The sequence below is a fragment of the Anabrus simplex genome, chromosome 3 (genome assembly GCF_040414725.1).
Source record: "Anabrus simplex isolate iqAnaSimp1 chromosome 3, ASM4041472v1, whole genome shotgun sequence".
NCBI lineage: Eukaryota > Metazoa > Arthropoda > Insecta > Orthoptera > Tettigoniidae > Anabrus > Anabrus simplex.
In genome coordinates, this window is record NC_090267.1 from 127,912,348 (window position 1) to 127,984,436 (window position 72,089).

Here is a 72,089-nt window from a genome sequence, read left to right on the forward strand (position 1 = left end):
TAAAATTCTAGTTTGTTTCAAACTACGTGGTAGAAGATATTATGAGTACTATCCCACGCTTATTACTCTATAAATCCAGTTGTCACAGCGCGTTTCTCGTGGAACAATGACATTACATTACAAGCGAAGAGAAGTTGGTTAGAGTGCAGAAAGAGGCCAAGTAATTTGGTATTCAACCGGTTCGCAGCCGCCGGCGTAACTCAATTGGAAGCGTCTGCTAAATGGGGAGCACAGGGCACATACGCGCGTTCGAGCTCAGAGGCATGTCCTCCAGACAACTCCGTAATGAATGCAATCCAATTGCGTCTAATCTTTTTTTTTCTTTCATAGGAAGAAAGGTTATTTTCTCAGCCCGGTCATTCTCTATTCCCTTACTGTTTTATAAGGCCTCACTGCATATTAATTCCAATGCAGTGTGTATAATATAATTCTACGTCACAGTTTAAATATCTTTGGGCCTGGCTTCGTGGATAACGTGTTAGCATGCTGGCCTCCAGTTCAAAGCATCCCGGTTTCGATTCCCGGTCAGGTCGACAATTTTAATCTGCATTGGTTAATATCTCTGTCTCGCGGACTGGATATTCGTGCTGTCTTCACCAATGGATATCATTCTATACGCAGGTCACCAAACGGTGTCAACTTAAAGACCTGCACCAAGCCTCCCTGGAGGCCAAACACCATGATTAATATCTTTAATAAATTTCAATCATTTAAAGTTACTGAACTCTATACATAGCGGCATTGGGAAAGCATTGGATTTAGTACTTCAAGCCCAAAACGTGTTACTGATATTGAGTTCTCTCATATGACGAAAAAATAGTTTTCACTTTGGCCCAATAAAATTCAGTACTTTCTTAACCCAAATAATATACTGTATATATTTTCTTTGTCCGCCTCTGTGGTGTAGTGGTTAGTGTGATTACCTGCCACCCCCGCAGGCCCGGGTTCGATTCCCGGCTCTGCCACGAAATTTGAAAAGTGGTACGAGGGCTGGAACATGGTCCACTCAGCCTCGGGAGGTCAACTGAGTAGCGGTGGGTTCGGTTCCCACCTCAGCCATCCTGGAAGTGGTTTTTCGTGGTTTCCCCACTTCTCCTCCAGGCAAATGCTGGGATAGTACCTAACTTAAGGCTACGGCCGCTTCCTTCCCTCTTCCTTGTCTATCCTTTCCAGTCTTCCCATCCTCCCGCAAGGCCCCTGTTCAGTATAGCAGGTGAGGCCACCTGGGTGAGGTACTGGTCATCCTCCACAGTTGTATTCCACGACCCAGAGTCTGAAACTCCAGGACATTGCCCTTGAGGCGGTAGAGGTGGGATCCCTCGCTGAGTCCGAGGGAAAAGCCAACCCTGGAGGGTAAACAGATTAAGAAGAAGAATATATATTTTCTATTATGACACCTGATACTTAAAATAATCATTTAAAAGTTACGCCTCGTGATTTATACCAACTTTAAACGTCATCGGTATTTGTTCTGCTGGGTACACTTACCTATAGCCTTGATGAGTAATGCAAAACTAATAGCGTGTACTTCCATGGGTCACTCAAAATTAGAATGAGAGTTTTAATCATTGCATTTAGGAACGAATTACAAACAAAATGCTTATGTTGGTCTAGATACCCTCAAGGTACATGTTCAAGATGCAATAATCTGTTGCAATGATGTAACAGCCAGGATGAATGTACTGAACAATTTTGGAATGAAATTTGCACCAAACATGGCAAATCTATTTGTATTCGGCAGGATTCGTGGACAGGAAGCAGGAAAATTCACTGATCAGGTGCCAGAATTAAAAGAAGGGAAAGGTAAGAGGGAAAGTCAGAAAAATATGCTGATAAAGCTCTTTGGATGTTCTGAAGTCATGATGAAAATGAAAACGTACAACTTGTTTTCCAGTCAGTGACCGGGTCAGGAATGGAATGCGCCGAGTATAGGAATTGTGCCTGCTGCCGAGGCCTGTCGCACTCCTCTGGGGCAATGATTAAGGACTGACAGATGAAATGAAATGATAGTGGAGAGTGTTGCTGGAATGAAAGATGACATGGAAAACCGGAGTACCCGGAGAAAAACCTGTCTCGCTTCCGCTTTGTCCAGCAAACATTTCACATGGAGTGGCCGAGATTTGAACCACGGAAACCAGCAGTGAGAAGCCGATGCGCTGCCGCCTGAGCCACGGAGTCTCGCTTCTGAAGTCATGATATTCATCTAAAATATGCACTATTACCTTTAAATTTAAATTTTTGAAAGTTTACTTGAAAGTTAGATAGCTAATGTTTTAGGCCCATATACAAACATATATGATAACGTATAATCATTTCGAAGAGATTGTATCTGGCTGAGAAAAATTAGACATCTTTTTAAGACGTTATAGAAGATTACTTTAATGAATGTTCCTTTCCCTAAATCATCATCATCATCATCTGTTTACCCTCCAGGTTCGGTTTTTCCCTAGGACTTAGCGAGGGATCCCACCTCTACCGCCTCAAGGGCAGTGTCCTGGAGCTTCAGACTCTTGGTCGGGGGATACAACTGGGGAGTATGACCAGTACCTCGCCCAGGCGTCCTCACCTACTATGCTGAACAGGGGCCTTGGGGAGGGATGGGAAGACTGGATGGGATAGGCAAGGAAGAGGGAAGGAAGCGGCCGTGGCCTTAAGTTAGGTACCATCCCGGCATTCGCCTGGAGGAGAAGTGGGAAACCACGGAAAACCACTTCCAGGATGGCTGAGGTGGGAATCGAACCCACCTCTACTCAGTTGACCTCCCGAGGCTGAGTGGACCCCGTTCCAGCCCTCGTACCACTTTTCAAATTTTGTGGCAGAGCCGGGAATCGAACCCGGACCTCCGGGGGTGGCAGCTAATCACGCTAACCACTACACCACAGAGGCGGCCCTTTCCCTAAATGTTAAACAAATTTTTATTGAAACACAGGTCTATAATCTGACAGTATACATTTCCAAGAAAACTTATAGTATGTGGATGGAAAACAATTGAGATAAATGTAGCATACCTGAATGAACCAACCTAAAATTTCCCCTGAAATATTGTTTTAATGTCCGCCTATATGGTATAGTGGTTAGTGTGATTAGCTGCCACCCCCGGAGGCCCAGGTTATTCCCGGCTCTGCCACGAAATTTGAAAAGTGGTGCGAGGGCTGGAACGGAGTACGCTCAGCCTCGTGAGGTTCGATTCCCACCTCAGCCATCCTGGTAGTGGATTTCCGTGCTTTCCCACTTCTCCTCCAGGCAAATGCCGGGAATGTACCTAACTTAAGGCCATGGCCGCTTCCTTCCCTCTTCCTTGTCGGTCCCTTCCAAACTTTCCGTCTCCCCCAAAGGTTCCTGGTTAGCATAGCAGGTGAGGCAGCCTGGGCGAGGTACTGGTCCTTCTCCCCAGTTTTATCCCAACTCTAAGGTCTCAGGCTCTATGACACTGCCCTTGAGGCGGTAGAGGTGGGATCCCTTACTGAGTCCGAAGACAAAACCAACTCTGGAGGGAAAACGGATTAAGAAAGTAAGAACGTAGTATGATAGCGAACTTGGTGGTACACGTATAATCAAAGGAATAATTGAAGATTACTTTTACGAAAATATGTTCTTTCCCTAAACTTTAAACAAACTTCAATTTTAAAAAACAGGTCTATAATCTGACAGTATACTTTCTTCTTCTTAATCTGGTTATCTTCCAGGGTCGGCTTTTCCCTCGGACTCGGCGAGGGATCCCACCTCTACCGCCTCAAGAGCAGTGTCCTGGAGCTTCAGACTCTGGGTCGGGGATAAAACTGGGGAGAATGACCAGTACCTCGCCCAGGCTGCCTCACCTGCTATGCTGAACAGCGATGGGAAGATTGCAAGGGATAGACAAGGACGTGGTAAGGAAGCGGCCGTGGCCTTGAATGAGGTACCATCCCGGCATTTGCCTGGAGAAGTGGGAAACCACGGATTTGACCTCCCGAGGCTGAGTGGACCCCGTTCCAGCCCTCATACCATTTTTCAAATTTCGTGGCAGAGCCGGGAATCGAACCAGGGCCTCCGGGGGTGACAGCTAATCACACTAACCACTACACCACAGACGCGGGCACAGTATACTTTTCCAAGAAAATTTACAGTATGTGGATGGAAATCAATTGAGATATATGTAGCTTACCTGAATGAACCAATTTAAAATTTCCCCTAAAAATGAATTAATGTGTAATTTTCAAGAAAACATACTTACAAATAGGATAGCATAACATGACTATCGGCAATTGTCTTAGCATACAGGGAGAAGAAATGCTAATGATTACAATTAACAAACTCAGTAGTACCCAGTACCCTCAAATGTACAAAAAATGTAATTCGGATCCGCTACTGCCAGGACACAGCCATTATCCCGACCTAAATATACACGTTTACAGTTTAATGGATGCCGCGGCGAAAACTATAATTGAAGAGAGTTAACATTATGTGGCTCTTCACTTACATAATAGATATGAATTGGAACGCAGTTTACGAATGTAACAATGTAAGTAAGAAGAGACGCTTTATGCGCGAGAATCAATTCAATTGTGAATGAATTGGTCCCGAAAATCACAGCTTATAAAGGAAGAAAATATTCCATTTGGTGCACCAATTATATAAAATGAAACTAAAGGAAGAGTAATATCAAGGGAAAGTTTTCTCAGACTGAAATGATAGGAATTTTAAGTTATTTATAACTCAAATGAAAGCAGTCATTAATTAGATTAGCGTATACAGCACAAAAGTAGATAGAGACGTGTATTTCTTATGACATTAAAAACGTCTAGTGTAACCTTAAAAGCAAAGAAAAATCGTTGTAAAATACACAATTACTAATTATAAAATGCGGCCTTCTTCCAATCTTCCGCAGTCCAGTCGTTATAGTGTTTAGCCCATATCAACAGCTTTTTTGCACTTTACGTCCGTCAGATGTTGCTTGTTTGCAGGTCTCTACGCTATTCCTCCAGTCTCGAACAATTTGCAGTGAAGCGTTGTAACGTGAATATTTCACCCACTTCGATTTAAATCTCCTTTTAGGTCAACAGCTTAAATCCTGGGATTTATTTACACTTAGTCTCTTACTGTTACTCTTATTCTTACTCCTACTCTTCTCTTAGTGTAGCCTTGCGCTTCCAACCACACTTCACTTCGTTCAGCGTCAAAAAAGGACCCTATTTCTTGAAATAGATTCAAAATTTAATTTGCTGTAAACACACTTACATCCCATTATCAGACTCTTTGGCTGCATGGCCAGCGTTGAGGCCTTCGGTTCAGAAGGTCACAGGATCGATTCGAGGCTGCATTGTGAGTTATAAAACGTATGATTAATTATTATGGCTCGGGGACTGGTTTTTTTGTCCCAACACTTTCCCTTCCATATTGAAACATCACAATATACTACCAACCATCACAATAGTGATTACATCCCTGCATATAGGGTTGGCGTCAGGAAGGCACGCGGCCGTAAAACAATGCCAAAGTCACATGTACTACAAAGTTCTCACTCGAGACCCTACAGGTGTGGGATGAGCGATAGACCATCACATTGCCATCCAATCCGTATTCGTGCCATTGCGGAACGCTCAGCTTATGTCACAATTCTTCAACGACACAGAACTGAAAAAGAACGAAAACTCATTATGAGCCTTTTACCTAAGGACTTTGTTATAACGAACGTCTAATAATGTTAACAATTTAGTTGTCAGTCACTAACAATGCAATTTGGTTCAAAATGGGAACAAAATTTTGCATGAACACAATTCTGAGAAGTGTTATAGAAAACCATAGAAACTGTTGTACATCATTGTGTCATCGTATTACACCTGCATCGGTTCACCCCTTCGTTAAACGGAATGAACTTGTATACCATTGCTGAAGAATTCACTCTCACTGTCACTTTCACTGTTCAAGTTTTCAAGTTTAAATTTTATCAACTTCAAAAGAATTGTTCATCAATATATATGATATTGTACTTAATAAAATTTGATGTTTCCAATTTCATTTGAAACGCAGTTGGTTTTGCTACTTACAACGTTCGTATTAATTTCTAGAATTTAGTTCAACCTGAACCTAAGTATGTTTGAAAAAATTCTCAGAGTAACTGGAAACCGTCAACAGGTATGGTTAGGGAGTACGTATGAATCAAATTCGTAAGGGGTGGTAAAATCTGTGTATTCATAGCTGCAATATCATTGGTGTCCAACAGTTTTTACTGTAACAGGTGGATCCATAGATTCGTCAAGGAGGTAAAGAACTCGAAGAGATGGGAGAAAAATAAAGATAAGCATAATGACAGGTAGGATCGTTCAAATTACTTCAATTGTTTGTCCCTCAAGGAGGTAACTATGTGTAAATTTATTGAATATTAAAACTTCCTATAATATAAGCTACCAAGATGGTAATTTTTAAGGAAGTGTTTGTCTGTCTGTGCGCGATGCCCAGCAAAATCTACAGCACGCAGAGATCTGAAATTTTGAACATAGGTAGATGGAAAGCTATCCGAATTCACCTCGAAACCGGAATTTTTATTTTCGCTTTTGTTGGTGAGTTATGGACGAAAAACCATCGGAAAACGTGCATCGGGATATGACAATCCAACGTACTGTCACCAAGATTAAATGCGTAGAGTCGCTGTCGCTAGGCAACGTACATAAGCTAGGTAGAGAACACAATATTCAAGGAGCCATTTTTACGTCCAGGGCGTAGGAAATCGTTTTTGGTCTTATATGGTGTGAGGGCATATGACGCTGTTAATGCTCTGCAATGAACATGGCTCTGAAACTGATGACGAATATTATTGAGGCCACGATCATTACTGAGCATGCTGCGGGCGAAGTAGTATTCCTCGGACTGTAAGTCCATTGAGTAGGAAGTCATTTTCGGTTCCCGGCACGAGGGGCCATCAGCCCGTAACATTCGGAAGTGTTTGGGTATATGTGTGCGAAGCCCAGTCAAATCTACGGCACACAGAGATCTGAAATGTTGACATAGGACAATGGCTTTAAGTTGAAGGACTCAATCTTCGAAAACGGTGCTTTTGCCATTGTCAACTGTACCTGGATTGTTCAAGTGTTCGAAAGGCAATCACAATACAGTATACATCTTACCTCCAAACGGAAGGACATTAATATAGTTTATTCCGAAGCTCTATAATGAAACAATATATTTTGTATTACATAACCTTGTCTTTTACATGGTTTTAATATTATTTGTACCATCCATCAACCAGGTATCTTAAGCATTGAAAGTAACAATATAATAAAAATAATGTACTTCATGCAATTTACGTCAAACCGATGTGAGTTAATAAATGAAAAACCTACAACCTGTTTTCCAGTCTTTGACCGGGTCAAGGATGTAAAGAATGAATCATATATAGGCTATTCTTACGATGGGGTCGCCACTCCCAAAGTGATTTATATTAATGAGTGATAGATGCTATGAAATGATAATGGAGAGTGTTGCTGGAATGAAAGATGACAGGGAAAACCGGAGTACCCGGAGAAAAACCTGTCCCGCCTCCGCTTTGTCCAGCACAAATCTCACATGCAGTGACCGGGATTTGAACCACGGTATCCAGCGGCGAGAGGCCGACGCGCTGCCGTCTGAGCCACGGAGGCTCGAGTTAATAAATATAATGTTATAATTTGCTTTTAAATAAATAGTTCAGAATCATCTAACGGTTGAATTAATAAACGCGGGCAAAGGCGCGGGCACATGCTAGTTACCAATAAGATAAAAAGTGTGTGGACGAATTTTTTCCAAGTCTTTCTTTCTTTCTTTCTTTCTTTCTTTCTTTCTTTCTTTCTTTATTTATTTATTTATTTATTTATTTATTTATTTCTTTTTTAATCCGTTTACCCTCCAGGGCTGGTTTCGAGACTTTGGGTCGGGGATACAACTGGGATGAGGACCAGTACCAGTGGAATACCACTTCGAAGATGGCTGAGGAGGAAATGGAAATCCCTCTATTTAGTTGACCTCCCGAGGCTGAGTGGAACCCCATTCCAGCCCTCGTACCACTTTTAAAATTTCGTGGCAGAGCCGGTAATCGAGCCAGGGCCTCCGGGGATGGCAGCTAATCACACTAACCACTACACCACAGAGGTGGGCAGTTTCTTAATGTATCTATACATTTTAAATTCATTTTATGTTGACAATTTACCACATTTTGTCATTTTAAGAAATTTAGTAACTTTTGCTGCCTGCGCTCAGTTCCTGGCTGGGTACATTTGTGGCCCTCTGACTTTTTGAATTTGAAAACCCCTATTGAAAACATGCATGCTACTGTAATATTGGTTTCCTATTGAGCTATTTTAATTGTTTTGACAGCTGAGCATCATAAATTTAGTTTCAAAATTTGAAAATATAAACTCTAAATATGAAATTGTTCTGCCAATATTTTCTAGAATTGTATATAGAGACGAGACTGTGAAAGTTGTAAGGCAAGCCGTTAAAAGTTCTACACTTGCCGCGCGCCCGCGTCTGATAACGACCAGTATGATGGTGGGTGTTCGCCTTCTTATTGACCTCATAGCTCTTGGAACTCGATCGCCGGGAGAGAAATCTAACTCCCCTTGTTAGCCACAAGTTCCCAACAAGTAATGAGGAGACGTGCGCATCCTTTCATTACTGCAGCCAGGCGGTCTTCAATCACCGTTCTAAGGATGTCCTAATAGCACAGGCTCGCTATATCTATACTCCAACCCATCGGACTGTCTGCTTCGGATAGGACCCCTGTATGGCTCATGTAACTTCGACAAGTCTCACAAGATCACACGTAGCTGCGTCACAGAGCCTGACTATTCCAACTAAGACTGGAAAGCTGTTACATACTGATGACAACGGTACAGGAGAACTCAAGAAGGGATGAGAAATTTACGGGATTTTCTTATATACACATCAAATAATGTAATGCGTAATGCTTGTTCGCCATGTTGCGTAGCTTATATGGGAGAAGATATAACAATGTAGAGTTATTTAGCAAGAAAATGTTGAAGAATGTATTTATATCTGAAAACAGTATAAAAAAGAAATATAGAAATGATACTGTATAGGTTTTTGGGCTTATGCCGTGTCAAGAAAATAAGGTGAAACTCTCTACGTTTAGCAGAGCAGAGAACTGTGTTCTGCGTCTTCAGGAGAAAATCTCGACTGTAAGGCTCTTAAACAATGACATTTTAAATTTACACGTTATAATAGAAGTGGCTGCCTGCTGTCATTTCTTGATGGATACAGTACTTTTGCATCCATCTCTTGGCACAGGCCAGAGTAAAGTGTAGCTTCCACCGAAGTCCCAGTCAACATCCATGGCTGTGAGCAATAGCGTATACTGAGGGCTACAAAGGCTATCTGTGAAGCCCAAACCGCAAATGAGAACGATAGAAATCTAAAGCATATTATAATGTAAGCATATGCCACATTCTTCCATTTAAAAAACTTCAAAGTAATGGGGGAAAAACGTCGCACGGATTTCTGAGAGCAAGGCATCGGAGAAAGATATCGCAGCCCAGACTGCATCCCTCTCCCCTCAACCCACCTCACGCGCCATGCTTAAGTATGCTCGATAGGCTTCGGTCTACCAGATCGCCACTGCTAACTAACAGCCATGCGTTCCTCATCGTACATACTTCCTCACCTTACGCAGTATTTGATAACAGAGTGCTGACATTTCACTCCCGTTACTTCTACATCCTTGTAGGAAGACACTACAGGGCTGCTGTTATAAGAGTAATATAGTTTTATTTTTATAGGTAGATCTGCTAAAATGAAATGCAATCTTTCAGGTGATCATGGGTTGGACACCACCACTGATCTCCCGAGGAAACTAATAAACCAGTGAACGATACGTACGACCTCTGGTAATGCTGTAAAATTCAACATTTGTTGACTTTCAGAAGGCCTACGATTCAGTAGATAGAGAGTCACTCTTCCAGGCACTCGCTGAACTGGGACTAGATAAGAAAACCTTGAATCTAGTGAAAGCAACTCTTACCAACACTACTGCCAGAATCAAATTCAGAGGGGAACTGTCCCAGAGATTTGAGATCAAAACAGGTGTTAGACAAGGGGATGGCCTATCTCCAATCCTCTTTAATTGCCTACTTGAAAAAGTCATTCGTGAGTGGACGAAAATGCTACAGGATGACTCTGGATTGAGAATTGGCTACAAGAAAGACAAGTTAACAGTCAACTGTTTAGCCTTCGCAGACGACCTTACACTCCTGGCATCCAGTGTGGAGGAAGCTATCCATCAACTATCCTCTCTCGACCACATAGCAGCTAAAGTAGGGCTGAAGATCGCCATCAACAAAACACAGTTTATCACCAACATCAAAGATGCACCCAAATCAATCCCACTGGGGGACAAAACAATACAAAGGACTAACTCCTTCAAATACCTAGGAGAATGGATAACCCCAAACATGAATGAAGATCAGGCCATGAACAGCAGATGCATCAAATTGGAAAATGCCTACCACCTATGTAAGAGTATGTACAAATCCAAATCCCTCTCCCTTAACCTCAAAATCAGGCATTACACTACTGTAGTGAGACCGTCAGTACTATATGCCTCAGAATGCCTAAACATGGTAAGAAAAGGGCAACTTAGAAAACTGGAGCTGAAGGAAAGGAAGATCCTGAGAAAAATCATGGGCCCCATTAAAGAAGAAGGCAAGTACAGAATCAGGCACAACAACGAACTGTACCAACAATTGGAGAGCATTACAACATCTATGAGGAAGAGGAGATTGAACTTCTACGGTCATGTCATGAGAATGGACAATCAGAGGCTCACCTCCAGAATCTTTCACACCATCTCTAGAGGGAAAGCGACTAATGCCAAGTGGGCAAGACTCGTCAGAAAAGACCTTCAAGAATTGGACATTGCTCCTAGTGAAATTTATGACAGGAATAGGTACAGAACGTTGATCAGAGCATCAAACTCTCTCCAGTCACTAACAGAAAAAACAGTACGTCCGGGAGGAGGTGTGAAATGGACTCAGGAGCGAAAAGACATTCACAGTGCAAGAATGAAGGAGTACTGGTCAAAGAAGAAAGCTGCTAGAGATAAGAACCACGTGGTCCATAGCAGGCCCAAACGGAACTAAAAAAAAATATTAATAATAATAATAATAATAATAATAATAATAATAATAATAATATTGGTGCATGACATCTGTATAGGCTTGGTGGTGGCCTAATGAGGATGAAATGAATGACGAAGACGTCATAAACACCCAGTCCCCAAGCCGGGGGAATTAACAGTACGAGGTGGTTGATTCTGAGAACTGAACCAGGGCCATCGTACCAATGGCAAGCATTCTTTCTAACCATTTTGCCACAAAGCCGGATTTTAATTTGCTAAACCTTAGGCTACCATCTCCACTGATCAGGTTTTCAGTATTGACAGTAGCAGAGGCTAGGATAGTAGCTTCTGAAACAGCCTTGACAACGCAGCAGGCTACTCCGTTGGCTATTGGCTGCAGCCCAAAACTCTTAAAAGGCTTGACATTCACTAAACCAACCGTTGAAAAGGGGTAACCTACGTCTAGTGGTAGCCCACGTCTTGGACTCAGCATACGCCGCTGGCTGTGACAATATGTAAGTTGCTGGGGTATGGATAGTGCTGAGTAATGACATACAGAGCATGACTAGTGCATCTGAGTGTTATGAAAGGTGCTGCTCATAGGGTCAGTCATGCTGCAATAGTACTTTCTGACCCAGTGAGGAAAGCAATGGCAAACTACCTCACTCCTCATCTTGCCTAGTACGCCTCATTTTGGTGCAGCCATTGGTTTATGGTGTTTCCTTATAACTGCATAACCTTTGGTGGTGCTATTTGAGGATCCAACCAGCCTCTGGGCTAATGACCTAACAGACAGACAATAGAAGTTGAAATGGTACGTTCATTCGTGACCAGATGGCTCCCTGGACGTGGCACAGCGCTAGCGTTCGAAGCGGAAGCTGATCGAACCATCAGAATCAGTCTAAAAGGTTCACATAACATGTGTACGTAACATATGATACTGACAGGTGTATGACATTGACGCAAGCCTGGAATGAAACATCTGGCGATGAGGAATGTACGAATTTGGAAAAGACCGAGACGAAATAACAATAATGAAAGGTACAGGGAAGTGAACTACCTACGTAAATTCTTAATGGCTGGCAACCAGGTATTACTTAATTGATAACCAGTGTCCCTGTTGAAATTATTAGGATTTCTACATATTTCCACAGCTTCCCGTATGATCCTGGACCTGTAGTGTCTAGTGTGAGCATCTTGGAACATGACATCATGACCTGACGATAGAGCGTACTCAGCTATTGTCAATTTGTCTCGCTGGTTGAGACGAATATTACGTTCATGTTACTTGATACGGGTACCAATGGACCGACATGTTTGGCTGATATATATACCTTACCGCAAGTACAGGGAATTTCGTATACATCCTGAAAGAGAAAATGAATTAAACACTTAGGTGAATGGATAACAGAAAATGGCAATGAAAATATATCAGTAGTTTCAATAATCCTGAAATTGGTTTTCAACACACAAAGCTTGTTTATATGAAAAAAATGCTTGTCCTGGAAGAGTAAAATTCATCGTTACTTAATAGTGATTAGAACTGAAGCTCTTTATGCCTCAGGAACGCTCAATGTACACCATAAAATCTTAAAAGAACAATTAGAAATCAAAGAAAGGTAAACCATGAGGAAAATCTTATTGTCTAGAATTAACCCAAACCCAACTTGGAAATATATTTAAAAATTTTGAAACTTCCTGAAACAATGAGATTGCGATGAATTTCTCATTTTAATCCAGTAGAAAAGAATGAATAACTTGGGACTTACTTATCGAATAAAGAAATGTCTACAAACCAAGCGTACGAGATCAAAATTGTATAAGCAAGTAGAGAAGACCTCACTGAATTACGATCACCAAATCTTCAAGATAGATATGTAATCAGGAAAATTGTTTACACAAGGGAATTTGAGGAAGATGAGAAAAATCAACACCTGGTCGGAGGAACATAAATGACAACAATCGAAGTAAATGAAGAACTATTGGGCGAGGAGGAAAGCTCAACAAATGTTTATTCCGCGTAGTCCTAAGTGACCCATTCACGCAGAATAAGAACAAGAAACAATTTTGGGCTGCCAAAGAAGGAGTGATATTTCGAATGTGGCTTCTCTGAGACGTTTCAAGGGGAAAAGATGTCCCTATGCCCGTCCAATAGAGCTCATACCATTCATGGAATACTAAGGATCAAGTTGTCCAACTTATGTGGTTTACCGAGCTCGATAGCTGCAGTAGCTTAAGTGTGGCCAGTATCCAGTAATCGGGAGACAGCAGCCCTGAAGATGATTTTCCGTGGTTTCCCATTTTCACACCAGGCAAATGCCGGGGCTGTACCTTAATTAAGGCCACGGCCGCTTCCTTCCAATTCGTAGGCCTTTCCTATCCCATCGTCGCCGTAAGACATATCTGTGTCGGTGCGACGTAAAGCAAATAGCAACAAAAAAAAAAAAACTTATGTTGATTGTTGAGAGTGATCCATCTTCTCGACAGCGGCCTCGGTTAGCCTTCGGCGATCATGATAGGGTGGGGACGCCGAGCAATAACAGGTTTCGGCGTGTCATACGTATGTTCAATACACTTCATATCCTGAGAAATGTCGCAGATTATTGCATTCGGGCGATGTTGCAACTTCTGGAGGAAGTCTTGCATCACTGTTGCTCGGATTAGTCTTGTGTTGTCCGAATGCATAAAGCCATCGCAGATTTCTTGGCGGCATGAGCATACAGTTCGTTGCAGCATCTCGTAAAGGCAATGCCGATCCATCAATAAGCAGTTGCGGCATCCGCAATAACCCATCCCAGAACATCACTGCCCCTTCGCTGAAAGTGTACTCTCCTTGAACGTGCCCGGTAAGCGGTCCGCGCTGCATCCACACCCTTGAGCGATGAGTATCGATGCCGTAACCTGGTCTTGGAACTTGTAGTTAAAACGGATTTTTTTGAATGAAATCTAATTAGAATTGTGTAAATATTACTTATTGTATGTTGCTTTGCTTTGTTTGGGGTAGCTATAATGTGAAAAATTATTGCAAATAATTACGCACTCTGATGTGCTCTGTGTTTTGATATTTCAGGAGGTTAGCCAATCGAAAATGTGGAATACCCACTTTTGCCAAACACCAGGTATGTTACAAATGTCTGTATGCAGGATTTTATCTGTATTTCTTGTTACTGACTCCCATAATGTGCTCACACATTCCAATTAGCTGAGATATTTAAAATCAATTGTGCTCAGACAACAGATGTTTCATGGATAAACTAAATGGATTTGAGTATTAAATCCGAGAGTGTGTATTAATCAGATGGATTCCGGCTCCATGGCTAAATGGTTAGCGTGCTGGCCTTTGGTCACAGGGGTCCCGGGTTCGATTTCCGGCAGGGTCGAGAATTTTAACCATCGTTGGTTAATTTCGCTGGGACGGGGATTGGGTGTGTGTGTCGTCATCATCATCATCATTTCATCCTCATCATGACGCGCAGGTCGCCTACGGGAGTCAAATCAAAATACCTGCACCTGGCGAGTCGAACATGTCCTCGGACACTCCCGGCACTAAAAGCCATACGCCATTTCATTTCAATCGGATGGAAACCAACAAGATGGCAAGTTCCCACTCAAACCCCGAGACCAGTTGAGGCCAAGACTAGTAAGGTCTGAACGATAGCTCGTTATCATCCTCGTTAGTACTGACTGGGTCATTAGATTTCGTTGTCATAGAACGCCTTCTAGTAAGAGATAGACCTGCCTTCGTAGCCCGTAGTCTCCAATGAAAAATTAAAACCTGGAGAATACTGGGAATATCTTTAGTTTGTCGTTATTGACGTCTCTATAAAGTAGTGGTCGTATAGATTTCGTACTCTTCGCGGAAATTAATACAGTAGTTAAGTGACGTGCAGGTCAATTGCGCCACACGCAAGCAGCCGAATTACTTCCTCAAAATTTCTTCCTCAAGCCAAACACGACCCGAACACGATGTCTCCGGAAATGAAGTGTATCGAGCATACGTAGGACATGCTGAAACGTGTTATTGCTCAACGTCCTTATTCTGTTAGAGTACATTTCTCTGCTGCATTGTATTACGGGGATAGATAAATTTCTGCTAGTTTTGTAGTATGATTAGATGGAGTACGCACAATTGTGCGGGTTCGTATTTTAGTTATCCCTGACCGTATTTGATGTTTTTTCGGCGATACACCGGACTGCAGTGATTGTGCAGGACACGTGGCGTGTATTTCAATTGATTTTAGTATGCGCTTGACCGCCAGGGCGAAGGAAGAAGAGTTTAAAAAGCACAGTTGATCGGCGAGATGGCAGGAAGCAGTAGTGCCGAAAGTAAGTATTTATTTACTGCGTTTATATTAATCTAGAAGCTTTACTGAATACCGGAATATATTCAATGAAGTGTGTACATTGGTTAGTGAACGTAAATTTTGAAGCTACACCATCGTACGTGATACAACGAGGTTTTGAATTTTGATACGCACAATTGTGTGAGTCCTGTTTTTCGGATGTTAGTTTTTATTTTGTAAAATAAACTATTAATATGTGTATTGAGGAGCATTTTAGTTAGTTCTTGACGTACAAACAAAAATTCACACCTCCAGTTTTCTTTCAGGTCTGAAAGGGATAAGATCTAAGACATGTTAGAAAAAGCAGAATCTCATAGCTATATGTTGACTGGAAGGAAGAGATTTCATAAAAAATATAAATGTGTTTGTCCGACTCGTAACCCAACGTCCTGAAAATTTGAGTGTAGAAGTAAACTTACGAATCATTCACCAGAAATTCGTTACGGTAAATCCTGTGAGTGGTAAATTTCCAAACAATAAAATGTCTTATCTAGGAAAAGAAGATGTGTACTCACAGTCCTGTTTTACAAAGGAGTTCAGGGGAGATTAAAGGCAATAACATTAGTATCACTTGAGATCTCCGAAGTTAGTAAGAAAGAGAAAAGGAAACGGCCATTTGAAGGCTGACAGAGCATTCTACAAAAGTAGAGATGTACTTTCTTTAAAAGTCGCACTGACACAGTCCTTGTGGCGACGATGGGATAGGAAAGGGATAGGAGTGAAAAGCAAGCGGCCGTTGCCTTAATTAATGTACAGCCCCACCATTTTCCTGGTGTAAAAATGGGAAACCACTGAAAACCATCCTCAGGGCTGCTGACAGTGGGGTTAGAACCCACTATCTCCCGAATACTGGATACTGGCCGCACTTAAGTGACTGCAGCTATCGAGCTCTGGGGAAGTACTTTCAAAAGTTTACAAAACTAAAGCGGAAGTACAGTTCACCGCAAGGGATATCTTTCTCTCGTCGAAGAGTACCAATAAGTGGTCAGAATATAAATTTACTCATCAAAACTGAAGATCTGTCAAGAAGGCCCCTCATTGAGAGATGATGCCCGCCCTCTTGATGATGCTTTGAAGCAGAATCGAGTTCGTCGGTGCCCGAGGAGAAATGGATGTGGAAGAACTGATGACGCGAGAGCCCTTCTCTGTGTGATGATAAGGAGATTGTCCTTGTCACCCGATGATTACTCCTAATTATTGAGTTCTCCCAATTTTGTATTCCACATCATGTTCCTGTTACGTATATAAGACTCGAGGAGTGGTATACGTACCCTTCGATCAATGCTCAAATCGCAATGTTTAACGATAAATAAAAGGAAATAATAAGAGGAAAAAATGTTGTTAAATAATAATAATAATAAATGGATGAATTGGGTCGATAGTATTTTTCATAGTTTAAAGGATCAACATTCAGTAAGTTATGTAAACGCGTTATTTATTTCCTATAGGTTACTTTTACATTCTTATTACCTAATATGTCAATGCATGTGTTTTGTTTCTAACTGCATGATTTCAATGAAACTTGGTACCATGCACCTTGGTTATTTCAATTAATCGTAACGATTGCTGAACGGTACAGTAATGAAAACAAATAGGCCTACACAATGAGAATACAGTCACAAATCAACTTGCTAACATTTACTCATAGCAAAATCTTCTAAATATTATATTCTAAGCACAAATTCATAAGTAAAGTTATTCACTGATAAACAAGCAAATTAATGTGAATTTCTGGCCATGACAAGTAACATAAATCGACATGTGTTTCTTCGTCTTCTTCTCCTTAATCTGTTTACCATCCAGGGTCGGTTTTTCCCTCGGACTCAACGAGGGAACCCACCTCTACCGCCTCGAGGGCAGTGTCCTGGAACTTCAGATTTTGGGCCGTCGATACAACTGGGTAGGGGGACCAGTACCACGCCCAGGCGGGCTCACCTGCTATGCTGAACACGAGCCTTGTCGGGGGATGGGAAGATTGGTCGGGATAGATAAGGAAGAGGAAAGGAAGCGGCCGTAGCCTTAAGTTAGGTACCATCCTGGCATTTGCATGTAGAGGTGGGAAACCACGGAAAACCACTTCCAGGATGGCTGAGGTGGGAATCGAACGCACCTCTACTCAGTTAACCTACCGAGGCTGAGTGGACCCCGCTCCAGCCCTCGTACCACTTTTCAAATTTCGTGGAGGTGCTGCTGCAGATCCTGCATGGTAAGTAGAATGTAGTTGCATTTTGTGTTGGGAGCTGTTTTTTGTTGTTGGCATCTCATCTGTTTGAACCAGCTGTCGTTAGGCCCTTCCCTTCTTAGTAACTTACCCCGAGGAGTCTTTTGCCTTCATAACTTTCGTATTCTTCAACTCCTCAAATGTGTTACCCTCTCCTGCCTAACCTTCTCCACAACCACCTCCTTCACGTACAATGTGTTTCTGATGCGCTCACTTCGACGCTTAGGGTGTTAACAGAATGTCCAGCATTTCGAAACATAGGCCTCACCACCGTCATATAGAGCTTTCCTTCAGCTTCGATGGCAGCCTCACATCGAAGAATAGTCCGGCTCCATGACAAAATGGTTATCGTGCTGGCCTTTGGTCACAGGGGTCCCGGGTTCGATTCCCGGCAGGGTCGGGAATTTTAACCATCATTGGTTAAATTCGCTGGCACGGGGGCTGGGTATATGTGTCGTCTTCATCATCATTTCATCCTGATCACGACGCGCAGGTCTCCTACGGGAGTCGAATCAAAAGACCTGCAGCTGGCGAGCCGAAAATGTTCTTGGACACTCCCGGCACTAAAATGTCATACGCCATTTCATTTCATCGAAGAATACAAGCGAATTTTGTTTCCACATCAGACAGCCTACACCGATCCTGCACTTAGATACTCATTACATCCACCCAGTTTTTTCCACCACGGAGTAGAGGTATTTAAAACTGTCGCATTTTAGTAGTGGTTCAATTTTCTGCAAAATATCTTATGTCGGGGATACGGGATGTTCCAAAGTGCAAGGAAAATGTTCGGACTTGGAGTGGTTCGCTTTCAGTCCGTCGTCCTCTAACATTTCCGCCTCTCTCCAGATAACTCCTACAGTAATATCGCGTTGTGATCAGTGAAGCATCATCAACAAATATTGATGTCTCAAGAAACGTAAATCCTTAATGTCCGATGTCAGAAAATTCATGACAATAACATTGAAACATTGTCAATGATCAATGACAATTCATTAGCAAATATTTCAGGAAAGGTGATTTCTAATGTCAGAAAATTCATGATAATGATGAAAAGGAGTGGCCTAAGAACACTGCAACTATGGACTATCGTTCTAACTGGATAAGGTTTTAGTGTGGTGGGAGTTCATCTCACAGGTATGTCCGCATCCTTGTACATACCCTTGACCAAATTCACATAAGATTTTGGAAAGGCAAGAGCTCGTAATGTTGCCCAAATCAGATTTGTCTACACTTTGTCGAATTCCTTCTCACAGTCATTGAAAATCATCTGCAGGCTCGTTTTTGGCATCGTTTTGTTTTTTCCATCTGAATCCTCACGGCCTGAATTGCATATAGAGCGGACTTCCGCGGTGCAAATTCACACTGATTAGCATGTTCCTTCGCCCGGATGAACTTCCTCATATGACGTGCATGACAAATCTCTAGAGTATGGTGCGTGAAATGAATGTCTCTGTAGCTCTCCCAGTTTCTCTAGCTGCCTTTCATCATCTATATTACTGTATTTCAGTAGTATAATGTCCTTTTGCTGTGCTCACAAGTAAGCTATCGTGACAAATTATCATTCAGAAGAAAGAAGATGGAAATATCAGTGACGAGTTGCATCTCCTACTTCATAAATATCGATAATTTCTTTAAAAAATAAGCTTAAAAGAAATGTACGAAGTGTGCGATTTGCAAATACTGTTATTGTAGGAAAATACGCGCCATCATTGTTGTCCACTTCACATTTTGGCCGGTAGGACGCCTATTTTATGTCATTACTAGCATGTACCCGCGGCTTTGCCCGCGTTTGGTAATTTAACCGTTAGATTTTTCTAAACTCTTTATTTAAAAGCGCATTAAAGCATTATGTTTATTAACTCACATCGATCTGACGTAAATTGCATGAAATACATTATTTTATATTTAGCATATTGTTACTTTCAATGCTTAAAATACCGGGTTGATGGATGGCACAAAAAATATTAAAACCATACAAAAGACCATGTTATATAATACAAAATATATTGCTTCCTTAGAGCTTCGGAATAAACTATATTAATGTCCTTCCATTCGGAGGTAAGATGTATACTGTATTGTGTTTGTCTTGCGAACTCTTGAACAACCCACGTACAGTTGACAATGGCAAAAGCACCGTTCCCGAAGATGGAGTCCTTCAACTTTAAGCCATTGTCCTATGTCAAAATTTCCGATCTCTGTGTGGCGTAGGTTTGACTGGCTTTCGCATTCATACACACAAACACTTCCGAATGTTACGGGTTGATGGATCCTCGTGTCGCGGGCCGAAAATGGCTTCCTACTCAATGGACTTAAAGTGCGAAGAACACTACTTCGCCCGCAGCATGCTCAGTCATGATGGTGACTTCAATAATATTCATCAGCTTCAGAGCCGTGTTCATTGCAGAGGGAAGGATTCATATTCCTGAGAAGGATAATCGGTGCTGCAATCGTCCACCCCAAGATGTTCGAGGGTACTCCAGGTGACGCCAAATTGTTCAAAATCACTGTCGTGTAGTTGACAGCCTCATCTGTATGACATGTCGTGTCGATAGACTTTTCATTTTATAGGAAACCGGATAATTCTTGTGAGTGTTGCTTGTTGAAGACGTTGACAGTTTCATGTCTTCGTGCAAGAATTGCTCTTAGACACAGCCAGACAGCAGAGACAGACACATAGACAGACAAACACTTCCTTTTATTATTATATAAGATAACTAGCATGTGCCGGCGGCTTTGCCCGCGTTTATTAATTGAACCGTTAGATGTTTCTAAACTATTTATTTAAAAGCAAATTAAAACATTATATTTTTAACTCACATCGTTTTAACGTAAATTGCATGAAATACATTATTTTATTTTTATTATATTGTTACTTTCAATGCTTAAAATACCGGGTTGATGGATGGTACAGATAAAATTAAAACCATGTAAAAGACCAGGTTATATAACACAGAATATATTGTTTCCTTATAGAGCTTCGGAATAAACTACATTAATGTCCTTCAGTTTGGAGGTAAGATATATACTGTATTGTGCTTGCCTTTCGAACTATTGAACAATCCACGTACAGTTGACAATGGTAAAAGCACCGTTTTCGAAGATGGAGTCCTACAACTTTAAGCGATTGTCCTATGTAAAAATTTCAGATCTCTGTGTGCCGTAGATTTGACTGGGCTTCACACACATACACACAAACACTTCTGGATATTACGGGCTGATGGCTACTCGTGTCGCGGACCGAAAATGGCTTCCTACTCAGTGGACTTACAGTCCGAGGAATACTACTTCGCCCGCAGCATGCTCAGTAATGATCGTGGCTTCAGTAACATTCGTCATCAGTTTCAGAGCCATGTTCATTGCAAAGCATCAACAGCGTCATATGCTCTCACACCATATAAGATTAAAATCGGTTTCCTACGTCCTGGACGTAAAATGGCTCCTTGAATATTGTGTTCTCCACCTATCTTATGTACGTTGCCTAGTGACAGGGGCTCTATGCATTTACTCTTGGTGACAGCACGTTGGTACCCAGCACACAAGAGGACGAACAAAAACGGAGAAAGGTTAATTGAACTATGTCGATAACACAGAATGAGACTTATGACAACTCACTTCAGGGCCAAACCGAATAAGAAAAAGACATGGGCAAGCCCATGCACCCATATTGGGGAATTCCAGATTGACCATGTGGCAATCAATCGGACAAACACTAAAGAGATTATGAACACAAAGGTCAGAAAGAACACAAAATAGAATCAAATCAAGTGCCTTTGGATTCCGCACAGGGGTAGACTGCCACAGACAAGTAGACCAACTGGAAAAATAAATATAGACAGAGACAAATTACGGCACAATCGATCCAAATACGAAGAAGGAATAGAAACTGGCAATGGATGGAATGACATGAAGCTGAATATGAGTAAACAAGCTGAAATATGGGGAAAGGAAGAAAAGAAAAAGAAACACTGGTGGTGTAATACGGACTGTGAGGAAGCGGTTGAGAATCGCAGGAAAGCCTGGAGAGACTGGAGCATTAAGAAGAACTTGGAAAAATGGGAAGTTTTCCTACGAGTAAGGAAGGAAACAGCCAGAACCATAAGATGGACCAAAAGACAGAGGATGAAGCAGGAATTGGATGAAATTTAAAACAACTTCTGGTAAAACAATAGTAGAGTCTTTTTTGGGAAATTGAAAAAGAGCCTGAGTGGATATAAAGGCAGAGATAAGAATGGGGATCTGGCAGTTAGTGCGAAGGAGAACTGTAGGATACTTGCAGAATACTTTCATGACCTGTTAAACTGTGAACCACCTGAAAAAGAGCTGGAGCTGGGGACAAACACACAAGAGAGAGAGTCATGTCCTCCAACTAGAGATGAGGTCGCACAGGCCATAAGCGATCTAAAGAATAACAAAGCAACCGGAGAAGATGGAATATCAGCTGAGATGATTACGTGGGGAGGTGACAAGGCAGTAGACAACATGACCAACATCATTGGCCAGATTTGGAGAACAAAGAAGTTACCAGAAGGATGGAAGAATGCGATCATAATACCAATAGATAAGAAGGGAGACAAGAGGGATGCAAACAACTATAGAGGAATTTTGCTACTAGAGATTGGCTATAAGGTGTTGTCGAAAGTCCTGCTCAATAGACTGGAAGAACAGTTATAAAGTACAATTGGAGACTACCAAGCAGGATTTAGGAAGGGAAGAGGATGCATAGAACAGATATTTATACTGAAACAACTGATAGAACATGGGGCCTTAAAGAACAAAAAAACGGTGGTAACCTTTGTAGATTTCACTAAGGCATATGACTCCATCGACAGACAAACCCTTGGAAGAATCCTGAAGAACAGAGGATTAGATGGCACTACACATGAACTCATAATGGAAATTCTATCAGACACAAAGGCAAGGGTGAGATTCAGAGGAGTACTCTCTGAAAATTTTTATATCAACACTGGTGTCAAACAAGGAGATGGATTATCACCAATGTTGTTCAACATAGCTCTGGATGAAGTCATCAGGCAGTGGAGAACAATGAATGAGACAATGGGAATACCAAAGACGCATGTTGGGGACAAAAGGACAATAGGGCCCAAATTGATTGTCTAGCCTTTGCGGACGACATAGCTATAGTAAGTGAGACAGAAGAAGATGCAAAGACACAACTCAACAACTTAAGCAATATAGCCGGAAGGGTAGGACTGAGGATCGCCTACAACAAGACAAAAACATTGAATACCACTGAGGATTGGACAACACCGGAAGGCACCGTGCAAAAGGTGGACAAATTCAAGTACCTAGGAGAATTTATAAAAGGAAGGAATAGGAGCAATGAGGGAATAACAGAGAGGATAAAGAAGATGCTATCAGCCTTCTGTATGACCAGAGATATATACAATAAAAAGAATATATCTACAGACGCAAAGATTAGACATTACAAGGCAACGGTGAGAAATGCTGTATTATATGCTGCTACTACAATAGCACTAGGAAGAAATGGTGCGGAACAACCAGAGAAAGAGGAGAGAAAAATATTGAGGAAAATACTAGGCCCTAAGAGAGGAGATGAGAGATGGATGAGGAGACCCAGGGAAGAACTATAACGGAACATGAGGACAATCTCAGAAGAAATCAGACTGAAAAGAACAAGGTTTGCGGGACATGTAATCAGGATGAATATGGATAGAATGACGAAAAGAGTATGGGAAACAACAACGAGGACACGAGGAAAGACAGGAACCAAGTGGGTAGTTGAACTCCGGGAAGATTGGTCGGAATTGGGGATCAAGGTGGAAGAAAAGGAAAATTGGAGAAGCAAGTACATACCGACTAATATGCCAGAGATCAATGATAGGGATGGATACAGGAAAAGGATTGAGAGTCACCAGTGGAGTAGACAAGAGAAGAGGATACTGAATATCTCGGAAGAAGAGCGGGAGAGAAGAAGAGAAAGGATGAAGAGGTTCTGGGAGGAGAAGAAGAAAATGCAATCCATGAAGGAGCTTTCCGTGGTCCTACAGCGGCCGTAACGCAAGAAGAAGAAGAAGAAGAAGAAGAAGAAGAAGAAGAAGAAGAAGACAGCACGTTCGATTGTCATATCTCAATGCATGTTTTCCGATGGTTTTTCGTTCATATCTCACCAACGAAAGCAAAAATGAAAATTCCGGCTTCGAGGTGCATTCGGACCCCTTTCCATCTACCTATGTTCAAAACTTCAGATCTCTGCGTGCTGTAGATTTTGCTGGGCATGGAGCATAGACAGACAGACAGACAGACAGACAGAAAGACACTTCCTTTTATAATTATAGATATGCTGTAATTATAAGTCAAGGAAAGTATGATAGTGAAACCAAAAATTACTTCCTGAACATTCGTCATTATAATAATGCACTTCCATTTACTTCCGTTCAAGTGGATACCATAAATGTTAAAAAATCAAAGATTACATTAAGTGGTAAGTAAGACTGCCTAATATTGTACTGATATGTGTATTCCTTAGTTCACCAGTGGTTCACCAGGTGTCTACTCCGCCACATACTTTACGAACACGTTTCTCGCACGGGTCCCCTAGTCTTGTAAAATATCAACAAGAACCTTTTCAGGAACACCTCTGGCAACCGGCCACCGCTCTTGGTCTTGTGGAACAGAATTTGTAAAATTTTTATTTCAGAATCACCATATCTCTGCTACAGCTAAGCTAGCATCTCGTCGGGGCAGAAGCAGGAGTACTCAAAAACACACACAGTACTACAGTATATCAATTTATGAAATTAATATTTTGACTCAATATACAGTTATAGACAAAAGTCTGTTTAAGTTTTATTTATTAACCCTCCAGTAGGCGCGCCTTGAGATTTTACACGGACGGAGTGCGGCTTCTTACATAATTTCACTTAAATACTCATTTTTGGGGAAATGTGAAAATATGAGGTCATTTTTATGAAGATACGTTGCCAACTCATAACTGGAGTGCTAGTTGTCGGTAGCAAGGTTTCGGTTCGAATATTGTATCGAAACATTCAAACTTTTTACAATGTCAAATCGTTTATTGAAAGCCACAAAGGACCTGGTTTCTGAATTCCAAAATATACCTTCAAATTAGATATGTAATATGATTTGCTGTCACACAGGGTGTATATTTTATGCCATATTTGGCTGCTTTGTTTGGCATATACTGCACGAAACTTCAGTGCCCTCGAAACTATGCTAATAGTTCACTTGACAATTGTATGCTATTCCCTTACAGCTGCTAACTTATCACATTTTTGTCGTTCTTGATGAGTGTGCACATTGTCAAATTGAAGTGCTCGCATCAAAAAACGAAAAGGCTTGAGACTGAATACAGCTTAGGATGGGCATACCATTTATGTCTAGTTCTTCAGCGTAAGTGTATCTTTCTTTTTTTCTCACTCCGGTCAGGAATAAACCCCCAAAACGAGCCATTATTTCTGTTTTCCTTTTATCACTGCAGTCTCCCTCCCTCCCCCCCCCCCTCTCTCTCTCTCTCTCCCTATCTATCACACACACATAAATTCGGTGTTGGAGAGCAATTTGTCCATTAAAATATTAGTTCATGTAAAGATATTGTCAACGATATCCAAATCATAGAATTTTAGAAACGCATCAAGTTCAGTTCTAGTATCCTTTGCAACTAGTTTTGGACCGGGAGAAGTTTTTAGTATATTTTTCGACCTAGTTTTACCTGCTTCAATAACCGGTTTCCTACACAAGATTTTATCTAAGTCTTTACAAAACAAAATCTGAAATCATCTCCGTCGTTGTCAGGTTCATCTGCTTCCGAATCTACTGACTGAACCGTATCACTATCCTATTCTTCCTCCACCACAACTACGTGTCCGTGATCGCCGTCTGCTTCTCCGTCCTCGTCCTCGCGGAATTCGGGTTGAAGATCTGGATCATCATCGTAAACTTTACAGTTGCCAGTCTTTCACCCCTTTCAAAAGAAATAGATGGGTAATCTTTTAACCATTTGTTTAGATCAAGTCGATGTGAAACATACTTGCCGATGTGAAAAATAATATTGGAACGTTTGCAGCAAGAAGGCATGAGCTGCCTCACTATAAAACAAGCACACAAGGAGCGAACACGTCCCATCTACCAAGTGCGAACGAACCTGTCACGGGAGTGGACGCGCGCTTCACTCAGTGTGGCCTCCTGGTACCTGTCAACTTCAACATCCCACAGACGACATACAACAGGCAGATAAGCGATCAATTGATTTGAAACCTAGTGGTCATATAATGAACATAGCATATCTCGGCTCCCAAGGCGGGAAATGCAGTTTCCTCCGTGGATTAGTGACTGATTGTCAACCTCCGAATCCAAAGATCATGGGTTAAAATCCGTCACAGAGTTATTGGAGATTTTGAAGGGTGAAAAATATTTCATTGGGTAATTCATGTTGTCGTTATGTGCTAACCTGTCAAAGTTATTTTAAAAAACTGAGCCTTAGGTCACTCAAAACACTCTGGTTTCTCCATCATACGTCAGGGTAAAACTAAACAACGAAATTGACACACAGGCAATGTAAATGTCATCAACTAAAACTTCAAGCACGTTGTAGCTTATCCATTATTATTATTATTATTATTATTATTATTATTATTATTATTATTATTATTATTATTATTATTATTATTATTATTATTATTATTACAATCTGCTTTTACGTTGCACAGACACACATAGGTCTTACGGCAACGATGAGATAGGAAAGGGGTAGTAGTGGCAAGGAAGCGACCGTGGCCTTAATTACGGTACAACCCCAGCAATTACCTGGTGTGAAAATGGGTAAACACGAAAAACCATCTTGGGGGGTGCCGACAGTGGGATTCGAACAAACTATCTCCCGAATACAAGCTGATAGCTACTTGAGCCAAACCGAGCGCCCACTTCTTCAGTGATTATTAATGAAATAACTTTGGGCACTTGCACCCAGCGATAAATTTGCGCTAATGTTATAGTCACAGAGCTACTTGGCTAAACGGCATTTGTCGTATAACTGTAAGCTTGCATTCAGAAGTTATTGGATTCCACCTCCACCGTCACCACTCGAAAAAGGTTTTCAGACATTTCTAATTTCAGCACCAGAAAAAATATCGCAGCTGTACCATAACTATGAAGCTACTACCTTCTCTGTCCCAGGGGCTCTTTACTTGGAAGCGTGGGTTGGCAACCACGGGGCACTTTGCTGAATCCCGACATTGTTTCCACTTACTTGTGCCAGGCTCCTCACATTCATCTGTCGTATCCGACCTCCCTTGGTCAACTCTTGTTCTTTTCCGACCCCAACGGTATTTGAGCATTTAAGGCCTAGGGAGACTTTCACGCCCTCCGAGGCCCTTATCTTTCTTTGGCAGATACCTTCATTTTTCGAACTGCCGTACCCCTTCCATGTTTCACTATGACTAGTGTACTTCAATCCAATCAGTCAATAGTGATCTGCATTTAGGGCAGTCGCCCAGGTGGTAGATTCCCTATCTGTTGTTTTCCTAGGATGGTTGCGTAGTTGTACTTGATCTTAAAATGTTAATCACCGAGCTCGAGAGCTGCAGTCCCTTAAGTGCGGCCTGTGTCCAGTATCCAGGAGATAGTGGGTTCGAACCCCATTTTCGGCAGCCCTGAAGATGGTTTTCAATGGTTTCCCATTTTCACACCAGGCTGTACCTCAATTAAGGCCACGGCCGCTTCCTTCCCATTCCTAGACTTCTCCTGTCCAATCGTCGCCGTAAGACCTATCTGTGTCGGTGTGACGTAAAGCAACTAGCAAAAAAAAAAAAAAAAAGACATTAATCACCACCACCACCACTATCTTCTCTAATCCTGACATTTCCCAACCCATTGGAATGGAAATCTTGATCCTTATGTCGTTAAACCACTAACAAAAACAGGCTTCACATCAGCAAAACCACCTTTTGGTTTTGTGGATTTAAGAAACACCTTGGAGTTCAGTAAAATTTGAACTAGTTACTGTCATATCATATAGGCCTATTTCAAGCAGGGATGTGGAGCACTTCAAACAAAAATGATTTGCGATACTGCTCAGGACTGCATATCAATATACAGATTTAATATTGTAAATCGACAAACGTACCTAAGTCATTTACAGTGGACATTTCCATAAGCCACTTGTGTTCACTGAGAGAGGCTCAAATATTCTGATATAGCGCCACAGATAGTGACATGATTTCTAATGCAGTTAGCATAATTCTCTTAGGCCAGTGTCCGTAACGAAGGAATTATGGGTTTGAACTACCGGGTACGATTTCCTAACTGCGCAGAATCCCCGCTCGGGATGGAAGAAAATATACAGTGTATCATTAACGTTAATAGCCCTTGTGTCATCCCAATACTGCCAGCAGCAGAGCATTCAGTCACTTTAATGTACGGATGTAAGTAATAACTTCAGTGTCCGTGCAGCGATAACTATTCTAGCACTGACTGTATTATACAAACATTAGATAGACTAATCCGCGAACAAGTTTCACGCAATAATGTTCATGTATTAAACATTTGAATACATGATTTTTAGGTAACTCAAAGAGAAACACAGATAGTTTTATTGCTTCCCTTGTATTATACTTTCTAGACTACTAAACGCATTCAATTGTATTAAATAGGAAGAAGTTTGGAATGTGTTGGAGCAAATTCGTGTTACCTCACATCCTGTAACACACTTCATTAACCTATATCCGATAGTAAGATAGTAGTTAGACCAGACATCGCCTTCAGTCCCTTCGAACCTAATAAAGGTGTATTCTATTGATGGCTATGTTTAGCATGTATGAGGAATATCATCAGATCAAGTGTGAACGATTGGAATGGGGTGCAAAACGACGAATAAGCAACCTATCGTTTTTTGGATGCCATTACACTCTGTCCTTGATGTAAAACAGAAAGGGAAGAACTCAAAAACAAAGTTAAAAGTTAAAAGTGATAGTTTGATGGTTAGAAAATACAAGACGAAGGTCATGGTTAGGCTTATTGATTGAACTCGGTCGCTTCCATGATGAACATAAGAGAGCGGAATTATTTGATTATGCTATAATCAGACTCACTAAATCTGTTGAATACCGTAGTTCTTCAAATGTTCTTACGTATTACGGGAACCTCAATCAAAGCAGTGGTTTAGAAGAAGATCTATCTGCGAGATATGGCCGTAAAGGGTGTTGCTGAGAATATTGTGGAGTGAGAAAAGAATTAAAGAACCAGTTATAAATGTGTGAACAAGTCTTTCTAGCTTGCATTCGGGAGATAATGGGTTCCACCCCCACTATCGGCAGCCCTGAAAATGGTTTTCCGTGGTTTCCCATTTCAGACCACGCAAATTCTGGGGCTATACCTCAATTAAGGCCACAGTCACTTCCTTCCCACTCCTAGCCCTTCCCTAACCCATCCTCACCACAAGAGCTAACTGTGGCGGTACGACGTAAAGGGAATTGTAAAAGAGCTCTTCCGCGCCGAAAATAATCTGGAGAAAATAACTTTTTACTGAAATACTGAAGGGAAAGTTGAAAAGGGGGACTAACTGAATGCTGGGTTAATCAAACCACGAAGCAGAAGATCGGAAGGAATGGAGACAACAATTCAAACATGTTACATGATATCGTCCCTGTTCTGCCGAAACGGCGAATGTAACAATGCTCTTCCTATCCATTCTTTCCCTTAGTAGGAGCCGTCTCGCTGGAGCAGGCGGGGCTTGCTCCGTGAGGATTATAGCCCATCAGCCTGTTTAGGCTTTGAGTGCTTTTTCTTGGAATATCACTGTGCTACGCTGGACTGATTTGGTAAATGGTGGCCGACTTTCCCTTAAGACTGGTCATGCCTTCCAGCTATATATTGATATGCGGTCCATCAGAACAATTTTCGTTGAGTTCATTTTCCTATGCACGTGTGTAAAGGAAAATGAACCTTACGTACATCACACTCTAGGAGTGGGTAAATATCATGCAAACATACATTCCTTCAGTATGGCACAGTAAGGTTCATTTTCCTTTACACATGCACATGGGAAAATGAACTCAACGGAAATTGTTCTGATGGACCGAATATCAATATGTCGATGGAAGGCGTGACCAGTCTTAAGGGAAATAATGGATAGGAAGAGCATTGTAACATTCGCCGTTTTGGCAGAACAGGGACGATATATTACCAGCTTTCCTCATTGAAAAAAAAACAGAGTTAGTGGTAACATGTTACCATTGATGCTTTCAAGGCCCGTACTAATAATATAGGCTTTTGGGCTTATGCCATGTCAAGAAAATAAGGTGAAATTCTTTACGTTTCGCAGAGAAATTTCCTCTGCGTCATCAGAAGAAAATCTCGACTGTTCACGAGAAAGCCTTCTTCATTTTGTATCTCTTCATTCCATGACGAAAATTTTCATATTGTCCCCTTCAAAAGTGGTAATATTTTATTAGAAAGAAAATGATTTATTTCATCAGTGTGTTGAGACATTATTTTAATCGGCAAGAGGGTGAGATTCCGTATTTCGTGCCAGTACGAGCTAGTCACTTCGCGAACCGGTTTTCCCGACCTACAGAGAGCACGAGGGAGCAGGCTGGAATTCCTGTTATGTGGCCTTCAGACACATGTGTGCGTACCACGTGACACGGCGAGCAGGCAGATCTCAATCGATCAATAAATGGAAAGTCAAGTGACGTAAAACTGGAGCAGCCAATAAAAGTGACAACCTTCACTGGAATTCAACAAATCCACCAATTAGATGTAATTAAGAGACACACCTATGTCTTACGACAGGAAATTAATGGTAATTCCAGAGGAAAATTTGGTAGAGGGTTTTATACTTCTGAACGCTAAATTTGAGCATTACTCTGACTACAGCAACCGAAGAGACTGGACGTCGTTTGCTTCATCGGAAGACTTTACATTGGAGAAGGCATCGAGGACTATATAAACAGCAATCCAGACACTCGAAAAATTTCACTACGATTAATTTAGGGCTGTTCTAAGATAAGTGTCTTCAGCCAGATTATAAAGCATCGAGAGTGAATCCTGGGCTATTTCTAAGACCTTTTGTTAGTTTCAGCTTTCTACAAGAACTTGGAAGAAGAAAGGTCCTGAGTTCGAGTTTACGGCAAGATGGTTATCCAGCTCCACGAAGAATACTGCAAGTTCCTGTACATCGTCAACGCCTCCATGAGTCACTAAACATGTAAGGCATCGGACATGGGCGAGACTTCGTTCGATGGAAGGTGATGTGACCACGTGCTAGGTCATCAGCCGCAATCCAGTTCACACCAGTCACATGAGTATTCTTTAAGAATTCAATTGCTTTCTATCTTTGTAAATATCTGTAAACGTAGCCTTACTTATTCCTTTGGATTTCTATTAGTTTTGCAGTAGTTTGATTTTTCATTCTTCTTTCTTTGGTGAGAGGTAGTTAGAACCCTTGGAATGAGTGTGTGTTTGCTCTATTAGTTAGAAATGAATGTGAGTCATCGAGAGAGACCTTAACTGTCCTAAGAATTTAGAAGACAGGAGAGATAAAAATTAAATGAACCCCGCGTTAATGTTGATTAGTTTTGAAATAATTTGGAAAATTATTGGAAACAAATTATGACAGTGTTCTAGTGTTTTTCTTCGTGTAGAATTTCATTCTATGATTGCACGACATGTTTATGGGTTCGAATTTATTTAGAGTCATCCGAATAACTTCACACGACAACTTTACGAATGAGATTATGCACGGTCAGGAATATAATAATAATAATAATAATGAGTAAAAATAATTAAAGCTAATTACGGGCTAAAATGATTGAATAAGGTCATGAGTTTAATGTTAGTTATTTTTGGAAAGTATTATAGTGTGCTCACTTGAGGTAAAGTAAGCCTGGAACATGGCAAATTCTCCGGACGGAGTATCGACGAATTATAGGTATATTTCTGCGCTATGAATTTGAGTATGACTTGCAGATGGGCATTATATTTTGAGTAATGATTTATGCACCCATTAGAGTCAATTTTGGGAAGAGATGTGTCACTGGACATGATTTCTTCGAGCTTCAGTGCAGAATAATTGAGAGCCACGACATTATGATGAATAAAAATAAATGCCGCAACTCATGTACCGTTAGCGCGTATTCTATTATTTTGACCTGTGTTACAATTATTCTATTCGCTAAATTAGGATGATTTCTGTTTAAAATACTCCTTGAACAACGTTGTATAGTTAATTTATTTGTATAAGTGATAACCTTAATTCTATCACACTCTGAATTGATACCTGGGATGTGTGTGATAGTGTCATCTGGAGAATGATTTCCCTAATTCGCAGTAAAATCCTAAAATTAATAATAATGGGTTAGTGTTCGTGTAAATAATGTTATAATAACGCCGTGTACCCCTGTGTGAATGTGTGATGTGAGATTTGATCCTATTCTGTGTTTTTTGGAATATTTCATGTACGATTTTGTGAAGGTAATTTTCATTATGTGCGTCAAAGTTTTGACCGACTTGTATTATTTCGCGTGTCCGTAATTGGATCAATTTTGAATCTTTAGAAGATTTTATCGTAATTTAAGGTTGATTAGGGCCTAATTTACTAACTCAAAGTGAATAAGAGAAGGCAACGTCCGTGGACTGATGTCACGAGATTTAATTGTTAGATGTTGTACAGTCACTTTCTGCATAAAATTGAGCAAAAGTTAAGGTGATATAAGTTCAAGTAAAAGTTATTAGAAGAAGTTTATTCCATCAATAATTATATAAACGAAGTAATTGTTGAAAGGAAAGTCTAGGGAAGACTTGCTAATCATAAATTAATGAATTAAATAATTCTCAATAATTTAAATAAGGAGGAGAAAATAGTCATTTTCTTGGAAAATAATTGAAACCCAGGAGGGAAGATTTTAATTTTAATAATTGGATTATCATCATAAGAGAAGGATATTAGATATTATTTTGTTTTCCAATCAATTTTTCAGTAAGTTAATGGTTTCTATATTTATTATTGCAGAAAAGAACAATCATTGAAAATTTATTTGAGCGAGATCCCTCACGAATGAAAGCACGAGGAGAAGATGTTTTTCAAGAATCCAACCCAGATTTTGTTAATTTAATTGTTTTCTTTAAAAGAGTGTTAGTTTAATAAATGTGTAAACCTAATTTAGTCTCCTTTCATTTGTCGCTAGTCCTTCATCTATCCCTGCCTTTAAAATTTTCTGCGCAGCCGATAGCGAACGGTCCACCACTGAGACCCTCGCTCTCCGGCGAGCTGAGCCCGGCATAAAGGGGGCAATATGAACCCTATCTATAATAGATATTTATGTCAGAAGTAACTGTGCAATGCAGTGCAGAGAAAATTTATTAATGACATAATGGTTTCATCTGCCTGGATACTTTAACCGTCAGAATAGCCATTTTCGTGAACAGTCGAGGTTTTCTTCTGATGACGCAGAGCAAAGTTCTGTCCGAAACGTGAAGAATTTCACCTTATTTTCTTGACATGGCGTAAGCCCAAAAGCCTATGTCATGTCTTAATGATAACATGTTTTTCCCCCATAATTGAATACGGGTTACCGAAAAATTGTCAAATTTCCCTTTGAGATCACAAATGTGTCTTTCAATGAATGACACTCAAATTGATAATGATTAATGTGTCTTTCAGTGAATGACACTCAAATTGATAATGATTAATGTGCCTTTCAATGAATGACACTCAAATTGATAATGATTAATGTGCCTTTCAATGAATGACACCGAAATTGATAATGATTAATCTGCCTTTCAATTAATGACACTCAAATTTATAATGATTAATGTGCCTTTCAATGAATGTCACTCAAATCGATAATGATTAATGTTCCTTTCAATGAATGACACTCAAATCGATAATGATTAATTCTTTCAATGAATGACACTCAAATTGATAATGATTAATGTGCCTTTCAATGAATGACACTCAAATTGATAATGATTAATGTGCCTTTCAATGAATGACACTCAAATTGATAATGATTAATGTGCCTTTCAATGAATGGCACTCCAATTGATAATGATTAATGTGCCTTTCAATGAATGACACTCAAATTGATAATGATTAATGTGCCATTCAATGAATGACACTCAAATTGATAATGATTAATATGCTTTTCAATGAATGACACTCAAATTGATATTGATTAATGTGTCTTTCAACGAATGACACTCAAATTAATAATGAATAATTTATTTGCATCAAATGAATCGTTTTCGAGGGACATCTGTATAGAATTTGGAGTCGGCAAGTGTAGGATACAGTGCATCGAAAGTGGGAAAGTGACTCAGGCCCTATGAAACCACCACGAAAGAAACAATCAGTTCCGCAGCGTACGATGAGGTGAGGCCTCTTAGATTAAAAAAAAAGGCCTCTGTACAGTGTGTCCTTGTAAAAGGTTCCAATATTTACAGAGGACTCAGCACGAGAAAAACGGACGTCGCAAACGCTTTATGTTCCGAGTTAGGGCTCGCTACCACTGCTGTCAGTGATCATAATTTTACAATAATTTGCTGGGGGTCGTATGAAAGAGAGCACGGAAAAACGTTCTGAGCTACGCATTGGCCGTAAACCTACTAGCGTGTTGTGTTCTGGTCTTATTGTGATGGAGAACCTACCCATTTTCATCGTAGGATTAGGCTACACTTAACACGGATCTTTCTTGATTGGTCTGGGACGGCCAATACCTTGATCTGCCCGATCATCTGACCTTGACCCTTTAGAATTTTGGCTTTGGGGGCATAGTGTATGTGGTCCCGCATTAATGATGTTGATACACTATGATAATGAGTGTTCATTGTCTGTGATGCAATCCGGACAAAGCCAGGGGTGTTCCAACAAATGCGTGAATCCGTGCGACGTAGGGTGAAAGTCTCCATTGCAATGGCTGGTGGTCACATCGAGCACATGTTGTAAAGAGTATATCAAAGAGTGATAGTAGTGGTAGCGCACCATAAATCCGAAGATATTGGGTTTGCGACCAATGTTTATAGGACCTTTCTTCCATCGTTTGTTTCATGTTACCTTCTCTGTAAATATTGGAAATTTTTCAAGGACACCCTGTCTCCCAGTTATGGCAATCCACCAATACTTCATATTAGAGCATGCATTCTGCTAGATAATGGCGCATCACACATTGACTATCTCTTAATTTCATGTCGGAAATTTTCAGATGACCCCCATCCATAAAGCATATTTATGTCAGAAGTTACTGTGTGATACAGTGCAGAAAAAAGTAATTAATGACATAGTGGTTTCATCTGCCTGGATTCGTTAACCGTCAGAATACTCGTCTCCGGAACAATAACAACCCTCACGAACCGAAGTAAATGTTTCAAAATGATCAGAAGATCGGGGAATGGTGTGCCTTAAATCGGCAGCATGTTACTGGGCTAATTTTCTTTCACGACGCCATCAATGTAGAAGTTCACCGTACAGAAATTTTCGTGGCCTTACTCAATGAGCGTGAATTTCTAACAATACTGCACCCTCTAGGTTAGCAATATGCAGCGTCGTGTGCAAATATGTCTGAAGATTAAAGCAGAACATCTGCTATGGAAAAACTGCACTGCCGTAACTACCAATTCGAACTTCAAACGAAAAATTTCTACTGCAGAGTTACTTTTTGGACATTCTGTATTAATCCTGTAATATTTGGACGATTCATAAGAATCATAGAACAGCATATATACCTAATCGTAATTGCTCTCATCGTGTCCACATTTATAGAGAACTACTTATCACCTTGAATCGGAGTACACATGCGGTAGATTCCTCTCCGTTTTAACATGGATATGCTTTCTTTGCGGGGGGAGGGGATATATGTCATTCGCCACCAGTGAAAATCGCTCCTAGCTTAACATGTGTGACAGTCACTCCCTATCCATCCCACTCGTTGGCTGAATGCTCAGCGTACTGGCCTTCGGTTCAGAGGGTCCTGGTTTCGATTCCCGGCCGGGTCGGGGATTTTAACCTTCAGTGGTTAATTCCAATGGCTCGGGGCTGGGTGTTTGTGCTGTCTCCAACATCTCTGCAACTCACACACCACACATAACATTATCGTCCACCACACTAACACGCAGTCACCTACACATGGCAGATGCCGCTCACCCTCATCGGAGGGTCTGCCTTACAAGGACTGCACACTGCTAGAAATAGCCATACGAAATCATCATCATCATCATTATTATTATTATTATTATTATTATTATTATTATTATTACTATTATTATTATTATTATTCCCAGTACATTAGCTGTTTACACCTCTCATTTTCGGTGCAAGTGTCGTAGTGTTCTGGTCATAATTATTTAGTGCATTCTAGTTGAGCTTGATATGGAAGTTCCAACGAAAAGTCACGGGAAGCGATAACATAACCTGAACACATGTGATGGACTCGCAGAGTCAGTGTAACACTTTCTCTGTACGCAGCTAGGTTGCCGAGCATTGCTAGATTTAAATAGTAAAGAGAGGTGGTGGGGAAAACTCTCAGGAATACTTTTGATAGGAACGGCCGCTTCTGGGGGTGGTTGACAATGGTGAACAGCTGGGTTGGACTAATGGACTGAGAGCAATTGACCCTAGTGGCAAGTACAGGACAAAGTTTTTCGGCTGGGGCTCGATCTGGAATTAGCGTTATCAATTTCCGGACACCATTGTAACCATGGCAACCAGTACTCGTCTATACTACGCCAGGAGAGACATCTCACTGTGCGCTTTCTTCCTATAACTACCGAGCTCGATAGCTGCAGTCGCTTAAGTGCGGTCAGTATCCAGTATTCGGGAGATAGTAGGTTCGAACCCCACTGTAGGCAGCCCTGAAAATGGTTTTCCGTGGTTTCCCATTTTCACACCAGGCAAATGCTGGGGATGTACCTTAATTAAGGCCACGGCCGCTTCCTTCCCACTCCTAGCCCTTCCTTGTCCCATCGTCGCCATAAGACCTATCTGTGTCGGTGCGACGTAAAGCAACTAGCAAAAAAATAGCTTCCTGTAACTAAGTGCTTGGGAAGATCCTGCACGAACTGAATCCCGTTGTACTTCTCAGTCCAGAATCAAAATCCTTGAACTGGCAGGAAAAATAATCCAGCGTCTTGGAATAAGAGACCTCTGTACCACAGATTAGTATTGCATTTACGATCCGAGCGGAGTGGCCGCGCGTGTTAGCACGCTACGACTATGGAGCCAAGCTCTGCGTTCGGGAGACGCGTAAGTTCGAACTCCACCGTCGACTGTCCTGAGAACAGTTTTCTGTCGTTTCTTATATTCACTTCTGGGCAAATGCCGGAACAGTTTCTATGCATTGGCCACAGACTATTTCTTCTACCTCATTATCCAATTCCATTCACAATCATTCATTACATTTTCATTAGCTCTTTAACTGGGGTTGGCGTCAGGAAGAGCATCTGGGCGTAAAAATTATGCCATATAAATTCATCACACCTCATCCCCAATCCCACATGAAGAGACGGTACTAAGTGGTAGATATACGTTATATTTACAAGGACTAGAATGTATTTCATTTTCTCACAATTCATGAGCATTCCTAGTCTATTCTTTTGTGGATACAGTCATCTTTCTTCCGATTTATCTGAACTCTTTATCACCGAGCTCAACAGCTGTAGTCGCTTAAATGCGGCCATTACCAGTATTTGGGAGATAGTGGGTTCGAATCCCACTGTCGGCAGCCCTGAAAATTGTTTTCCGTGGTTTCCCATTTTCACACCAGGCAAATGCTGGGGCTGTACCTTAATTGAGGCCGCGGCTGCTTCCTTCCTCTTCCTAGCCCTTTATTGTCCCATCGTCGACCTATCTGTGTCGGTGCGACGTAAAGCAACTTGCAAAAAGAACTCTTTATCTTTCCTGTGATTGAAGTCAAAGGATGTATTACATGTGCATATTGTAAAAGGCTACTAAGAGGGTAACAACCAAAGAATCTGTAGTCGCCCTCTCGTCTACAGTACTAAGACCAAAAAACATATCCATGATTCAACGCTTCTGCGTGTAGCGCAGAAAATTTATGAGTGCGAAGATTTTTCCTTTCTCCACCACCCAACAGTCCACCTGCCCAAGTATTGGCATCGTCCCATCTTTCTTCACTTCGGAGTCCTCTACAAGTCCGGTTATACGGTATCTAACATGATCTAAACAGCAAGATTCGTCATTAGAACATGCAGAGTGACGAGGACAAATCGCGTGTCTAATCGTGTGCGTACAGCATGTGTTCAGAATGTGCACCCTCACATCTCACACATTGTTCATAGCTGTCCTGTAGATCGCCTAGCAGTTCGGCCCCGCGATGTAGGGGGCAACGCGTTCCCCTGTTTCCCGGCGACCCCGGGTTCGATTCCCGGCCGGGTCAGGGGTTTTTAATTGTAAATGATTAATATACCTGGCCTTGGGACTGGATGTTTGTGTCGTCCTTAACGTTCCTTTCCTCACATTCAACACTGCACTTCCGCCATTTACATAATACACGCAGGTTCTTCACAATGGTGCAAGTAGGGGCAAACGATCTTCATAGGTCGACGCCCCGAACAAATACCTTAAAGATAAGATCGTCAAACATGTTGATGAACACAGATTGCGGCAAGGACAGTTGGTGGTAGGCTGTCACTACTGTAACGACCGCGGGGCTTTGAGAGTTTCTTAGACGTACTTATTAGAAATAAAACATATGCCTCCCATTATTAAATTTGTTACTATATACAAAGTAGTGGTGATTAGGAGGGAGGGCAGGAGGGGACAGTCACCCTCCCACCCACTGTGTGGAGAACAGTACATTTTTATTCCACTTTAACCACCCGAAACTAGTAATTAAGGGACTTATTTAAAAAAAGTAATTTGTACAAGCCCTGTTGTCTTATCAGCTAATGCTTTACTTGGTTTTCTTTGACTATTATTGGAAATACGCACAAAAAGTCGTTTGTCACGCCTAATCGGTTTGTATAGCGCCGCAGCAAGTAGTGGAGACTTTGCATGTGCTGTGAGGAAGGGTAGCACGGTTATATTATTTTGCCAAGATCATGCACACTGAGGTATGATTCACCGACTTGCCGCGCGCATTCGTCCGTCTGGCAGTCTCTTTAGTGTCTGTTAGTTTCTTAGTGTGTAGTCAAATACTAAATGATTTTTAATTGCACAACCATGCCGTACTCCTATTTAATTGTAATACATGTGTATATTGTTCTTTGCTTTTATTATATAGTCTAGTGTCGAATCCGAATCTCAAAAACTATAATTACCGCACTTAAATTGATAAAACCTTTACCTCTCGGTTGAAATTCGCCCAGAGAGCAGCAAAAAAAATCATCTTTATGTAGTTTTTTAGTTGTCATGCATATACCCCGCCGCGCCGGAGACGTGACCAGTCTTAAGGGAAATAATGTGTAGGAAGAAAATTGTCACATTCACGGTATTGGCATAGGACCTACGATATATGCATTAAAACTATTTTGTCCGGAAATGGACCTGTGTGGTTTCTCAAATAACCGATTCAATTTGTTGTTGTTTCTTCACTGTGAAGAAATCATCACATTTGAGGAACTTCAGATCTCATATGATGTAGACTGAAGGCCTCACGTTATCGGTATTCTGCATGTGTAAGCGTATCACTCTACGTTAGTTATCATTGAAGTTGATAAAAGTGAAACAAATGGTGAAGTACAAAATTCAATTTCACTGTTTCAATTCAACACTTTGTCATATTTTTCGATTTTAAAAACAAGGTTTGGGAGACATAATTTAATGTCAGATGTGCCATTACCCAACACATCTGTAGGGGTAATCGAACTTTAATATGGTAATTAGTGTCATGTTCTACTGCCATTCTGCTTGACACCCCTCTGGTAGTGAGGAAAATGTCCATTCAAATGAAATAACGTAACAGACAGAATAAAATCTCTTTTGGTACGGGGAGAGCTGTACTTCTCGTCATTTTATCTCTCATATTTGCTTTTATAATGACCCTTCGACGGTCGCCTAAAAGTCATACCACTCTAGTATAAGGACAAAAAGAGGAAGTTTCTCACCTAATTGGTCGTCACTCATTTCCAAGCTGTAACATAAACCTCCTATTACGTTATTTAAATGTGTGGCAGTTCATTCCTTAGACCTACACGATATTCAGAATTTTTGATCATGTCGTCTGTATAGTTGATGCCTCAGGCGTTGGGTCATCATCAAGAAAACGGAAAATTCATATCAGATCGCCGGATGAGAGACACATTATTGATTCTCCAAAGATATTCTCGGAGCTAACGTGAGCCTGCCGGCGGAGATACAATATTGAGCGAGCCATAGAAACTAGATACCTAGTCGATTTTTGCTGCCTGCGGAAACTAATTAATGGTACATCAGTTGTTTTGATAAAGACTATTCAAATTAATTCGTTCGTCGGCAGCCTGTACATAATATACTTAGAATGGCAACACCGTCCAAACTAGACGAAGAACGTAATAGTGGTTCAATAGATTGTGTAGGACTCAATTCTAAAAAACAAAATTATTGCTTGTTCTCCTTTTACAGTGAAAGAAAGTAATCCAACACGTTTTACGTGAATGTTGATATCGTGATCATAACCACAAGACCTCCAGTATGATGTGTAAACCCATCCATAGGCACGTAACATTTCATTTTAAAAATTAGACCTGTATTTGCCGGGATTCGAATTACAACTGCCTCAGTAAGACCGCACTGACGAATTCACTAGGCTACATGCTCTCTCAATAATAATAATAATAATAATAATAATAATAATAATAATAATAATAATAATAATCTAAGAAGAAGAAGAAGGATAGTTTCGAATTCTCGACGAATGAGAGTACAAGTACCAATCTGGAGGATAAATGTATGGTTTATGAAAAAATGGGAAATAAAAGGATGTGTTTGTCCGACATTAGTGAATCACGTTAACCAAAGATGGTGGGAAACGTTGACAAAAGTAATATGGCACGAGTAAATAGAATCAATGTCAAACTGGTTTTGGACAACATGATTTCCGTTATTAGGGATCCTCAGGTGTATGAATGCTAGACTAAAGTCTCGCAAACGTAATGCTGTGTGAGATGGAAGAAACGTCCATAAGAATCAGTGAAATTTTCTTAATATATGCAATCGGTTACCACTAGCTATTTTTCTCTATATACTAGACTTCTTGAGACTTTCTTATTTAATATATTTTATCAACTTTGCGGTCATTTTAAAACTTTGCCACTATTCCATTCAGATGTTTTTTTATCTGTATTTATAATTTACCTACTTTTTGGTATAAATATCTTTATTTGATTTTAAGTTCTACACTAATACTGCTTACCACAATGTTTCGACGCGGTAGTGAATTCAATACAATCGCTCTTGTTATAGGCACGATTGTGCATATTGGAAACAACGAAATAGTACCTTATATTTAACTACCAAATTATGAAATATTAATCTTATACCATTCCCCTTGGGTAAATTTCGGCTGTTGCCTCTCATCTACCTGATTTTTTTATTTCATCATATTCCTCGTTTGGACATAATAAAAATCTATATCATACGTACCGGCATATATTTAGAAGAGTAATAATGTTAATTGAAGAGTGTCTGTCAAAAGGGGCTTTTTCCACTTCCAAAAATTAAATCAGTATTTCGTCCACATACATTACACGAGTTGAATATTACCGATTGACATGTACAATCCAGACCAGGGAGATGTAATTTCTTAAAAGCTGTACCAATCCCGATCGTTCCATGTACCTTTTATTTTACGTCCTTTGCGCTTTTTCCACAATTTTCTTAAGATGAAAGTAGCACATTTTGAACAGACGCTCCCCAAACATGAATACAATGTTGTTTGTCCAACCCTTGTCCCGTTTCCCTACGGGGTCGGGTATGAGGTGAGATGAATTTGTCGTGGCGGTTTTTATGACCGGATGCCCTTCCTGACGTCAACCTCATCAGATATATGATAGTAGGGAGAGGGTGAAACCCGGTGCCGGCACATAGCCTACTCCTGTCGAATAGCACCAAGGGGTCTGCTCAAGTCTTAACGTCTCCATCCGACGGACGAATCACCATCAACAGCGTCATATGCCCTCACTCCATATGAGCACTGCGGAGATGTTTGGAATTTAATCCAGGCTTTTGGCACGCAATCTAGTGATTAGAAATTGTATACCACCACCTCCCCTACCCTGCCGGCCAACATTCTGATGGTGAAAATTTTTTCGACCAACGGGACTCGAACCGGCTAACCTCGGTGTTAGACCGTTTTTAGACTTCAGCGTCTTAACGATCATGGCCACCAGGCGGGCCCAAACATGAATACAATGTATCCTATAAATGATTATGCCTCGTGTATATATATTTTTTTAAATTTGATGGTTGGATGTTGGGGTGCGGGCATTATTTGCGTCACGGTTGGTACTGTGCTCGTGGCATACATAAATTTTTGGAAGTTGGTACTTTTCGGTCCGCTCATTTGCCAACTCTATTCCCATCAAAAGTAAGAATCATACCGCGTACATATCGCGTCATTTGTGCCGCATCAGTTTAAGTAGTAGCGTGTGTTCAAGACGATTGGCGTGATTTCTCATTGTAAGTAGTTCACGGCTGAAGAAAAGATCCACTTTATTGAAGAGGCAGAGCAAATTGGTAATCGCTCTGTGGGAAGAAATTACGATGTGGATAAACGTTGTGGTACATAATTGGAGGAAGAATATAACTCGTCTTGAACACACAAACGGTAACCGCCGGGTATTTCGCGGACAGAAAGGAAAGTTTACAGAAATTGAAAACAAGATATGCAAATAATGTGACCAAAAAGAGACAACGTGGATGTGTGGTTACGAGTGAAATGTGCCGAATGAAAACTATAGTAATATCAAGAGAATTAAGGGTTACAAGTTTTAAGGTTGGACGTGAATGGATCACGCGTCTTCTTGAACGACATAACTTCAGTTTTCGCACGAATGCTGGTACTACGCAACGCCAATCGATTGAAGAAAATATTGTGAATGTCCACGGATTTGCGCCAGAGACATTCGTATTTCCTCTCATGAACTGGTAACGCAGACCATACTTCATTTTATTTTTATGATAAAGACGTGACGATTTGTCTATAATTTTATTACTGATTATACTGTTGGTACATGGTGCGGGTTCATGAACCATGGGCAACGGCTGAGTGGCCTAGTAAGTTGTTCTGAGAGTCGGGAGTGGGTATCTCGGACATATTCTGAGTAATGGCCTTCCTTGTGCTCAGGCGGCTAGGGCTATACAATCCACCGTTGGTCCATAACCCATTAGAGGAAGAGATCCTCACTTGGACTATATGTGAGTAGGGTAGCATCCTGCTTCATGAATTCACCGAGCTCAAGCAACCCCCGGACCTATGGGAGTAACGGAGTCCGACTCCAATTTGACAGGCGAGGGACTATTTGGAAACAACTTAGCGAACGAAATGGAATTCGATTGGGAGCTATCAATATTAATGTGGCTTGTGGAAGAAAGAAAGTAGAACTGGCTGAGTCAAAAAAGAGGATGCATCTGGATGTGCTAGGAGTAAGTGATATTCGGGTAAGGGGAGATAAAGAGGAACAGCTAGGAGATTATAAAGTGTACTTGGCGGGTGTTAAAAGGGAAAGGCTGTTCATCATGAATATTATTGTTCGCAACATAGTTTCTGTTAGGCACGTAAAGGAGCGAGTTATGTGGGTAGATTTAGCAATTGGAGGAATTAGGACGAGAACTGTCTCAGTGTATTCGCCATGTGAGGGTGCAGACGAGGATGATGTTGACAAGTTTTATGAAGCATTGAGTGACATAGTAGTCAGGGTCAACAGCAAGGATAGGATAGTGCAAACGGGCTTTCAATTCTAGGATTGGAATTAGAACTGAAGGATAAGAAAGGGTGATTGGTAATCGTGGGAAAGATATGGAAACTAATGGGAATGAGAAACGTTTGCTGGACCTTTGTGCTAGTATGGGTTCAGCAGTTACGAATACATTCTTCAAGCATAATTCTATTCACAGCTACACATGGAAAGCTAGGATACCAGATCCATAATAGACTACATATATTAACCGACTTCGAATTGAGGAAATCTGTTAGGAATATGTGGGTTTATCGGGGAATATTCGATGAAACAGACCACTACTTGATCTGTAGTGAACTAAGTATCTCTAGGCCTAGGATACTACCGGGCGAGTTGGCCGTGCGCGTAGAGGCGCGCGGCTGTGAGCTTGCATCCGGGAGATCGTGGGTTCGAGCCCCACTGTCGGCAGCCCTGAAGATGGTTTTCCGTGGTTTCCCATTTTCACACCAGGCAAATGCTGGGGCTGTACCTTAATTAAGGCCACGTCCGCTTCCTTCCCACTCCTAGCCCATCGTCGCCATAAGACCTATCTGTGTCGGTGCGACGTAAAGCTGCTAGCAAAAAAAGCCTAGGATACAGAAAGTGAAATCTGTCTGTAACGATTAAGGATAGAATATCTCCAGGACGAGGAAATTAGGTGGAAGTACATGGATATAATTAGCAGGAATTTCCGAACAGTGGACAGTAAGCAGGTTCAGGATATAGAAAGAGAATGGGTGGCATACAGGGATGCTGCAGTAGCAACAGCAAGGGACTGTCTAGGAACAACTGAGTGTAAATATGGGAAAAAGCTACCATCTTGGTGGAATGATGAAGTGAGAGAAGCTTGTAAACGTAAAAAGAAGGCTCGTCAGAAATGGCTCCAAACAAGGGCTGATGCAGACAGGAAATTGTACATAGATGAAAGAAACAGAGCGAAAAAAATTAGTTGCTGAATCCAAAAATAAGTCGTGGGAAGATTTTGGTAATAACTTGGAAAGGCTAGGTCAAGTAGCAGGGAAACCTTTATGGACAGTAATAAAGAAAGGAAGGGAGGGGGAAAAGGAAATGAACAGTGTTTCGGGTAATTCAGGTGAACTCATAATACATCCCAGGGAATCACTGGACAGGTGGAGGGAATATTTTGAAAATCTTCTCAACATGAAGGTAAATCTTCATGGTGGTGCCGCGAACAACGGAGCTCATGGGGAGGAGGAAAATGATGTTGGTGAAATTACGCTTGAGGAAGTGGAAAAGATGGTAAATACATTCCATCGTCATAAAACAGCAGGAGTAGATGAAATTAGACCTGAAATGGTGAAGTATAGTGGGAAGGTAGGGATGAAATGGCTTCATAGAATAATAATATTGGCATGGAGTGCTGGTAAGGTACCTTCAGATTGGACAAAAGCAGTAATTGCACCTATCTATAAGCAAGGGAACAGGAAGGATTGCAACAACTATCGAGGTATCTCGTTCATTAGTGTACCAGGCAAATTATTTACTGGCAACTTGGAAGGGAGTGTGCGATCAGTCTTTGAGAGGAAGTTGGATGAAACCGTGTGGTTTCAGACCACAGAGGGGCTGTCAGAATCAGATTTTCAGTATGAACCAGGTAATTGAAAAATGCTAGGAGAGGAATAGACAATTGTGTTTACGTTCCGTAGATCTAGAGAAAACATATGACAGGTTACCTAGGGAAAAGATATTCGCCATACTGGAGGACTATGGAATTAAATGTAGATTATTAAATTCTAGCAAAGGTATTTATGTTGACAATTGGGCTGCAGTGAGAATTGATGGTAGAATGAGTTCTTGGTTCAGAGTATTTACAGGTGTTAGACAAGGCTGTAATCTTTCGCCTTTCTTGTTCATAGTTTACACGGATCATCTGCTGAAAGGTATAAAGTGGCAGGGAGGGATTCAGTTAGGTGGAAATGTAGTAAGCAGTCTGGCCTATGCTGGCGACTTGGTCGCAATGGCAGATTCTTCCGAAAGTCTGCAGTCTAATATCTTGCAACTTAAAAATAGGTGCAATGAGTATGGTATGAAAATGAGCCTTTCGAAGACTAAATGGATGTCAGTAGGTAAGAAATGCGAGAGAACTGAATGTCATATTGGTGATACAAAACTGCAACTGGTAGATAATTTCAAGTATTTAGGATGTGTGTTCTCCCAGGATGGTAATATAGTAAGTGAGATTGAATCAAGGTGCAGTAAAGGTAATGCAGTGAGCTCGCAGTTGCGATCAACAGTATTCTGTAAGAAGGAAGTCAGCTCCCGGACCAAATTATCTTTACATCGGTCTGTTTTCACACCAACTTTGCTTTACGGGAGCAAAATCTCGGTGCACTCAGGATATACTATTCATAAGTTAGAAATAACAGACATGAAAGTATCGAGAATGATTTCTGGAATGGCAGGAGAGAAGAATGGCAGGGGAGTATTCGGAGTGAGGAGATAAAGGCTTAGGAATGAACTCGATGGATGAAGCTGTACGCATAAACCGGCTTTGGTGCTGGGGTCATGTGAAGTGAAAGGAGGAAAATAGGTTACCTAGGAAAATAATGGATTCAGTTATGTAGGGTAGGAGATGTAGAGGGAGACCAAGACGACGATGGTTAGACTCAGTTTCTAACGATTTAAAGATGAGAGGTATAGGACTAAATGAGGTCATAACACTACTTGCAAATAGAGGATTTTAGCGACATTTAGTAAATTCACAGATGCTTGCTGACTGAACGCTGAAAGGCACAGCGGTCTATAATGATGTATGTATGTATGTCATACTGTAGTATTTAAAGATTTCAGTACACATTTAAAAAGCTATAAAAACACAAAGACAGCATTTGAATCGCTTCATGACAGTGTCTTAGTCCAAACCGTTTATTTTTCGGGAAAACATAAAAATAATATTTTGAACCAGTTTATCTCCCAAATAACATTTAAAACAAGTGCGTTATGTAGGTTTCAGCTCAGTATGTTATGGATTGTGTATGAGCATGCAGATGTTCAACCATGAGATTTTCATTCAGGGGATTTAAAATCCACTGGACCTACATCCCTTCTGCACAAATCACAACTATTTATAGGTAAGCAGTGAAAATATTGAAAATATGTGAAGATTAACAAATCATGTATTTGAAAATGCATATTAACTACGGTTCACAGTTACAGTTATTGCTTATTGTAAGCTCTCAACTTTCCTGAGTCAATGGACTGAGGCTCCTTCTCTGCAAATCACGAACATTTATAGGAAAACAGTGAAAATATTACAAAAATATCAAGGTTAACACAATATTGTACTTTCAAGTGCTAAGAAGATTCATAAGGTATGTTTCACAGTTACAGTTATGAGCTGGGATATCCGGGAAATGAAAGTCTGAGATATATAGGCCTGATTGTCTCAGAGTGCAGGTAAGCCTTATAGAGGTATCAATAAATGGAGACATAGCTATTGTACTAGGACATTTTACTTAATCTATTGTAGTTGAAAAAATATAATCAGTTTCATAAATTATTCAACTATACTGAAGGAACAGACGGATCACCAAGATTTGACTCTTCTGTATAAAATAATTAATTATAAAATTGATGATTCAAATATGTTGCAGACAATCATTTTCTGTGCACGAGAGACACTAAGTCGTCCTAGAAATATATTTTTTCTTTCAAAGGCTAAGAGTGAAATCCTTTAAAACTCCCCAATTAACAGAGCAATGAGACTATAATAATATCCATCCCTACGTCGATATTTTTAGTATTACCGAAGCTACATTCACATTGTCGAGTAACATTCTGCTTCTGTGTATAATTTAATAGATTATGAAGAAATTTAAAAAATAATACTGGTATAAATGTTGCAAACCATATTACTAAGTGTATTAGATTCCAAGCGAAAATCCAGTTATAATAATAATTGTTTTAATTATTATACTAAATATTAATTAGTATTCATAAGTACTGTAATGTAATAAGAACTATACTGTCCATCATTGCATTTTTAATGTGACTTGTGTGTCACTGGAAGTAATTTTAAGATTATTCTAGATATAAATTGCTTTTATTTTTATTTTTGACGTCGAAGTAACAATTGTCGTGAACACTGTAATTGGGACTCATGACTTGCTATGCTCACAATAAATAAATAAATAAATAAATAAATAAATAAATAAATAAATAAGGTTACTGTTGTGTACATCTGTCCATAGGAAGCTAGATAGCAGCAACTTGGTTTAATGGAGACAAGGTTTGAGTCCGTGGCAGAGGGCCTTTCTCTTTGAATAGTGCTCATCGACTTGTCATTTACTGACCATCATGAAGCCAAACTGAAGCCTCTTCAGCATGAATATATTTAGGAGTGTTCAACAAGCTGATATCCAAAACTAATTTATGTAGAAAAAAGTGGATTGAAGCCATTTCAGCATGAAGCAAATCATTTTCAAAAATTCCCTTCCTAAAATTAGGGTGTGGGAATTATCCGCGTATATACAGTACGGGTATCATACATTTCAGTTAAATCAGTCCACTGCTGTTCACTTGAACTTCTTCACTAAATTATACATTTCAAACATTCTCCGGAATTAAATCCTGGGTTATGGAAACGTGTTTGACAGCACAGGCCTTAAACAACGACATGAATGTAATAAATATTCTGGTTCAAAGTTTTTACAGTGGGAGCAAGTATGGGCTGAAAAGAATTTTGAAAGTGCGAGCACTTTTACACATTATACACGGTGACAGATATTATGTCTCAATCAAAGAACATGTTTGTTTTTCTTTTACTATAACTGCCTCACGTTCATAACCAATCTCGTATTTTCAGATTACTATTGACATCATGATCATGTATGTATGTTCAGTCTTCAGCCCTAAGGCTGGTTGGATCCTCAACAGCTATGCCATCAGCTGTCATAGATGGCCTAGGCATCACTGATGAGGCGTACTAGGGAAATGAGGAGTGAGGTAGTTTCCCGTTGCTTTCCTCACCGAGCCAGAAGTTGCTATTACATATCAGTCTGCCAAGCCCACTGAAATGCGTGCACCAACCGACCCTATGAGCAACATTTTCACACCATTCATAGCAGGGACTGGCTGCACAAGGAATGGCATTACTAGCATCGCTCATACCTCAGTCACTTTCATATTGTCAAAGCCAAGGATAAGACAGAGACAGGTCAATGAAAGTAACAAAATTGCTCTAGCCCATACCAGAAGACATAGTGCACTGTAAACACTAGGTCCTGCCAGCAAAGGCATATCATGATCATAGTAACTTCATTTTAAATGAAATCGAACCAAAGCACGTGACTTTTCGTTCTCCAAATTATTTATCATGTGATCAAAAATCTTATGCAATGGCCTATATCTGACTATTAGAAAGAGGAATACTGAAGATTCAATACTTTGTATATAAGTACATGAAAAACTTCCTTTGATACACTTTCCTTATGATATGTCACCATGATAATTTAATTATGTCTCTACAAAGGTTAATTTAATATTCCAAATGGCCAAGCACCAGATGGAGTTACAGTAATGGGATGTTGAATTGTTAACAGTGCAGCCAACCTCTCGGGATATAATGAGCTCTGTCTAGGGAAATTAGAATGTTCTCACCTGCCAGGGTAAAGATGATGCAGTGTCCCTGTTCCTGTCAGGGGCGGTCACTTGAGGCTGTCTTCTTCGATCTCGTCACGGAGATAATAAACAACACGCGGTAGGTGTCAGGAGTGAAATACATTTAACGAAATACAGTCGAAACTAGTTATAACGAATCCGATGGATGACCAATTAACGGTCGTTATAGGCGATGGTCGCACAAACTGGCCTATTTTTTGCTGCTAAAAATTTCATATCTGTAAGTTTTAGGCTGCACACTTAAATGGTTAATCTATATAAATAAAATTGTAGGTGGTCCGCTGTCTTTAATTTCGTCCGATTTGCCAATTTTTGAAATTTCTGTCCGTTTTAGGTCAACTCAAAACCGTACCAGTGTATTTTAGCTTTCATGTCTGTTTGTCCATCTCTCTGTTTGTCTGTCCGTCTATTCCAACATCACGGTGAAATTGCTCGAGAGATCTTGCCCAATTTTCGTATTCAGAGTACACTCATCCAGAAGCGGGTTTAGATATGTATATAATTTAAAAATCACTGAATAGAATGAGTTTTTAGGAAGATCGGAAGAGTTTCCTTTTTCAATTTTCTCTTATACTATTGATTTTCTGTAAAATCTGTAGATTATGTGTGAAACGTGCCTTGATTTTATGCAACTTTTGTTATGTGCATAATTTCGCTTATTTTTCAAATGATGGAGAAATTTACTATTTTCTGCGGGTTCCATACTCTGCATTGAGTGACCGACAACGAACGTACCGGTTACCACGGCAACGTCTCTGGCTGCTCGCCAGCAGGGAAGTAACTTTTAAGAACACGTTATTCACGTTGTTTTGTGCCGTACACCTACTTATTGTACAACGGTAAATATTGGAGATGCTTACGAAATTTTGGATTTGGATTTTTGGATCCAAGTCCCGTGGAACACTTTTTGCATGTCACTTCAAGTTGAGTTAAGAGGAATAACTAAAAATCAATTTTGCTGTTTTCGATTGACTGGATGATAAGGGAGGTTATCATAAACAATGGTTAGCCCTCTCATTCCCCACCCTCACCTGTTCGCCATCCTCCAGATAATGCACACCGTCGCCCTCGGCCATCCCCTCCTCCTGTTCCCCCATATCTACAAGTTTGTCCTCCCCCTCCCCAAACTGATTTCGTCCCCCACCCCGACCTCCTTCGCCTTCTTACCACATCTCTTTATAACTTCACAGCTACTCTCCATCTCCTCAGTTTGCACCTTCATCCATGAACTCTCTTCTGGCCTTCCTAGTCTTCTTATATTCACCAACATGTATTTGTATCACACCTCAAAAATAAAGCACTTATTAAACTACATCCCCTTAGCCAAGAGGCCACTCCTTCGCATCTCATTTCCCTATATCTCCCTTTACCCATCTCCTTTTCCTCTCACTTCTTCCCAACGCTGTCACCTCTCCTGGCCACCTTCTAGGTGGCCCGCCCCACCGCTTCAGGATGGGGAATGGAAGCATTTGAAGAATAAGAAGAAGACAATGGGTGTCATGAGTCTTCAGCCACAGTGCCACTCCAGTGGTCAGAGAAACAACAATATGTAACCGAAAAACAAGTAGAATTTCACAGTATTTCGGATCAGGAACTTCAGCGTACAATAAACACTGTAATCATCCTCATTTCCTCAGACTTGGTTCATCTTTATTGTAATTAACCTTACGTTCACGTTTACCATGCCGTGTAAAACATTTGAATACTGGCATGGAAATTTGCATAAAATCTTGACAAAAATCTGTATTCCATTACAAACAAACGGGTACAAATGCTAGTAGATAGCATAAAGTTAAAGATTAAAAAAAAACATACATGCTGTATTTGTGACACAGGGCTTGTGGACTGGGACTGAGAAGATTTTTTCTTCTAATGTTTACACAGTACGTACAGTAATAATATCCCAGCAAAATATACAATAATAATTGAAGAAAGAAGCAACAAGAACATAAATTGATTACTAATGTCGTACACGGTCTTGCCTAATAAATGAGATGTTCCCTCTGTGCTTCCAAATTGTCGAAATCGTTGAAATTCCTTCGCAGCGCTGACATTTGTTTCCCCTTTTTTCCTAATACGGGCCCGCCCCACCACTTCAGGTTGAGGAATGAAAGCATTTGAAGAAGAAGAAGACAATGGGTTTCATGAGTCTTCAGCCATAGTGCCATTATTATTATCATTATTATACATTTTCCCTTTCTTTTGCGACATCTTCACAACAATGCTTGCCTTGACAATTTAATAGACAGACTGATTAGAGATCTACAATCTACTGAAAACAAGGAGTTGAAATTGTTGTCCGCAATCCCAAATACGTAACAAACAAAAACACAGCATTGGACGTTATAGTCGATACATTTCTCTAAAAATACGCCCTTTTTATCCGATATGTCTTAATAAGTGATGTCTTACTATACAGTGTTTATATAGGATTTAGATGGAACCGTTATATTTCGCCGTTGTGTCGAATACGTCTTTAAAAGCGATCAACGGTTTCGACAGTGCCTTCACTAAAAATTAGTTCGAGGCGGTAAAGGCGTGCTCGGTTCGCCTGGAAGGACGTGGGTTCGAATCCCCGTCAGGAAGTTGTAAAATTTAAGAAACGATATTTCCACTGCCGGAGGTGCATATGGCTCTGAGGTTCACTCAGCCTACACCAAAAATTAGTACCAGGTTAATTCTTGGGGGCAAAGGCGGCCTGGCATAGAGCTAACCACTCCACCCCATCACGTGCCGAGGTTAGCAATGGTGGAAGCCTTTACCTTCCACTCCTCCAAGGGCCTTCATGGCCTCTACGGAGGTGATTTTGCTTTCCTATCCCAAGATGGAGTGTGTATTTATTTAACAGTATGTTACAGTGTTATATGGGTTATAGTTAGTGTTTTTGACGGACTGAAAAGGTTTAAAATTACATTAATTAAGTGCACACTGGATAATATGGCTTCCTTCTTTAAATAAACATAACTGTTTCAAATGTTATCATAGGGAATTAAATACCTGTCGTTAGTGTGGTTTAGCTCCTCCAAGACCAATCAGTTAAAGAGACCGACTGTTGCCTCGTTTTGTCCTGAGGAACAATAATTGAGACAATTATTCTTTGTGCCATTTTTCATTTTTCACATTTCCTCCAGCGAAGGTGCAGACTTGGTTATATTTTCCTTTCAAACAACAACTACAACCAACAGTAGAGTTGTTTATTCTTCATACCGGTTCCGTAGCGTAGTTGAGTAGGCATTCACCTCCAACGCACAGATATATAACATCGCAGGTGGTTGCTACTAAACAGTGTTCAAACACGAGACATATGTGTCGGTAATATAATGATAATAATAGTAATAATAATAATAATAATAATAATAATAATAATAATAATAATAATAATAATAATAATAATAATAATAATAATAATAACGCATGTTCGATCCTCAGCCCTAAGGCTGGTTGGATCCTCAACAGCTCTGCCGTCAGCTGTCATAGATAGCCTAGGCATCACTGAAGAGGCGTACTACGGAAATGAGGAGTGAGGTAGCTTCCCGTTGCTTTCCTCACCGAGCCAGAAGTTGCTACTACATACCAATATACCAATCCTACTGAAGTGCATGCACCATCCGACCCTATGAGCAACATTTTCACACCATTTCTAGCAGCGACTGGCTGCATAAGAAATGGCATTACTAGCATCCCTCATACCTCAGTCACTTCCATTTTGTCAAAGCCAAGGATAAGACAGAGACAGATCAATGAAAGTAACAAAATTGCTCTAACCCATACCAGGAGACATAGTGCACTGTAAACAATAGGTCCAGCCAGCAAAAGCATAATAATAATAATAATAGTTATAATGTCAATTTATATGAGGTACAAGAAATACCTAGTGATTGGAAGAATGCACTAATCCACCGTTTGCACAAAAAATGAGACAGAGACAACTTTAGCAACTACAGAGGTGCCCTTCTTCCTATAGCTTACAAAATCCTCTAAAAAAGCCTTGCAACGCTAAACTGAAACTCATTTAAACAAACACATAAGTGAATATCAGGTTGGATTCAGGAAAGGGCGTTCATATGAAGAACAAATATATATCCCAAAATCATACTCAAAGTACGATCAATGAGAAAGCAGAATAGGACAACCTTAACATTTGTAGTATTCAAGAAAGCGTATGATTCAGCAGATCGTGGAGTGCTTAAGGAAGTTCTCCGGGAGTTAGGAGTTGATGAAAAATCCTTGACTATGATAATTAGGTAAACCCTCACAGACACATTTCCCCAAATTTATCGGTGAACTCTCTGAATTATTTGAGATTAAAACAGGTCTGAGTCAAGAAGATAGCCTTTCTCCGCTTGTCTTTAATTGCATCCTAGGAAAGGTGATCAGGGAATCGAGATCTGAATGACTGAAAATGAAACTCAGAATGGGGTAGAATGCTCTCATTACGGACTGTCTAGCCTTCACGGATAATGTCGTTCTAATAACATACAACCCCCACACAGTCAAGAAGCAAGTTGAAGATCTACAAAATTCTGCTGGCAAAACGGGGTTAAGGTTTTCCTTTCAAAAACAGCATTCAAGACTCAAACAAAGCAGATAACAGTGACAGAATTGTAACTCAGTTTGAGGGCATCCATCGTGTCCATAAATTGAAATACCTGGGAGAAATTCTCACTCCCAATGGAAATGAAAATTAGGCATTAAAAGAGAGGGTGAGGTGTATGGATATGACGTTCAGACTATGCCATGACACCTACAAGTCCATTTCTATTCAAGCCAAATTAATACCTTACTGCACAGTGGTGAGAACTGAGTGCCTTTACTGATCGGAAACACTGGCACGGGCGGTAGAATCAGACCTTGTAAAAAAAAAAAAAAAAAGGTCCCTTCAAAAATTCTTGCGTCCAAAGAAGTTGCAAAATGACCAACACACTTCCCGGTTGAAAAAATCAGAAACTCTATAAAAACATTACAACGATGAGGAAAACAAAACTGACTTTTGCGGAAAAATTAAAAAGGTTGAATCAAAAGAGGGTGGCCAACAAAATACTCCTTCTACAAGAAAGGTGGAAAACACAGCCTGGGTGGTTTACAGAAGTGCACAAAGACCTGGCAGAAGTGGGTGTCAAGGAGGAAGAGATACAAGGCAGAACAACATTTAGGGAAAATGTTGCGGATGTGTAGGATGTACCCAAAAAGTCACTGACCAAGCCATGGAATATCTCGGTGGAAGAAAGAGAAAGGAGAAGACGTAAGGTTCTTAGGAGAGTGCAAAAAGAAGGGCTTTAGTCTTTGTGAGGGAAGGACAGGACGTAGCCCACAGATGGCCGTGTCGTTCAATAAAGGAACAATAATGTAATACCTTTTACGTCCCACCAACAATCTCTACGGTTTTCGGAGACGCTAAGGTGCTGAAATGATGTGCTGCAAGAGTTCTTTTACATGCCGGTAAATCTACCGACATGAAACTGTCGTATCTGAGCACCTTCAAGTACCACCGGACTGAGCCAGGATCGACCCTGCGAAGTTGGTGTCGGAATGCCAGTGTTATACTCAGCCCGGCTTAGCAGATTTACTAGCACGGTTCAGGGTTCTGCATGTTTGAAAATTAAGGCTTCTTTTCAGGTTAAGAGGAACTGTTTTAGATGCTGTCCTACAATTCATTTTCACATTCACGAGTGGGAAATGACACCGATTTGTAAACACGTCTTAATTCAATCCATTACAAAAATTACTATGCCTGGCAACTGAAAGTCATGAAAAGAAATCAAATAACATTTATTTTTCAAGCCATTGAGATTTGTGTACAATTCAAGAAGGAGTTATAATTATAACATTCGGTATAATTTGCCCTACGCACTACATTGTCACTTTCTACACATAATATAACTACAATTGTTTATTGGAAAAGGGAGCATTGAACAAATGTATTATTAAGGAGAAAAGCCCACAGTTGTAGCCCTTCAGGCAAGCAACTCATTGTTGAAAACATCCTAAGGATATGAGCTACGAATTTAGGTAAATAAAATATAATAAAGTATGAGAATATATTATTTATTTATTCCTAAAAATTACAATCCATTCCTTAATCAATGTTATCCGGTCGATTATTCTACCACTATGAGAGCTAATACGAACAATGTATTGTTTCACTTAAGCACCAAAACGGGCACTAATGTGAGTCAGTGCAGAGTTTCACCGAAGACTTCATAACTAAATTCGGTGCGGACGTTTTACAAAAACCAAAAAAAGCCTGAGGGCATTGAACCAAGGAACATAATACGAGTACAGAAATAATGATGCAAATAAGTTATTTAGCTAGGATTTGAATTTCAAGAAAAACGAATAAAGAAACCACCAATTTTGGGCTTTTTTTCGGAACTGCATTTATTCCGGAAGTAATTTTTGAAATTTGTTTGTTGTAGTTTGATAGAGCTATCCAAGACTCACAATTCGAAACCTTTCCGGGCTCTTTGGCCCTTTAACTTTCGGCACAATTGAGGAAATTGCTTAGTTTTACGTTTTTCTGCTAAGAAATGTGTTCAGCATTAAAAGGAAACAAACCTTCTGACCTTGACTAACAAGAAATACATTTATTCGTTGTGTCAGGAAGTGTAAATTTGGCGATGTGGCAGCTGTCTTTGTACTACAGGCTGAGATCTATGCCACAGGTCTGGTACTATTGTCAGCGTAACTATACAGTTCGCTAGAGGCCCACTGTCGGCCATTCCAGTATCACATTTAGCTTTCATGACCGCCTACGAAGTGTTAAATACAGAATAAAAGTGGCCAACTGGGCACCAGTGGGAACAGAACCCACAACCTTCCAATTTCTATACTTCGAGACTGAAAGCCTATTTGGAGTACAATGCGGTTGTGAAATCTAAATTTTCCATTTGAATTCTTGGAATTTGTTCAGAGTACAAACTGCATGAAATTCCTGGCTCAAACTATGGCACAACACTCCGCATTGTGTTGAAAGATATTCTCCCTCTCTCGATTCCCCTGTATTCAGTCGCCCGCTATACGGGTCAGGCAGAAAGTTGGCCGCAAATTCCCCTTAGTACAAAATTAATTGTCGGGTAGCTATCTGCGAGTACATCGCCTTAGTTTCAATGTTCATTGAACATGCAAAGTATAAGTTCAAAAGAGAGTACCTTGTGGGTTTCTTCAGTGTCATATAAAACCCCGTTACAAGCTAAGAATATTTGTGCAGCTTGTGCAGAAAGTACAGTAACTATTCGCACAGGTCTAAAGCGCTTTGCTTGGTTTCAGTTCACAACTTGTTGCCTCCAAGGGCTAATTGACTAATTGCAATGAATAAGAAGTTTCCAAAATATAGCTTTCAGCAGTGCTTTCAGAAACATTACCAAATACAGAAGAAATATGGTCTTCACGTAAGGCGATCATTTTGAAGTTTGTTACGCATCAGTGTCTCAGAGCAACCACATTAAGATATTGTATGCAAGCTTCCGAACATTTGAACCCTATTTTGTATATGCCATGTTCCTTTAATTCAAATATCCACAAATGTTTCACGGCTGAAGTAGTTAAAATCTGATACTGGCAAAATACCAGCAGGATCATTACAGCTTAAGTAATGTTAATGATGGCGGAGAGTACAGTACTAAAACAGTAAACCTCAGTTGTAACACTTCATATTATTTCTCTCCATGATCCAAATAAATACTGCTGTGTTGTCTGTGGAAGCCCTGCTTGCTTTCAACGTCATTTGGATGGAAACTACCAACGATACCTTTCATACATTTACTGTACCCTTCTCATTGCACATTATTTTAATTTTCCGCTCGTTTGGTGAGCATGACCTGCGCCAGAATTTCTGCATCTTTGGCATGGCTTTTAAGCAAATCCTCTGATTTAGTTTTCAGAGCCATCATACTAGAAAACATGGAATACGTACTAGGTTTTCAAAATTTCCATTACATTTAACTTTCATTTCCACTTACGAAGATCGTCTAAATCGTAATCTTCATTTCATTCATGCCGAAGAGAAGAGAACAATCGAACACCATGCTGTGTGGAGAGACAGGAAAGTCTGGACGATAAACTGTCCACTATTGTAAAACATTGTTCCAATAAACAAAGACTTCACACTAGACAATGCCTTAAAAAGTGGTAGTAATGAAGAAATGTGATTTCTAGTGTATTAATTTCTGTATGTATGACTACTCCTTAGTTCCATTTTCTGACACAGGGTTGGGAATGACATGAGATCAAATTATATTGCTCGTTTTTATGGCTGAATGCCCTTCCTGTCGCCAACCCCAGTATAGTAGCTACTAAAGATTAATGAATGATGCTGAATAAAATTGGGTAAGTGAACTGGAATGAATCGTCTGTCGCCTTTGAAAAGGAACTGTCTCGGAATTTGCTTGGATGTGAAAATGGGAAATCATATATAACCATTCTCAGGACAGCCGACAGTAAGGTTTGAACCAATTAACCTCCCGAATGCAGATCTTGTATCAATATCTATAGGGCGTTTACATTGAGCAGCCACTCCATTCGATTAGTGTGTTAGTTTGAGTGAAATATGTATATATTTTCCTTCCTATTGATTAAATGATACACTGATACAAACAGGCTTATGGTGATGCCGGAATATGAAAGGGCTACGAGGGGGAAGGAAATAACCATGTCCTTATTTGAGGAACAATTCCAGCATTTGCTTGGCATGAAGAAATGGTAAACTACACAAATCCATCGTCAGGGGTGCCGGCAAAAGCGTTCTCATCTCCCGAATGTAGTCATTCAGCTACACGGTTCCATCTGTGCAGCGAAATCGCTCGTTCTATACATTTTCGATTAGTAATATAACTTTGAGAAATGTTGAACAAAGCGCATTCGCTTCTTGTGCACCAGATTCGGCTCGCTAGCGTCTGGGTAAGGAGGCGAGGAGAAAAGGACGGTTTACCCACCCCTGCTGGCAAGGTGAGTGATGCAAAGAGTGAATAAAATGAGTGAGTGAGTGAGTGAGTGAGTGAGTGAGTGAGTGAGTGAGTGAGTGAGTGAGTGAGTGAGTGAGTGAAAGTAGTCAACTGCCACCACATTCGGACTTCCTTGTTTTGTTTCTGTTTCTGTTTGGTTGTTTTTGATGTTGTGTTTGAAGTGGAAAGTATTCTTTATTTGCTTAGCGTCGCACCGACACAGATAGGTATTATGGTGACGATGGGATGGGAAAGGGCTAGGCATAGGAAGCAAGCGACCACGGCCTTAATTAAGGTACAGCCTCAGCATTTGCCTGGTTTGAAAGTGGAAAACCACGGAAAACCATCTTCAGGGCTGCCGACAGTGGAAAAGTAATTCAAACTGGTGTCGGATATTTTCAGCGAGAATTCGATGTGACCCTTTTCATGTACCGCACAAAGTGATTATAGCTCAAAATGAATTATATATGCAGGAATATTTTATACACTGGTTTAACGTAGAAGAATGAATACACAAGACGTGACGTAATGCGCTTGACGTCATCACAAAATGGCCACCCATTTAAGATACTTTTTGTTTTGTTTTTATAGTGCTTTAACGACGCATTATTACATTGAAGGTTTTCGGCGATGCAACGATGGGAAACGGCTAGGATTGGGAAGGAATTGGTCATGGCCTTATTTAAGGTACAGCCTCAGCATTTGTGTGGTGTGAAAATGGGTCACCATGGAAAACCATCTTCAGGGCTGCTGACGGTTTCGATGGAATTCAAACCCACCATCTCCGAATGCAAGCTTACAGATATGCGACCTCACTGGCGGTCGAAAGTCAATTACAACGCGGTGTATCTTGTTGAGCATATGTTGTACAGAGACAATTGAAAGGTCGTTTAGTTTGTCTAGGCGAGATCTGTCATAAAACACCAGAAAATTAAAATGTGACTATAATTTGTTTAAACTGTGATTGAAAATTTACGAATTGTAGCATATTTTATTTTAACCCTTGAATGCGCAATTTATTATTTATTTTCAATATGATGGTTTTCAATTCCAAAAGTAATACACTATTATCAGAAAATTAAGTTATTTGTCAAAATAAATATATTTTGTTTATTTGGATCAGTCAAAAATGTAAGAGTTTTGGATGTTTTACATACTGGTATATGCAAAGCTGAAAGATTACTATAGCTACTGCCACATCTTATGGATGTCCTTGCTCATGATTTTGTTTATTTTACCTTAATTGTTTAAGATTTACACTTCACTCCAATTGATTAGCAAGAAAAATCATAAAATAAAAGATTCTTCATTTTTAATACGCTAATGACCTCTAGTGGGTTCGCCTACAAGGTAGAAGTAAAATCGTAAAGCATATACAACGATCAAGAAAATAATCTTTTACACATATGCAGTGCTGCGCATTTAAAAGTTAAAAACATCCAAATACTAGGCAAATAAAGGGGCTGCCTAGCCAAGTTGGTAAAGACATGTTCGATTCACCCGGAAGAGGGTTTGATTCCCTTTCATTAAGTCGACAAAATTGAAGAAACGTGATTTCCAACTTCGGAGGTGCGTATGACCCTGAGGTTCACTTACACTACACAAAAAATGAGTACCAGGTTAATAACTGGGGGGCAAAAGCGGCCGGGCACAGGGATAACCACTCTTCTCCACCATGTGCCGAGGTTAGGAATAGTGGTAGCCTTTACCTTCAAATCTTACAAGGGCCTATACAGAACGTATGCAGGAGCAAACTAGACTCAATGTTGGATCGAATGGAACTTCTAAATAATTAATGAAAAGGATACGAGAACGCCACAAGTTTGAGGCTGTAGTGTTGGCCTCTTATAAAATAACAAACAACAAAAGCAATGTGAAAATTTAAATTTGTGTGACATTTTAATTAAAATACACGACAAAATAATGATTTCGTTAATTAACTGCAAAATCACTGTGCCCCATTCCCTTTGCCCCTCCAGTTTTCTCTCCAGAACATTAGCCATTAGTGCAATGTGCATATACCAAGCGCTTCAGATACTTCATAGTACAGTTGGTAGTTTACCAGGTCCGCTCTTTGTGGTGCGCAAAAACGGCTACCCGCAACACCAGTATGTAAAACATCCAAAACTCTTAAAGTTTTGACTGATCCAAATAAAAAAAATTTATTTTGACAAATAACTTATTTTTCTGATAATAGTGTATTACTTTTGGAATTGAAAACCATCATATTGAAAATAAATAATAAATTGCCTATTCAAGGGTTAAAATAAAATATGCTATAATTCGTCAATTTTCAATCACAGTTTAAACAGATGATAGTCACATTTGAATTTTCTGCCTGTTCTGAACATTCGTTGTGATGAAACGTGCACAACATTCACATGTACAGTTTTGTGATTCTCCTTGTCAGATGCGGCAAACCACCAACTGTGGAGTGTGTGCCTAAAGCACTCGGCGAAAGTATCCATTTTTCATTTTTTTAATCGCTTCCCTTTAATAGTTCCTTCCAAAGGCTTCTATTTATCCGACTCTCGTAAGTACATCCTTATATGTCATTTTTGCCGTCCATTGATATTCTATCCATTCTTCTCCAGAACGACACTCAGGTGCTTCTAATCTTCTCATTCAGATGTTTCCAGTAGTCTTTGTGTCCGAGCAAAATTCCAAAATTATATTTATTTTTAATGATTTTTTAATTCTTCAGATCGGTTTTAATAATTTGGAGTGGTCCTTTCCTTGTTTGATTTTAGCCTGGCTTTAGCAATTCTGCACGTTATGCCAGTTGTGCTGCGTTCATCTGAAGTAATTTAGTACCCTATACGTAACTTAGTTTAGTGGAATGCCCTTAAAGTCGATATTGGCGTCTATTGACTGGCAATCACATATAATATATGTCTTTTTTAATGTTCGTCTTCAAGTTTAATTGTGTGTAGGGATTTAAAAAAAATTAAACTCTACATCTTAATTACGATATTATTACACATGAATTTCTATTGCACAAGACCACCTAAGTTTTCAATCTCTTCTGGAAGCAATCTACATTGTTTTTACTTGTTTCTAATAGACTACAAGATTACTCGTTGTAATGCTTTTAATTTATAAAATAACATTCACCATAGTCTGAAAATGTACGTGAATTATCAGTCCTACATACTTAACAAGGCATTTCTACTCTGTTGTTCATCTCACTTCTTACTTCCTCGTTCTTATAAACACTAAAGTGTTGCCCTACTTGTCTGTCTGTCTGTCTGTCTGTCTGTCTGTCTGTCTGTCTGTCTGTCTGTCTGTCTGTCTGTCTGTCTGTCTGTCTGTCTGTCTGTCTGTCTGTCTGTCTGTCTGTCTGTCTGTCTGTCTGTCTGTCTGTCTGTCTGTCTGTCTGTCTGTCTGTCTGTCTGTCTGTCTGTCTGTTAGGTCATCAGTCCAGAGGCTGGTTGGATTCTGAAATAGCACTACTAAAGGTTATGCGGTTATAAGGAAATCCCAAAAACCAATGGCAGCACCAAAATGAGGCGTACTAGGCAAGATGAGAAGTGAGGTAGTTTGTCATTGCTTTCCTCACTGGGTCAGAAAGTACTATTGCAGCACGACTGACCCTATGAGAAGCACCTTTCATAACACTCAGATGAACTAGTCATGCTCTGAATGTCATTACTCAGCACTACCCATACCCCAGCAACTTTCATATTGTCACAGCCATGGATGTTGACTGTGGAAGCTACACTTTACTCTGGCCTGTGCCAAGAGATGGATGCAAAAGTACTGTATCCATCAAGAAATGACAGCAGGCAGTTGCCCTACTTACTAGCGTTAATGGAGTATCTCTATGACGGCTGATTAGTGTTGAACTTTAGTAAGTCTCCACGAACGCATTCAAAATATTCGAGAGTAGAATTCGATATCAGAACACAAAAATCTCAGCAAATATCATGGACCATCTCTACTAAATGTAGGTGAGAGTTTTTATTGCTTGCAGGCCATGTTACCCCATTTCCAGTACCTAGTTTAAATAATTCGTTTTCGTTAGAGTAGTGCAATTTCAGGTTATATCCTGAATATTCTTCCCTTCTGTGGTGAAAGAGACGATACGCTTCGCATACTGATCGTGTTATTCGAGGTGGTAAGGTGAGAGGAATTTTCAAGAAAATGTTCCTCATTCCAAGATACTGTTGTGGACTGCAATGAATACGAAAACTTGAACTTGGGGGTAATAAAACATGTGCTAACTCCCCAAAGTGCCATGTTCTTTGACTTTTGCTGGAAGGAAGGATCTCATAGGCCCCACCTGTTGTAAGAAGTTATCGTTACGTATTCGATGTGCGTGGCGCTGAGGAGATACTTCTCCAAGCAGTTCCCCACTGAACCACGTGTTCGTACCAGCCATTCCACATTCACGATTATTGCTTCAAGATCGAATATCCGGAGACAATTATTTTCTTACTTCCATAATCACAGACCCTTCCCTCAAGTTTAATAAAGAATAAAAAATGAAACGTGAAGGTACTGTGGCCAAGGAAATACATAGTATTATTATTAATATTAATAATACCAATTAATACTAACAATAATTGTAATTCAGTAGTCCAACCTCGGAAGAATGCATATAGCAACTGGAACAGTAAGAAAACAGAGAATAACTAAAAAACGTTCCTGGCTGGGAGGAAAGGGACAACGCAATTGATCAGACAGACCTAAAAGAAATTCGAGAAGGGTCAACCCCATGAAATCGAGAAAGACTTTGAGCGAAACAACACACAAAATTTCTGTAAGAAGTTCAAAACTAATCTTACGGAATATCAATAACAAAGTCTCTGTTTCAAGAAAGGAAATATAGAAACTGGCACTAAAGAACCACGAAAACTGCAAGGAACTCACCAGACATTCTAAAGAACTATTGAACTGTCCCGAACCAACACATTTTCACCACAAGGACCTGAAAATACTAATCCGAATTCATTACCACCAGATGAAGAAGAAATCGCAAGACAGATCAAAATACTTAAAAACAATAAAGCATCGCGTGAAGATGGAATCATAGTGGAAGTCTTCAAGTCAGCAGGCCCACGCACCACAAAAGAAATCACCAAAATCATGCGACATAATAGGCAAACAGAACAAATCCCAGAAGACTGGAAAAGTGCATTAATTCACCCGCTACGCAATAAGGGAGACAACGGAGGTAAACAACTACAGAGGAATCTCACTATTATAATTGCATACACAATTCTATTCCGGTGTCTTCTCAATAGATCACAACAACAACTAGAACGACAAATCGTAGAATGTCAGGCAGGATTAAAACAAGGCCGATCGTGTCCAGAGCAAATCTTAAACCTATAGCTAATCCTAAGACATCAGAGAATTTGTAGCAAAAATGTAGTGTGCATATTTGCTGATTTCAAAAAGGTCAATGAATTAGTTGAACGCGAATCACTCCTCCAAATATTGAAAGAAATAGGTTTATTCATGAAATCACTTGCAGTCATAAAAAATACACTTGATAGACAAAAATTCCAAAGTTAAATTCATAGGGGAAATCTTAAATCTATTGAAATCAAAACGGCAGTAAGACAAGGAGTTACTCTTTAACTGTGTCTTTGACGAAGTGATATAATAATGGGACAAACAAGAATTAGCCTTCAAAATTCACCAAACAGTCACTTTAGGCAGAGAAAAAATAGCGATAGATTGCCCAGCATTAAATGTAAGCCTTTTGGGGAATCTTCTACCTGGCTCACTAGCAAAGTCAACAGTAACTTAGAAGATAAAATACTGTGTAGTCGACATACTTTGTCCTTGTGGCAGCCTCCGCATGGGGGAAGTTGTAATAATAATAATAAAATAAGCGCTAATAGTTTAATAGTGTGTATTTTTATATCATTTTAATAACGTCTTTTACAGGCATAGTATAGTATAATATTTAACTTGTGTGTTCCATGGACTGAAGATATTTTAGGTTACATTCTTAACTGAGTCGGCACTGGAAACTATGGCTTACGTCTTAAACAAGTTGCCTAGCATTTGCAGACAACCTAACAGTATTAATCAAGAGACATTTCAAAAGCCCAAAATCAGATTGAACTCCTCAAAGAAGCTGCGGGAAAAAGGCGGCTTTCATATATACTTCGAAAAGACAAAATGCATGTCGTGCAATGGGAAAGCATCAAAAGCTGGAGACAAATTATGGCAAAACTGACAGAAGTACCCGTTCTTCGCACGGGTTATCAGAAACTGGCTTTAGTTAATCATACTATCGGTGTGACTGACTTCATTAGATATTTATATCACTGGTGTATTTACTTAAGTACGTAGAAATTATTTGCCATGTTTGGAATTATAGTGCATCTTCTTCTTCTTTTCTTCATGGGGCCTCTAAATATTAGTTCCTAATTAGTGTCGACCTCTAAGATCTTTTGCTACCATGTTTTCGCTTCATTCCCACCTAGATATACCTGCTCCCTTCACAAAGCTGCAGGTTTAGTGTAAGTATACTTCCGCTAGATAGTACCAAAAATATAAATATTAGGCTACTGAATGTATTTGTTTGATCCGACATTTCATAACTATTACAAATGATCAAGGAAATACGCGATGCATAAAAGAAACTACTATAATTATCGAGAATTATAATTTTCAGGGCTTGTCACTCATGTCGCACATCATATAATGAATCTGAAATTTGGATCAAAATATCGGCACTAATAACACCAGTGATACTACTACTCCATGATTTGATAGAAAATAGTTTAAACTATAGGTAACAGACTCCGCAAAATGCTGAAACCTAAGGCAGTACGTAAAAAAGGGAGGCCCGTCGGCAACCACTTGTCGCTGTACTACGGAGATCTCCGGGGCTATTATTTTTATACTTCACTCCCTTTCCATCCCCGTCCAAAGGAGTGCTATGAGCGTCTTACACAACAGTTTTATTTTTTCCGGATAGTAAGTTACATGTGTATCAATTCTGGTTGGCAGCTATGCCCAAACGTACATGCATAATCTAGCTACTGTAGAATCTGGAGCTGACGTTGCCATGGCTACGGCCGTTCGTTTCTTTATGCGATTCCTAGAGCAGGAGTAGTGTGGTTCCAATATCTCTATAACGGTTGGTTTTAGGGCCTTAAAACATGGTTTTCGGGCCCGAGGGTTTACTGAGTTTTGTTCTTTGCGTCAAGGGGCTTAAAATGAGCTTTGTCTCGTCCTTGTACGACAAATTCGATTTCGCCTATATTAGCCTATTATTTTAATATTTTATATCTCCCCCCGTGCCGCCGCCCCCCCCCTTCCCGCGAATTGTTTTGGAAAAAAAAATACAGCCCATGTTACTCACTGGCATTGTAGCTTTCTATAGGTTAAGTAATTTTTAAAATCGGTTCAGTAGTTTTTGAGTCTATCCATTACAAACAAATATACAAATGTTTCCTCTTTATAATATTAGTATAGGAGTATAAATTACATCCCTACACATACGGTTGCCGTCAGGAAGGGCATCCAGCCGTAAAACAGGGTCAAATCCACATATGCGACACAGTTCGCCCCCGCAACCCCACAGGTGTGGGTAAAGCGATAGAAGAAGAAGACACTCATTTTAAAAATTCACCCGCTTTTTTATTCTTTTCACCCCATTAAGTGGATTTTCCAAAAAGAGTGTGTTCATTTTTAAAGGAGATTCCAAGTACCAATTTTAAAGTCTGTAACATCTTCATTTTTTGAGATATATTAATCCTCATATAAATAACTCAACTCCTTACTCACTTTTTTTCACACACCCCCGCTTAAGTGGATTTTCTGAAAACGAATATTTATATTCTTTTATTTTTAAAGAGGATTCAAAATATCAATTTTCAAGTCTGTAACATGTTAGGTTTTGGTGATTTATTGTAGTGAATTTCGCTGCTATAGAACCCTGGAACTGATGTTGCCATGGTTACGGCAGTTCATTACTTTATGCGATTCCTAGAGCAGGGGTAGTGTGGTGCCAATATCTCCGTAACGGTTGGTTTTAGGGCCTTAAAACATGAGTTTTGTTCTTTGCGTCAAGACGATTAAATTGAGCTTTGTCTCGTCCTTATACGACAAATTCGATATTTTGCCTATATTAGCCCATTATTTTTATATCTCCCCCCCCCCCCGTGCCCCCCGCCACGAATTGTTTTGAAAATAAAATACAGCCCATGTTACTGGCAATGTAGTTTTCTATAGGTGAAGTAATTTTTAAAATCAGTTCAGTAGTTTTTGAGCCTATTCGTTACAAACAAACAAATTTTTCCTCTTTATAATATTACTAGCTCTAGTACCCGGCGTTGCCCGGATAGTTTCTGAGTATTTACCTTTAAGATTTGCATTACCAGTTAGTTATGTGCGATGTGAATTTTTATAGAATTCCTTTTTGACTTGCAGATTGATGTTATGATATATTATGTAGTTTTAGAATTATTTAGATGTGTTTGATTTCAAGTTTTAGATTATTTAATTTTCGAGTAAAACTTCGTCCTTACGGAAGCTCGAATCGACTGGGAAGTATTTGATCCTGTCAAAAATTAATAAGTGATAACTATAATTATGTATTTAGCCGTCGCATTATCGATACGATGTACAGGATTTCAACTGTCAATAAGACTGTCCCCCTCTCGCCCCCCACCACTAAGAGATAAAAAGATCTGGATTGTCACCATTCATCTCAGTGACCCAGAAAACTCTAGATCCGACACTGTTTTCGATTATCTTTATATCTCACTCCCCCCTCACCCACACACACCCCAAAGGGGGCTGAACATGAATTTTAAAAAATTCGGAGTGTGACTAATCATTTCAGCAACCCCGTAAAAACTATGGATTTGATAATATTCTAGATTATTTTTATACCGCCCCCCTCTCCCCCTGCCTATAAGGGTGCTAGGGGTGTCTTACCTCACGCGGTTTGACTCCTGATACTAACTGAGAAGTGTACCAAGTTTGGTAAAATTGCTCCAGTGGTTTAGGAGGAGATGTGTCATTTAAACACACACACACTTCCATTTTTATATATAGTAAGCTTTTTATACTCGTACTTCACCCCCTTTCCATCCCCGCCCAAAGGAGTCCTATGAGTGCCTTACACAACAGTATATATTTTCCAGATATTAGATCTTATTTGTACCAATTTTGGTTGGCAGCTATGCCCAAACGTACATACATAATCTAATCTCACTGCTCTAGAATCTTGGAGCTGAAGTTGCCATGGATACGGCAGTTCATTTCTTTATCCGATTCCTAGAGCAGCGGTAGTGTGGTGCCAATATCTCCGTAACGGTTCGCTTTAGGGCCTTAAAACATGCTTTTCGGGCCCGTATGGCTTACCGAGTATTGTTCTTTACGTCAAGAGGATTAAATTGAACTTTGTCTCGTCCTTATACGACAAATTCGATATTTTGCCTATATTAGCCTATTTTTATATTTCTCCCCCGTGTCCCCCTCATCAAATTGTTTTGAAAATAAAATACAGCCCATGTTACTCATTGGCAATGTATCTTTCTATAGGTGAAGAAATTTTTAAAATCGGTTCAGTAGTTTTTGAGCCTATTCGCTAGAAACTAAGAAATTTTTCCTCTTTATAATATTATAGTATAGATTATTAGTATAGACTAGCGAATGTACCCGTGCTTCGCTACGGTATTCTACATTGTATTCGAATATCGAAGTAAATAGTGTACATGCAGTAAATAAGATTGTTTTAAAATTGCATGTCTCTTAGCGTTATCCGAGAAAGAGCATGGGGAGGTCCCCGTACGTTGTTTCCAATGTAAAGTGTTTGTTACGGATTTGTGATATAACGGCAGGCTCACTTGCCTACTGCCATTCACAATCGAGTTGGAAAGTTTACAGTATAATTGCAGGCCCCATTGCCTACTACGCGGACAGAATCGATTTGGGGAGTTTCCGTTAAAATGGCAGCCCCCCTTTCCTACTTCCAGACAGATTACAGTTGAGGAGTGTCTATTATAATGGCAGGCAATTACCCTACTATCACTCGAATTTGAGTTGTGCAGTTATCATTATAATGCCAGGCCCATTTTCCTACTGCCAGCCAGCTTACTGCCAGTCACACCAAGTTGGTGAGTTTCCATCAAAATAGCAGGCCACTATGACTAATGGCAGTCACATTTTAGATGAGGACATTTTTTTATAATGGCGGGCACCCTTGCCTACTGCCAAACACAATCGGGTAGGGGAGTTTTAAATAAAACTGCATGCTCACTTGCCTTCTGCAAGTCAAATCGAGAAGGGAACTATTCATTACAATTGTAGGCCTTCCTTACACAGGAGTTGGAGAAGGAACCCTTTCCTGCAGCCAGTCAAAGTCGGTGTGGGGAGTACTGATTACAATAGCAGACCCACCCTTTCTCGATCGCTAAAAATCGACATCAGTGAATATATATAGATCGACTTACGAAAGTATATGCGTGTTTACAATATTGAAGACCTTCATTTACAGATTAACTGCTACTAAACGTACATCATATCGACAAAGGATTATACCATAAGACACGCCGCATGTAGTGGCCTAAATGGCTGGTCCTATGATATGTCATCTATTCTTGGGTCAGATTGAGTTAGAAATGTGGAACAGGGTAAAGGTTTTGTAAGATTATCTCACATTACATTACTTTTCGGATAATTATGTGACAGCTACATACATAGCATTTGGCTCACATATGGCTACTGAGTGGTCCAAGAGTTTGATGATTCTGTATTTGATATAAGTAATTGAAAGAATCAATTATGCATGTGAAAATTCCAAATTGACTTAACATCGATTAATAGAGAAAAATCAAACGTAAAAGGGATAGAGATACGGCAAAAAGTCATAAGACCAAGGTTGTAGATCATTCCAAATTGAACGGAGATTGTGCAATCCGTTCTGTGATAGGAATTTCCGAAGGTCTGCACCATCATTAAAATTGCCTGCATATTTCGATATTCTTCGGGGATAAAAAGTGAAAAATTTAATGATCTAGGATGTTTTCCGTTCGTTACAGGCTAAAACGTATAATTTTGTCAAATTTCAATTATCTTCTTTTTCTTCTGGCAGATTATGCCGCAATCTGGATTTTGGGCGAGGCGGGTAAAAATTAGGACTTCCAGGTAACTAAACCAAAAATTATGGAGATGGTCATTATTACCCCTTAAACGGAAAGCTGTACGAAAATTTCGCCAAAATAGTCAGTGTAGAGGCACACAGTCGTTACGATTTGATTTATATAGATAAGGAATCTGCTCCATGTAAAACACCCTTTGGGCTATGTCCGCTGGACTTAACATGCAAAAGTGACCATTCATGATATCTCCCTTATTAATCCTCCTGACGAAAAAATGCACATGAAAAAAAGGGTTTAGAGGTGGAATTCTATCACGTTTGGTCGATTTCGTCAGGTTGGTCTTGTTCTGTATATATTGTGGAAGAGTAAAATAACCATTTCGGTTCCCTATAAACCACCAGTCCATTCCGGAACATGAAATGTTATTTAAGTTTAAAACCTACCTTTGGACAGGTGGATGCTAAATACAAAGTTTGGTTCGAATGTCTTCAGTAGTTTTCAAGTTGTAAGGAATACGCTTTACACGCACCCGCACCTGAGTTAAGTCCGATGGGACTTGTACAGAAAAACGGTCCGTTAATGATATCTCCCTTATTAATCCTCGTATCGAAATGATGCACATGAGGAAAAATATTAGAAATTAATTTCTACCAAGGTAGGTAGATTTCCATTAAGTTTGGTTGTGTATATTTTGTGGAAGTGCAAAATCACTGTTTCGGTTTCGTATAAACCCCCAGTCAGTTCAGGGATTTAGAAACAATATTTGCCCAAAACCTATCAAGGACAGGTGTATTCTAAATGTGAGTCTTGGTGGAAATACATCCAGTAGTTTGTAGCACTTGCGTACATACGGCGTAATTAAGGAAGAAAATAATACAGTTAAGAAAGTTGAAAGTAATATAAAATGGATTATAACTGAGGACAGCCGGATAACGACAAATACGTAAATGCCAAGTGAATGTATTGGAAAATCAAATGCCCCTCAATAAATTATGCTAGTGTGGGTTATGGATATAATAAAGCGGTAACAGAGGAGAAATTTAGGTCCAGTGATTCTTAGGTAAACAAATAATAAGAAGATGACTAATGGTGTTATTACTTAATCTATTCGAGGGCGGTTATAACATCCAACGATATTCCGCAAATATCCCGCAGATAGGCCGATTGACGCCTCTCTTGCCTTCTACCCAAGGAACAAACACGAATTTAAAAGCATGATGAGGAAAATGGCAATACGTTACTTCCCTGCTGGCATGCAGTCGGAGACGTTGCCATGGTAACTTGTAGGTTCGTTGTCGGTCTGTCGGTCACTCAATGCAGAGCATGATACCAGCGGAAAATTGTAAATTTCTCCGTCATGTGAAGAGTAAGGTAAATTATGAACATAACGAAAGTTGTTTATAATGAAGAGACGTTTCACGTACGGTAAACTAAGTTTACAGAAAATCAATAGTATAAGAGAAAATGGAGGAAAACCATTCGGTTTTTCCTATAAACCCCTGTCTATTCAAGGATTTTAAAATAATATGCATATCGAAACCTTCCCCGGGATGAGTATACTCTAAATATGAAGTTTGGTTGAGATCTATCCAGCCGTTTCGAAGTGATGGTGGAAAAACCATTCAGGTTTTCCTATAAACCCCCGTCTGTTCAAAGATTTTAAAATGATATGCATATCGAAACCTTCCTCGGGATGAGTGTACTCCAAATATGAAGTTTGGTTGTGATCTATCCAGCCGTTTCGACGTGATGGTGGAAAAACCATTCTGGTTTTCTTATAAACCCCCCGTGCATTCAAATATTTTAAAATGATATGCATATCGAAACCTTTCCCGGGATGAGTATACTCTAAATATGAAGTTTGGTTGAGATCTATCCAGCCGTTTCGACGTGACGGTGGAAAAACCATTCTGGTTTTCTTATAAACCCCCCGTGCATTCAAAGATTTTAAAATGATATGCATATCGAAACCTTTCCCGGGATGAGTATACTCTAAATATGAAGTTTGGTTGAGATCTATCCAGCCGTTTCGACGTGATGGTGGAACAGACAAACAGACAAACAGACAAACAAACAGACACGAAACGTAAAAACCACCGATTCGGTCTTGAGTTGACCTAAAACGGATAAATATCTGAAAAATTGGCAAAACGGAAGAAATTACAGACAGCGGACCCCCTACAATTTTATTTATATAGATTAAATGAACATCACAGTTGAAATATCGTGGCGAAACAATTAAAAAGTACTCGGAACAAAAGCCAATGAAATTAGATGCCAAAAAATGGAACCTGCATACCGACTAACCCAGCAAAAAATGTATCTCCAAGCATAAAAGACTAAGACATTACAATACAGTCATTAAATAAGAATGTCTCCATCGACCAGAAGCGCTAAGTTTGAACAGGAAAGTAGACATTGAAGACAGTGAGAAACAGGAACGCAAAACCATAAGAAAAATTCTAGGCCCTAAACTCACCAGCAGACAGTATCGACTCAGAGGCAGACAGGAAAACAAACAATATACAAGATTAATATTATTTGCAAATATTAAAAGAACCCACCCAGATAGACTTACGAAACAAACAGTTGAATTCTATGAAAACAGGAATAAAGCCAAACCAGACACAATGAAATGGATTGGTGAAATCAGAACCGATCTGAAACATGCAGGAATTACACCAGCAGATTCCCAAAACCGGGTAATCTTGAGATCCAAAATTCACAAATAGCAAGTTGACCAAAGAAGAATAGAACAACCTGGTCTGAAGACAGACTGGAAGCCCACAATAAAAGAATATGGGGACAAAGGAAGGTAATTGCACGCTTCTAAGTACTTTGCGTAGTCCTAATGAGCTTATTCGCATACAAATATATAACAATCATTCAAACCCGGCAGAGGTAGTCGGATTTTTG